The sequence below is a fragment of the Leptodactylus fuscus genome, chromosome 11 (assembly GCF_031893055.1).
Source record: "Leptodactylus fuscus isolate aLepFus1 chromosome 11, aLepFus1.hap2, whole genome shotgun sequence".
Lineage (NCBI taxonomy): Eukaryota > Metazoa > Chordata > Amphibia > Anura > Leptodactylidae > Leptodactylus > Leptodactylus fuscus.
In genome coordinates, this window is record NC_134275.1 from 81,591,725 (window position 1) to 81,662,797 (window position 71,073).

The window sequence follows — 71,073 nt, forward strand, 5'->3', positions numbered from 1 at the left end:
TTTTCAAAAATCTTAGGTTTGGCCAAACCCAAATTTTTGTAGTTCAACAGCCAATATTATACTCAGAGGTGCCTTCAGACATTTATCCTCCCCTTCCCATGGTGCCCCATGTACTCGCTCAGACCCAATCACAGGCCTCAGAGGTCCTATGGGGGCTACGATAACACCGAGGAAGCCCAAAGACTTGCTGGAGAGATGGCGGATGCCCAGGAGAGGTGTGGGAAGGCGAGTATCCTTATTTATTACTATTGTGCACCTGCGCTGGGCCTCTCATTATTATACACGAGGGATCTAAAGACTATAATAATAGCGGGCAAACCTAGAAAATATCTGCAAGATGATTCCCGTGAGGTTTGCCCATCTCTAGTCGTGATAGGGCTTCATCCCAGGACTCCAGTCCAAAAAACTGAGCCACACACTGCATCCGTTCCAAGCGGCAGCCCTGGATGACTGTTCATGTATGGATGTCGTACACGGGGAGGGGGGAGTTGGTATATTAGGGATTGGAACCCCATTGACTATAATGGAGTCCATCGTCTATGTGCTGTTTTCAAAGTCACATTGCTGGATGAAAGACTACTTTCGGCCATTTATATATGGACTCCGCACCGGACTTACTACGAGGCAGAGGGGAATGTATTGTTAGCCATATGGCAGAGCCACTAGTAGGGTATATGCGTATGGTCAGCCATTCATTGTATAACCGGCACGTAATACTGCAGGGATCATGTACGGTATGGCCATCCACCGCCATAACACCCAGCTTTCCTAGATCCCAGAACAGTATAGTAAACCATCTTCCATCCGCTTTTACTAAACAGTCCAAAATGGCGTCTCATGTCATTTGAGTTTCGCCTCCATTCTCCGCAGGTCACGGCCACTGAATCACACTCTCCTCGCTTCCCGCGTATTCTCCTTCGCTTACAGTTTGTAAACAATATGACCGACTATTAACCCTTTGTTTGCTCCCAGCTATATATAGTCCATTAACTCTTCATTACATCACAGCAGGTGACATACGGGCCCCGAGGCCACTTCCCAGAATCACTCACAACATGAAAACTTGCCAAACGACATATGTCCCCGCCTCTCCGCCTGGGGCAGGTATGACAGGTAAACAGGGGCGGGCACACGTATGTACCGTATATAGGTATAAAACTATGTAGAATCGCTACGACTATCTGCTGCAGAGAGAAGATCGCACATCATGTCCTCCGAGAGCTTCAGGGAGCTGCAGCACGGCTCCGTCTGCCCCATATGTGATGGCTACTTTGAGGACCCAGTGACTACAGAATGTGGCCACAGTTACTGCAGGATGTGCCTGGTGAACCGCGCCGGAGGGAAGGATAACACAGGGGGTCAGCTGATGTGCCCGACGTGTGGACGGCTGATGGGATGGAGGGCGGTCACCACCGATGTTCGCCTTGGGGTCACGACACGGATTGCCAAGAGGCTCAACTTCCAGCCAATGCCACCCAGGAGGAAGAAGCTGCAGGAGCAGGTGAGGGTGAATCTTATGTTACCTGAGAACATGGCAGAAGCCTCCCCCGAGGCACGGGAACAATATTCGGTTACAGGAGGCCACTTATACCGCTTGTTCCTGTCAGAATAGATTATAGGGAACAAAGCCCTGAGCCCCGAACTAAATACAGCCATAGAAAGAACAATTATATATATAAGGGTTAAGTATTCTGTTACCATGCAGACACTCTATCTATCTATCTATCTATCTATCTATCTATCTCCTATCTATCTATCTCCTATCTATCTATCTCCTATCTATCTCTATCCTATCTATCTATCTATCTATCTATCTCCTATCTATCTATCTATCTATCTATCTATCTATCTATCTATCTATCTCCTATCTATCTATCTCCTATCTATCTATCTATCTATCTATCTATCTATCTCCTATCTATCTATCTATCCATCCATCCATCTATCTATCTATCTCCTATCTATCTATCTCTCTCCTATCTATCTATCTATCTATCTATCTATCTATCTATCTCCTATCTATCTATCTATCTATCTATCTATCTCCTATCTATCTATCTATCTATCTATCTATCTATCTATCTATCTCCTATCTATCTATCTATCTATCTATCTATCTATCTCCTATCTATCTATCTATCTATCTATCTCCTATCTATCTATCTATCTATCTATCTATCTATCTATCTATCTCCTATCTATCTATCTATCTATCTATCTATCTATCTATCTATCTATCTATCCCTGTGTATCTGGGCCCTTGGACAGCAGTGGCCCCCATCTATATAACCATAGGTCTGGTTCACATTGCTGTGGCCCTCTCAGCCCGCCGGGCCCGGGTACAGATGACAGTTCTAATAGGTGTGTTAAGAATTACAATCCTGGGGGGTAACATGGTGGCTCAGTGGTTAGCACTGCAGCGCTGGAGTCCTGGGCTTGAATCCCACCAGGAACAACATCTGCAAGAAGTTTGTATGTTCTTCCCGTGTTTGCGTGTTTACATTCCTGGGACATAGATTTTATTGTAGGTATGGATAGGACGTCTCCTGCGCCGCCGCGTATATGAATGTGCGCCTCTTATCTGGTATCCATATTGTGTATAATAATGCTGCAGATAAGACAGTAGTACACACTTAGAGCGAATACCAGAAGAACACGTTGCTCGCCCAACACGTAGTAATAACAGTGTGTGCGGGTGGATCAGCACATTGTACTACGGTATCTATATATAACACTGGGCGCAACAAAGATAAACTTCCTATATGCTAATGTGAGACTAATTATATCCAAGTGACAGAGACGGACTGTAACACCCGGAACGTGCCGGAGACGGCTCCGCTAACACCGGCTGACAACTGCGTGGCCGTACACGGTGCGTTATTGTCGGTCAACCCTAATGATTTCATCAGGAAGGGTTAACTATCAGGGCAGATAAGTCAGAGGTGTCATCAGATTAGGGCCATATCCCAATTCAGGACACATGCATGCTTGGCCAAATAGAAGTGACATGTTAGAGTAATAATATATATAATATAGCGTCGTATAGGAATACTGTATATAATAGTAACACAATAGAGTAATACTGTACATAATAGTGGTAGAGTAATATTGTATATAATAGTGACATGGTAGAGTATTATTGCACATAATAGTGACATGGTAGAGTATTATTGCACATAGTAGTGACCTAGTAGGATAATACTGCACATAGTAGTAACACCATAGAGTACTACCGCACATAATAGTGACATGGTAGAAGTTTTTTGGCATTTTTAGCCTGTTCACCATTATTGTATGGGGGCCTGGGATGATGGCGGGCCGGGGGCCGGGTCTCCGTAACCTGCAGATTGACTATAACCTGCTAGAGAACACTGGATGACGAGCGGTGCACACAATGGCGGGGTTATTAACAAGCTCCTGTGATCCACTAGATCCCTCTGTATCCTCCTCACTGTGGGATCATCTCCCTATAACGTGCTGGGCTTGTGCTTATAGACAGTCAGAGAAGACAGAGCTGCAGTATAAAGTATAGGGGAAGGAGCAGCGCAGCAGACATGGGGGACGATATCTGTCAGCTCCATGATTTATGGACAGCTTTAGCCGGGAAGACAATGGAGCTGGACAGGACCGATCCAGGTTATTATTCCCCTCTGCCCGTTCCGTCTTCTGCCCCCAGCCCTTTACTCCAGACACAGAGGTCAGTGACACCGGAGGACATGACAGAACTGTGGACAGACGTAAGAACGGGAGACTTTGTCACATAGCAATGCAACATCACCCCAAGTAAATCCGATGTTATATGGCCGCCACATGATGAGACACTTCCTCTCTGATTGCTCCGGGAATATTCAGCCTCCCACCCCTGGACCCCCATCTATCAGGGCGACCAGAGCCCCCTAACCCTGAGCTTGCTTTTCCATGACTCTCATAGACTTCAATGGCTGACCTCTTCCTCAACGTGGCCATAGTCCGGTTCTCCTAGTATTTGGGTCCCCCATGTATCAGACATCCTCCTAATGGTGCAGGGGATCTGCCGCACAAATGTATCCAAGGGTGCAGTACCTTGTACAGCCAGATGACCAGGGGTGGCGCTGTGTAAGGAAATGCAGTGAAGAAGCCATCATTGCTGCCTCTTCATTGCCAAGATTGTGGAGCCCCAACCTTATAGGTTTACACTCCTTTCCTTCTTTGCCATAGCTATTCCTAACCAGCTCAGCATACACCTGCATACTCGGCCTGATTGACATGAGCTGTCTATGGGGGAGGGGAGCAGTGGCTGAGAGATACCCCTGCGGCTGAACAGAAGGATCAGACAGTCTCCCCCAATATATGCCGTAAGAAGGAATGAGCTGGCCCCTATACACAGGGGTGTAACTATAGTCAGTACCGGGCCCCGAACCCTGAGGGGGCCCCAGAAAGAATAAAGTAGATGACTAATCTAATTGACAGACTAATTGCAGACTTAGCATCGGGGGCTCCTTAGCTTGCAAAATAGGCAATCTAGCTGATCGGTGGGGGTCCAACCTCAGAGACCCAAAATGATCAAGAGACCAGGGTTCCCATATGAATGGAGGCTCAGACATGTTTCTGCTCCCTACAGGACAGCCAGGTGCACTGCGCCTCCTTAGATTAGATCTATACGACAACTTTGCCGCAACTCTCATAAAATCGCTGCGTCATCCTGCGACTTTTTCACCAATGTAGATAAATGGCGCCGCATCACATTCCTTAGGCTGCGACTGAGTCCCAAAAAACCCAGAAGTGTTCAATCCCTTTGTGACTAGGAGTCGCAGTCGCATCTCTCTCAGGGTCACGTTGCGACCCCTCCACTTACATTAGTGATGCAGTCGCGATCGCCATGTGCTCCATATATCACAGCTCTGCGTTGTCAGTACCCCGAGCAGTCCGCACACCACCCCAGGGGTCGGCCATGATCCATATCCGCTGCGCCCCCTAGTGGAGCGCTACGAAACATCTTTTTATCTAATTTTCTTCAAATGGGACCTGCAAACCAAGAGCAAGGAAACGTTCCAAGCTGAAGTTCTCTCTTCTGTTCGTTGCGTACACCTACATGACGGTGGCCAAAGTCATGACGCAATGTTATTCTATTGCGTACAACCGATACTGGGCACTGTCACCCTGCACGTGCCAATCTGGCGGTTTAATACTAGAGGCCTTTGTTCACATCTATAATATGTTCTAGTCAGGAAGGTTTTATTTTTTCCTGGGAATCCCTTTAATTACATTACCCACATAGGCCGGAGGTGGAACGTAAAGCATCGGGGCCCCGTCCCAAATAGGTAACAGGGTCCCCTCCCTACTATATAGTATCCTGATGGCTCCTTATACATCCTACATAGCTATTACACGCAGAAGAACAGCTCTGAAGCATAAACTTCTACTCTCGCTCAGGGATATTATTGGGCGGTGGAGCAGCCCAGGTTTCGAATCGGTGAAATCGCTCGGCACAATCGTCCATAGGGTGAATAACAAAAAGTGCGAGAGATAACTTTGTGGCTTTAGACGAGTGTGACCACATATCGGTGCAGGAAGATAATACCGCCATGTGCGTGAGAGAATGCGAAGTAGGACGTCTAAAACAACGCGGTGACCTAACATGACTATAGTGTACGCGCCGCCTGTATATAGTGAGTGCAGCCGTGTGACCCGGCGGAGCGGAGCCAGGACCTCGTACTGATCTCACAGCCCTGTTATAATCCTCAGGGGCGTGTGCACGTTTGCAATGATTTTTCATTACTCTGCTGAATTTACATTGAACAAGAATTCAATTTGCAGACGGCTTTGTTTAAAAACTATCCTGCCGTATTGTGTATACAGCTCCTATGCGGACCTATGTATCAAAGTAGTTACAGACCACATAAGCGCCTGTTTGTAGTCGGATCCCGCAGTCATGTCTTACACGTGTCATCTGCCCTCTCGCCCTTCATGGAGTGAAATAGACGGACGTACTGCGAACACCAAACAACCCCCGAGCTCCTCCAGGATAATTACTGGAATAAATACATAAAATGAACCTCTCTCTTTTTTTTTTCTAGGAAATCTAGAGAGTCACAAAGCAGAAGACAGCGGCACCGCGCCATTCACGAAGCTTGTGTTTCCCAGATCTCGTCTTACAGGACGGCCTGCAGAGCGTCGCACATGTGCTGCTGGAATCCTTCAATGATTTCTGTATATATATTTATGTTGTCGTTGGATGTTTTTGTAATATTGTTCTATGTATAATATGTGCGTGATAATCCTTTTATATTCAGATATTATGTATATATATTAAAGATGTTGTATATAGAGATGTGACCCTGACCTGCTGTATGTATATTATATATGTGTGCAGTGTGTGTATATATTTGTGCATTATGTATGTATATAGGTGTGCAGTGTATATATATACAGTGTTGGCTAAAAGTATTGGCCCCCTGCAGTTCTGTCAGATAATCCTCGCTGTCCCCCAGATAATGATTACACAGCACAGACTCTTATATAGTATATAAGTGACACAGGGTATATACAGTATAAGTATCGCCCCCTGCAGTCCTGTCAGATAATCCTCGCTGTCCCCCAGATAATGATTACAAGCACAATCTCTTTGGTAATATCTTCATTTATTTTGTTTGCAATGAAAAAACACAAAAGAGAATGAAAAAAAAAGTCACATCATTGGTCATTTTACACAAAACTCCAAAACTGGTGCGGACAGAAGTATTGGCGCCCTCAGCCTAATACTTGGTAGCACAACCTTTAGACACAATAACTGCGCACAACCGCTTCCGCTAACCAGCAATGAGTTTCTTACAAGGCTCTGCTGGAATCTTAGACCATTCTTCTTTGGCTCCTGCTCCAGGTCCCCCCTGAGATGTGAAGGGGGCCTTCTCCAAACTGCCACCAAGAGATCTCTCCCCCTCCCCCACAGGTGTTCTATGGGATTCAGGGCTGGACTCATTGCTGCCACTTTACAAGTCTCCAGGGCTTTCTCTCACCACCATTTTCTAGTGCTGACCTGAAGTGTGTTTTGGGTCCTTGTCCTGCTGGAAGAGCCCTGACCTCTGAGGGAGACCCCGCTTTCTCACACTGGGCCCTACATGATGCTGCACAATGTGTTGGTCGTCTTCAGACTTCATAATGCCATGCACGCGGTCAAGCAGTCCAGTGCCAGAGGCAGCAAAGCAACCCCAAACCATCAGGGACCTCCACCATGTCTGACTGTAGGGGGCGTCTTCTTCTCTTTTTTCCCTGTAATCTCTATGTTGAGGCCTTTTCCTACTTTTGTCTCCTCTGACCAGAGAACATTCTTCCAGAACAGTTTTGGCTTTCTCAGGTAAGTTTTGGCAAACTCCAGCCTGGCTTCTGTCTCTGGGTAAGAAGTGGGGTCTTCCTGGGTCTCCTACCATACAGTCCCTTCTCATTCAGACGCTGACGCTGGATAGTACGGGGTGACACTGTTGTACCCTCGGACTGCAGGGCAGCTTGGACTTGTTTGGATGTTAGTCGCGGTTCTTTATCCGCCATCCGCACAATCTTGCGGTGAAATCTCTGGTCAATGTTTCTTCTCCGTCCACATCTAGGGAGGTTAGCCACAGGGCCATGGGCTTTACACTTCTTGATGACACTGCGCACGGTAGACACAGGAACATTCAGGGCTTTGGAGATGGACTTGTAGCCTTGAGATTGCTCAGGCTTCCTCACAATTTTGCTTCTTAAGTCCTCAGACAGTTCTTTGGTCTTCTTTCTTTTCTCCATGCTCAATGTGGCCACACAAGGACACAGGACAGAGGTGGAGTCAACTTTAATCCTTTTCAACTGGCTGTGATTTAGTTATTGCCACCACCTGTTAGGTGCCTCAGGTAAGTAACAGGTGCTGTTAATTACACAAATTAGAGAAGCATCACATAATTTTTCAAACAGTGCCAATACTTTTGTCCACCCCCTTTTTATGTTCGCTGTGGAATTATATCCAATTTGGCTTTTTGACAATTCTTTTTGTGGTTTTCCATTGAAGACAAATTAAATGAAGAAAATACCAAAGAATTTGTGATTGCAATCATTTTCTGGAAGATACTTTTGGCCAACACTGTAGGTGTGCAGTGTGTATACATATAGGTGTGCAGTGTGTATATATAGGTGTGCAGTGTGTATATATAGGTGTGCAGTGTGTATACAATGTGTGTGTTGTGACAACCAGTTTGATGGATTTACCTTTTCTTGGAGGTATAAGATAAGGTGCAGTCTGAATGTTCCAGGAAAAGGACGGAGTAGCCAGAATTTTGTGTCAGCTGACCCCCGAGCAGTGAGATGTCACACATGACCAAAAATAAAAACAGACACAAAATCCTGATACAGGCTCTAACCAAACAAAACCAGTCCCGGCTACTGGGACCAGAATGATCTAATGTCAAACCAGTCCAACAATACAGCAAGCAGTTATATGTAATGTTACCGTAGACTGAGGAACCCAGAGATGTGTGTGTGTATATACATGTACAATATACAGTGTGTGTATCTATAACTGTACAGTATATGTGTGTATATCTGTAATATATATATAGCTACACACACAGGATATATATATACAGTATATGTGTATGGGCATCCATCCATAGGATAAGGGATAACGTCATGAGCAGGGGGTGTCTGACTGCTGAGCCCCCACTGATCCTAAGAATGGGGGTCCAGTTCCTCCATCCTAATAGAGCATTAGGCCAAGTGTGCGCCCTGCTACTCCATTCAGGTGATCTCGCTGATCAGAGGGGTCCAACCTCAGGGACCCAAAACGATCATGAGAAGAGGGTCCCCATATGAATGTTGGGCCAGGGCACTCAGACATGTTTCTGCTCCCTGATCTCCACTGCACCGCATTACGCGAGGTCTATACCACGACTTTAGCCGCAATTCTCAAGTATCGCTGCGTTATCCTGCCACTTCTTCACCTATGTAAATGAATGGCGCCGCATCATATTCCTAAGGCTGCGACTTTTAGTCCCAAAAATCCCAGAACGGGGCTGCTGAGTGGCTGCTGACATGTCACCTCCTGTCAGAGCAGAGAACAGTACAGGCCCATAGAAGACATAGTTGTGTCGTAATATAGGGGCAACGTGGCCACCACATGTGTATGATCAATACCAATCATCTGCCAATGCTTTGTCATGACAAGTATTTTCTGTACCCTGATATTAGGTTGGCATAATAATACGTGGTTGGCACATTGGTACGGCCATTCATTGATGATGTGACTGTACTGGACTACTATGTGTCACGTGTCTATTGCCCTCCTATGGGGACACCCTGCATAATATAGAGGTATAACTGGCACCCCCAGCTCTCTAGCCCCTCACCCTACTCCATTACTGAGGATTATCACTCGCCACGTACTGAAACACTCCGGCTACATCAACATTTACCCATCAGCCGGAAGCCGTTCCTGTTCATCCACATTTTTCAGGTCTCTCCCTATGAAAGGATTTTCTAACCTGACGGACGGCCTCAGGAATCAAAATAATCTGCCCGGCGTTATGTAATAACTTTATTATATGTATTATCGACTCAGCGCGCAGCAATGTAGGATGACGGCGGACAAGAAGTCATCATAGCGCGGCCCCTAACAGGAGCCCGAATAACAGCGCCAAACCTTACAGGGAGGAAACGGTTAAACAAAGATACAGATTCATCAAGTCCAATTTATAATCTCACAGTGTTGATCCTGAAGAAGGCGAAACCCCCTATGGGGCAGATGGCAGGATTGTGCTTGTCACTAGCCATCTCTGGCGCCCCCTTCAGCAGGGGCAGATGATAGGTTTCCATACACCAAAGCAGGAGGAATTTATTAGGATATTCAGTTGTTTGGGGACTACGTTTTGGGGGGCTCACCATCACACCCCCTGGGGCCTCCATAAGTTCTCCTGTTTGCACAATTTGCCCTGCCCATCACTAATCCCCTCGGAGGCTCCCATGTAAGTGCCGACACTCAGAATAGTTATCATATTTGCCTTCATATGTTATATGTCATGACTCTCGGCTGCACATACCTCGCTCATCTGTCACACATGGCCACGTAGCGTGTATATATCATGTATTGGGTGGGGCAGCGCTTTGTACTCCAGGCTGGGCAGTGTTCAGCAAGGACTTTGCATAGTGTAAGGTAATACCCGGGGGCCGAAACTCACATTGTACAATTTGCAAATATGGGGGCCCGGACTCCCCCGGCCAGTCAGATGGCTCATATATCGGCTCTGTATGGATACACGGGCTGATAGACACAACTTTTTATATACGGCTTCATTCACAAGACACTGCCACAGACAAGAGCAAGTGCCCAGGAATGAGAAGGGGGTCAATAATATCAGGGTCTCTATTACTTTAGGGGAAACTGTCCTGGGGACTGTACATATTTAGAGGGTCCGGCCTGGAGTCCATATGTATTTAGAGGGTCGGGCCTGGGGTCCATACATATTTATTGGGTCTGGCCTGGGGTCCGCACGTATTTAGTGACTTCTGGAATGGGGTTCGTACATATTTATTGGGTCTGGCCTGGGGTCCGTACGTATTTAGGGGCTCTGGCCTGGGGTCTGTACGTATTTAGGGGCTCTGGCCTGGGGTCTGTACGTATTTAGGGGCTCTGGCCTGGGGTCTGTACGTATTTAGGGGCTCTGGCCTGGGGTCTGTACTTATTTAGGGGCTCCGGCCTGGGGTCCGTATGTATTTAGGGGCTCTGGCCTGGGGTCCGTACGTATTTAGAGGCTCCGGCCTGGGGTCTGTACGTATTTAGGGGCTCCGGCCTGGGGTCTGTACGTATTTAGGGGCTCTGGCCTGGGGTCCATACGTATTTAGAGGCTCCGGCCTGGGGTCCGTACGTATTTAGAGGCTCCAGCCTGGGGTCCATACGTATTTAGTGGCTCCGGCCTGGGGTCTGTACGAATTTAGAGGCTCTGGCCTGGGGTCCTTACATATTTATTGGGTCTGGCCTGGGGTCTGTACGTATTTAGGGGCTCCGGCCTGGGGTCCGTACGTATTTAGGGGCTCCGGCCTGGGGTCCGTACGTATTTAGGGGCTCCGGCCTGGGGTCCGTACGTATTTAGGGGCTCCGGCCTGGGGTCTGTACGTATTTAGGGGCTCTGGCCTGGGGTCTGTACGTATTTAGGGGCTCCGGCCTGGGGTCCGTACGTATTTAGGGGCTCCGGCCTGGGGTCCGTACGTATTTAGGGGCTCCGGCCTGGGGTCCATTCGTACTTAGAGGATCGGTCTGAGGCCTGTACATATTTAGGAGGTTTACCATCCATATTTATTTAGGGCTTTGTTCTGTATTTCTTCAGAGGCTTGGCATCTATAGGTGTTCAGGATAGCGGTGGGCCTGTATATATGGGATTGGGGTTCTCTATTCATTTAGAGGTGTTTGTTTGGGGGTCGGTATTAGCTTTAGGGCAGAATTATACAGACACAGACGATAACAGGAGAACTTTACTAGCACAGAGGCCATGAGCTCGGTGGCTACTATATCCTCAGGTGAGACTACAAGGTTATGGTCACTATGAGCCTGTACAACCTTGTGTGTCCTATACAAACAGGTGGGGCAAACGGTAAAAATGGCCCCCTCCTGCACCACTTATAACATCTCAGAATCTTCTCAGGGTTTGTCACGTATCATTTGTGATGGAGAGGTGATGGTGAAAAGTAAGTAAAGGTCACAATAACCCAAAATACCAGCCAAACAGGGGCCCGATGGGACAAATGCCCTTTAAATACAGCACGACCCCTTTAACTCGCACTCTTTTCAGAATGACCCCTCGTGTAAGGGACACAACCATCTCCAAGAATTTTAAGTAATGTGAACAGTCAGAAAAAAAGGCTAAAATCTGTACCTGTACCCCAATGTCTGCCAGGGCCAGTCCATAAGGCGTGCAGTGCGCAGTCCCTGACAATAGATGGCGCTGAAGGCGGTGAGCAGTGTCAGACACTAGATGGCGCTGGGTGCAGTGAGCAGTGTCAGACACTAGATGGCGCTGAGTGCAGTAACCAGTCCCTGCCACTAGATGGCGCTGTATGGAATGCGCGTCTCTATGGTCCTGTCCATTATCACCAGTGCACAGGAGTAGTGGGGGGAGGGCGGCAGGGTGGAGCAGTAACGGGAAGATAAACATAAGAGGAAGAAGAGGGACAGAAAGCCGTGAGCGAGGCGGAGAACCGAGCTTTACTACACCGAAAGTCACACTTTACGACTGCAGCGCGTAGCAAGGTGCGGTAAGCATGTGATATGTGCTGGGCAAGGCAAAGCAAACACGAATAATACACGTGAGTGTGCAAATGTGTGTCCTGGGGTGTGTGCAGGGGTGTGTGTGTGTGCAATGCAGGACACCTGCACTATATATACATCTATAGGGTGCATTGCTATATAAAGGTGTTATATAATGGACTCGGGGTGTATATATATATATATATATATATATATATATATATATATATATTAGTGTGTATTGTGTCTCCCTCAGTATTTGCAGCCCCTCCGCTTGCTGTCAGTGAGTAGACTCCATCCAAGGCTCAGCCCCATCCTGTATATCCGAGTCCTGCCACTAGGGGGCTCCACGAGGGGTTTTCGGCTTCTCGATGTGATGTTTCTATTCGCTGACAGTAATCGGAGATGGTGTAAGTGATCAGTCAGCGCTCGGAGGACGGCCGTGTTCACACAGGACATGATGAATCCAGTGTTGGCTCATATCCCAGAGCGGTAAAAGTGCAGGATGGGAAGTTTCCATCAGGTGACGCGTCACTTTCACTGTAATAGAGGGTCACATGACCTGGAGGTGCTGCATTTAGTGCCCCTGGAGCTGCGAGCAGGCGGTGGGGCCCTTCAGGTGAACAATCTGCTGTCACTTCCCTTTGCTGTCACCGGAGCTGTCACTTAGAGGGGGCGGAGCCAGCTAAGCCCTTACCTGTCACTGTATCATGGGCCTGACCCATGACCCCTCCCCTATATACGGGTGACAGCACTTTGAGGGGGGAATCACCCCATTGTATGACATAGAGGGAAGATACTGAGGCGCACATTTGGCACAAGACCCCTTTGTTGCACCACAAGCCCCGATCTGTGGCCCGTTGTGAATGGATCGGGCTGTGTTAGGTTTGTAACCCTAGCTCGCTCTGCAGCCTCTTCTCCCATTTCCTGCACCGTTTGGGCATGTGATACCCCAGTCTTAATACATGAGCCCCTATGTCTAGCGATATACTCATCACATGTCATGTAAAATCACGCGTGTAATATCGTATGACCCCCCCCATATCATTACATTAGGTGCAATATCGTGTAAGATAGATTATGGCTGTCAGGCTATGCTGGTAATTGTAGTCCCCGCAGGCAGCGCGGCCTCTGCCCCATTGATAAGCATTGGCAGCTGTGACTGAGGATCTGTGCAGACCTGTTGGCTGCCAGCACTGCAGTAATGTAATCAGTGGCTCTGCAGATGAGCGCAGCTCCTGACCGTCAGCGCCACCGCCCAGCATCAGTGTCAGGGATTATATATTGGGGCGGTGGTGAAAACTGCTCTTGCACAATTCAGTGCGGGGTCCTGACACAATGTGCTCACTATTTCCTGCAAAGGTCAACGGTGGATTTCAGGGAGTATCGTGTGATATTGTAAATGAGAGCGAATGATTATAACAACTTATTGGGGGATGGGTGAGTGTGTCCTGTCTGGGGTCTATGGTGGTCTAGTGGGGGATTCACCAGGGCTGGGGTGATATGCTGGATCTGGTGACAGTAACCTATCTATCTGCAGTGCTGGGGTGATATGCTGGGTCTGGTGACTGTAACCTATCTATCTGCAGTGCTGGGGTGATATGCTGGGTCTGGTGACTGTAACCTATCTATCTGCAGAGCTGGGGTGATATGCTGGTTCTGGTGACAGTAACCTATCTATCTGCAGGGCTGGGGTGATATGCTGGTTCTGGTGACAGTAACCTATCTATCTGCAGGGCTGGGGTGATATGCTGGGTCTGGTGACTGTAACCTATCTATCTGCAGTGCTGGGGTGATATGCTGGTTCTGGTGACAGTAACCTATCTATCTGCAGGACTGGGGTGATATGCTGGTTCTGGTGACAGTAACCTATCTATCTGCAGGGCTGGGGTGATATGCTGGGTCTGGTGACTGTAACCTATCTATCTGCAGGGCTGGGGTGATATGCTGGGTCTGGTGACTGTAACCTATCTATCTGCAGGGCTGGGGTGATATGCTGGTTCTGGTGACAGTAACCTATCTATCTGCAGGGCTGGGGTGATATGCTGGTTCTGGTGACAGTAACCTATCTATCTGCAGGGCTGGGGTGATATGCTGGGTCTGGTGACTGTAACCTATCTATCTGCAGGGCTGGGGTGATATGCTGGTTCTGGTGACAGTAACCTATCTATCTGCAGGGCTGGGGTGATATGCTGGGTCTGGTGACAGTAACCTATCTATCTGCAGGGCTGGGGTGATATGCTGGTTCTGGTGACAGTAACCTATCTATCTGCAGGGCTGGGGTGATATGCTGGTTCTGGTGACAGTAACCTATCTATCTGCAGGGCTGGGGTGATATGCTGGTTCTGGTGACAGTAACCTATCTATCTGCAGGGCTGGGGTGATATGCTGGGTCTGGTGACTGTAACCTATCTATCTGCAGGGCTGGGGTGATATGCTGGTTCTGGTGACAGTAACCTATCTATCTGCAGGGCTGGGGTGATATACTGGTTCTGGTGACAGTAACCTATCTATCTGCAGGGCTGGGGTGATATGCTGGTTATGGTGACAGTAACCTATCTATCTGCAGGGCTGGGGTGATATGCTGGGTCTGGTGACTGTAACCTATCTATCTGCAGGGCTGGGGTGATATGCTGGGTCTGGTGACTGTAACCTATCTATCTGCAGGGCTGGGGTGATATGCTGGTTCTGGTGACAGTAACCTATCTATCTGCAGGGCTGGGGTGATATGCTGGTTCTGGTGACAGTAACCTATCTATCTGCAGGGCTGGGGTGATATGCTGGGTCTGGTGACTGTAACCTATCTATCTGCAGGGCTGGGGTGATATGCTGGTTCTGGTGACAGTAACCTATCTATCTGCAGGGCTGGGGTGATATGCTGGGTCTGGTGACAGTAACCTATCTATCTGCAGGGCTGGGGTGATATGCTGGTTCTGGTGACAGTAACCTATCTATCTGCAGGGCTGGGGTGATATGCTGGTTCTGGTGACAGTAACCTATCTATCTGCAGGGCTGGGGTGATAGGTTAGTGTCACCAGACCCAGCATATTCCACTTGTATGGCTACTGCATGAGGTGGCTGCAGTACAAGTAAATAGACTAGTGCGCCCCCTTCTGGAATGGCAGCTCTTTAATGGAGGAGGAGTTAGGGCCTGCGCACTTGCCAGAAAATACAGAAGAATTTAGGCAAACTCTGTCTCCAATCCCTCTCCATTCTCCGCCCCTCCAGGTTTCCGCTCAGATAAATGGGGCTGATCAGCGCAGGTCTCATATCGCAGCGTTTGTCGGTTGTGTTTTCTGCCGCAGGATCTAGCAGGACGCTTATTTTTTCCGCAGCCTGCCTTGATCTTGGCCTCTGTTTCAATACATTTTGCGGGGGGTGTGAGCTCCAAACTACATGGTTTATGTTTGGTTCACACCTGCATTCGGGTTTACATTTGGGGGGGTCCGCTTGGTGACACAATACAAAGACCCTCCCCCAAAGTGGACAGTGCCCGGTTTAGGGTTGTGGTCAGGTGATCCAGGGCGTGACTTTGAGCAGGATTGGGGGTGGAGGGTGGCCGGGACTGATCCCATAGTGAAGGGCGTGATGTAACAGACCAAAAGGAGACAGATGGGGTCATGCGGGTCTTATTGGAAATCTTTCTGTGCAGATTTTTAAGTCAATGGAAAGAAATAATGTAATATTTACTAAGGGCCTATTCACATTGTGTCTCCAGTGTCTGTATCACATGTGGTAAATGGCCAATACAGGCCAAATGAGGGTCCTTTTGATATCTGTTCTGAATCTGTGTTACTCACCTCTCCTGGGCTCCGGCGCAATTCCCTGTTGTCTTTGGGTCGTCTACTTGACGTCAGGGATTGGTGAGGCCCAACCAGTGTCCTCAGCGGGTCACATGGCGTCAGCAGGCATAGACGGAAGCCTCACAATGCCGTGACTAGGCCGCAGTGGTCCCTGAGGTCAACAGAAGACCCGAAGACGGCAGCGAGCCACGCCAGAGCCCACGAGAGGTGAGTAAGGGTATGTTCACGCGGAGTTTTTTGCCAGCAGATTTTGACGCTGAATCCGCCTGCCAAAACGGCTCCTGTTGACTTCAGTGGGAGCCGCTCGCTTCTTTTTTGCACTAACTAGTAGCGGAAATAAGAAGCGAGATGACCCTTCATGGTTCAGATACCCCGGCTGACCCGGCCACAGCGTCCGCGGCGCAAGAGTCCCTCCCGGTTAGGCCCATTCATTCGGGCCAAATCCGCAGCAGGCTGCCGAAGCACTGCTCGCCGCGCGGTACGTTCACACACAGAATCCATTTTCCGCCATGTGTGAACATACCCTGACACTGGTTTTTATGTTTGTCGCCTCCGCCTATTATACTCAGGGGTCTGAGGAGACCTCACTATATAATCATAGACATTTTGCTTTGGGCTGGTTCAGTCCTAATGAAACAAAACAAATTTAGCGGGATTTTCCTAATACATTCTCATATTGTAAAAGGGGCGTGGCCTAAATATTCGCCATGAATCCTAATAGAGGTAAATGGGCCGATTTAATTGCGATTTTTGACTTGGGTCTCGGTCACCAGCCCTACTATGGATGTTTATAGGTAGCAGATATCGTCCGTGTCATCAGATCAATATATACGTCAGTGTGAACAGAGCCCTACATGTAACGCCCGGCCACATAACACAGACTTACTGCAGGTAGCGCCAGGCTGATGGAGGAGTCGCAGTGTAGTAAACCAGAAGCCGCGCCATCTGCAGAGTGTACGCTGTAATACGCCAGCACATTGTTTGTATATAAACGTGGCAGGCGTCAGGGGACTCTCCATCTGCCCGGCCTGTCCTGTCTGCCAGCCGTGTAGAATCTCAGCCTGCAAATGACAGGATTAGAACAACATGGCTGCGTTCTTCCAGAAACAGCGCCACCTCTGTCTATAGGTTGTGTCAGGTATTGCAGCATGACCCTGGGTGGCAGAGGGCTCGGGCGCTGACACTATGAAGACCGCAGTTGTGTAATCCGTAGTCACACTTGACACTACAGCGGTCTTGTGACGACCACAAACAGGAAGGCGACGCGAGACTGAACGCGATGTCACAGGGTCGTGGAGAGAAGTCGCACCCATCACAGTAGTGGAAGTCAGGCAGCGGGCGACCTCCGGACCCCCTAAATCACATGGGGGGGATTATCGTATCCTGCACAATAGAACTCGGGTGTAATAATGTGACACTTGGCTTCTGTGCACCAAGTACATGACTTTCCTCTGCACCGTCCACTTTTGGGACGTCTGTGCGATGTGTCTGCAGATGATGACGGGGGATAGTGGGGTGACTCCTGATATATACTGCTCATATACTCCGAGAGATGCCAGATTAGTAGTAGGTAGTCTGACAGTGATCCCAAGGGATTAGGCGAGATAAGCGGATATCGGACACATGATGCCGCTTATCTCTATGGGATCGTATTTGGTAAATCCACCTGTCCAGTCTTGCCTTCCCCGGAGTAGTCGAACACTTGGGTGGTCTCATTGTGGGACGGTGCACGGGTCCCTGATATCATGGCTGGACGACACTGACATCTGTAGATATGGGGGTGTAATATAAGGGCGGATTGTGTAGTAATATAGACCACAGTAAGAATCCAGACAGTAGTCACCCCTCCCCCGCACTAACCTTCTTATGTTTCCTTGTTTCACATGTAGATGGTGTTCTATACCTGCGGACCGAATGAAGCCATGGTTGTATCAGGTACGTTCCTTTATCATCAGTCTCCAGGACTTCTGTACTGAGGACTTATCCCCAAAGAATTTAGATTGTGAGCCCTACATGGGACAATGTTAACAATAGCTCTGCGGAATATGTGATTGGTGGGGGTCCGACAACTTGGAGCTGTATGAAGAGACTTTGGTGCCCACAAGCCCTGCGGCTTCTTCCCTGTGCTGTTGATGTCACATGACACAGCAACAGCTCAGCCCCATTCAAGTGCCAGGTTTACAGTGTTGTGCTCGGTGAGTAGTGAAAAGGCTGCAGCTGATGTGCGGCGGTCCCAGGCGTCCGACCCCTGCTGATCTTTCGTTGATTTCAGGACAGGTCATCGGTTATTAAGCATAGACAACCCTTTTACCCAACCTGGAAGCTGCCCAGTCACGTTCACGCTCAGTAGTTGCTCTCTTAAAGGGCTTGTTCACCGTCATTGCACTTTAAGCCCCGCGCAGCAGACAGCACATGAGAATACCTAGTACTAGTAGTTGCTGCCGATGCCTGCCAGGTCTGCTATAGCTGTAGTACCGTATACTGTCTGCTCTGGTAGGAGCGACGCGGCATCCAGACATGTAGGGTTATTTGATCCGGCTCGTCCATCAGCGGCCCCATAGATTAGCACAGCAGACATCTAGCGCATGCGCGCTCGGTGTGTTCACTCATAGTCTTTGGGGCTGCTGATGGTTGACCCTCCATGTCCGCACGCCACTTCACCGCTACCACACAGAGAGCCGAGAGGTAACAGGACTACAGCTGTATCTACACTAGGAGAGCCCGGGATCTCCGGCGGCAGCAACTATTAGAGTATACAGTGCTCCGGCAATACCCTGGAATATAATGGTGGGTGCATTGCCCGACCACTGACATCAGGCCTAGAAACCTAGACTGACCCCATTATGTGTCAGTGGACACTGCTAGAATCTTACAAGTGTAGTGCCAGATGCGGCAGGAGATGCTATATCCCATGTAGTCCAGGCTCCCGTCATGTATGTGGGCTTCATATATCTCTGGTGTATTGCAGGTTTCTGCCGCAGCCCTCCAGTAATGATCGCCGGTGGCCGGGTCTTTGTCCTGCCCTGCGTGCAGCAGATTCAGAGGTGAGATACCGCCACCTACCTGCCAGCAGTCACAAGCCTATAGATCGGCCTCTGTTCACACTGTCATTGTCTGCAGGATCTCTCTGAATACGCACACCCTGAACGTGAAGAGCGAGAAGGTCTACACACGGCACGGAGTCCCCATCTCTGTCACTGGCATTGCTCAGGTATAGCAGGAGCGGCTGCCATGTGCGTGCAGCTCTATAGTCATCCTCTGGATATATGGGGGGGCTCTGACCTCTCTCTGCATCCCCTGCAGGTGAAGATCCAGGGGCAGAATAAGGAGATGCTGGCGGCCGCCTGTCAGATGTTCCTGGGGAAAACCGAGAATGAAGTGGCCCATATTGCCCTGGAGACCTTGGAGGGTCACCAGCGCGCCATCATGGCACACATGACTGTGGAGGTAGGACAGCGGTATACGTGTATATAGAGAGCGTTACAGGCGGCATCTGTACATGTGGAGTAATAAAGGGTTAAGTGGTCAAACGTTTAACCCCATGTTAGTAGCCAGAGCTCCAAATCCCAGGCATAGACCTCACTGGTAGGCGGAGCTTACTGAATACCCCTTTATGCAATAAGCGCCATCTGCAGGGAGAATGCGATCATTTTACTCTGTGCGGAGGATTTGGAGCTTTGTATCAGGAAAATATGTATATGTAGTAGTATACTATTAATGGCTTCTTAATGTTAACCCTTTCTGCTATTATTATCAGGAGATCTACAAGGACCGGCAGAAGTTTTCTGAACAGGTATTTAAAGTGGCCTCCTCTGACCTGGTGAACATGGGGATCAGCGTTGTCAGCTACACCCTGAAGGACATCCATGATGACCAGGTAGATAAGGGGTAGGGGCTGGGAACAAGGAGGAAGGGGTTAGATATGGAGGAGTAATACTGAGCGCTGTCGTCCCTGTAGGATTACCTGCACTCTCTAGGTAAAGCCAGGACAGCTCAGGTGCAGAAGGATGCCAGGATCGGTGAAGCCGTAGCCAAAAGAGATGCCGGGATTAAGGTGACTTTTTTTTTTTTTTTTTTTTTTTTTCTTTCTTTGTACCCTGTATAGCCTGGCCACACGGGCGCCCCCTCCCTCTGTATAGCCTGGCCACACGGGCGCCCCCTCCCTCTGTATAGCCTGGCCACACGGGCGCCCCCTCCCTCTGTATAGCCTGGCCACACGGGCGCCCCCTCCCTCTGTATAGCCTGGCCACACGGGCTCCCCCTCCCTCTGTATAGCCTGGCCACACGGGCGCCCCCTCCCTCTGTATAGCCTGGCCACACGGGCGCCCCCTCCCTCTGTATAGCCTGGCCACACGGGCGCCCCCTCCTTCTGCATAGCCCGGCCACACGGGCGCCCCCTCCCTCTGTATAGCCTGGCCACACGGGCTCCCCCTCCCTCTGTATAGCCTGACCACACGGGCGCCCCCTCCTTCTGTATAGCCTGGCCACACGGGCGCCCCCTCCCTCTGTATAGCCTGGCCACACGGGCGCCCCCTCCCTCTGTATAGCCCGGCCACACGGGCGCCCCCTCCCTCTGTATAGCCTGGCCACACGGGCGCCCCCTCCTTCTGCATAGCCCGGCCACACGGGCGCCCCCTCCCTCTGTATAGCCTGGCCACACGGGCTCCCCCTCCCTCTGTATAGCCTGACCACACGGGCGCCCCCTCCTTCTGCATAGCCTGGCCACACGGGCGCCCCCTCCTTCTGCATAGCCCGGCCACACGGGCGCCCCCTCCCTCTGTATAGCCTGGCCACACGGGCTCCCCCTCCCTCTGTATAGCCTGACCACACGGGCGCCCCCTCCTTCTGCATAGCCTGGCCACACGGGCGCCCCCTCCTTCTGCATAGCCTGGCCACACGGGCGCCCCCTCCTTCTGCATAGCCCGGCCACACGGGCGTCCCCTCCCTCTGTATTGCCTAATCACAAGTGCACCCCTACATTATAGGAAGCAGAGGCTCAACAGGCAAAGGTGTCTGCCCAATATGTCAATGAAATAGAAATGGCAAAAGCTCAGCGAGACTTTGAGCTGAAGAAAGCCACGTACGACCTGGAGGTGAACAGCAGGAAAGCGGAGAGTGACCTGGCCTATCAGTTACAGGTACGGCCATAACCTCTCCTTCCATCTATATCATGCATGCGGACGGGTCACCTGTCACTTGTTTCATTCCAGGTAGCTAAAACCAAGCAGAAGATCGAGGAGCAGAAGGTTCAGGTCCAGGTGGTGGAAAGGGCTCAGCAGATCCAACTTCAAGATCAAGAAATCAGCCGTAAGGAGAAGGAACTGGAAGCCAGAATCAAGAAACCGGCAGATGCCGAGCGTTACCGCCTGGAGAAGCTGGCAGAGGCTGAGAGGTGGGTGATAAACCATACATGACGGGGGAGGGGGGGGGGGGTCACAGCATTATCTCGCCCATCTCGAATCCCCTCACCCGATATTCTCGACTTTCAGAATGAAACTCATCACCCAGGCCGAGGCAGAGGCGGAATCCATCAGGGTCAGTACTGCTCACGTGCGGGAGCCTCGAGCCATTGGATATAGTGTGCGACTGGTGTAAATTGTTCTGCTTTCCATCACCACAGGTAAAGGGCGAGGCTCAGGCCTATGCGGTGGAGGTCCGAGCTCGAGCCGATGCTGAACAGATGGCCAAGAAGGCCGAAGCCTTCCAGCAATATCAGGAGGCTGCCATAGTGGACATGTTGCTGGAGAAGCTGCCTGAGGTGAGTCCTCGGCCACCAGGTATCTAGATGTGGTTCAGTAAGGAGTCCTATAAGTAGAGGGATCAGGCATGATGAAATCCAACATGGCCGACCCGGGAATATTCACAACACCCTTGTACGTACGCCGATCCCACCAAAACTGCCAAGTTGGTGTGACGTCATCCAGTGTCTATAACCGCAGGACTTCTGGCGCTTTGTGTCTCATGGCGCACCCACATGTTCTCTTGCAGGTTGTAGAGGAGATCAGCAAGCCATTAACCCAGGTGAAGAAGATTAAAATGGTGTCCAGCGGTGGAAGTGAAGTCGGAGCTGCCAAAATCACAGGAGAAGTCCTGGATATACTCAACCGCCTGCCGGAGACGGTGGAGAAGCTGACGGGCATTAACCTTAGCCAGGTCAGTAGATGGCGGGTGTCACCTCTGTCCAAAGGGAGGGGAGTCCTGCCAGACATGGAGAGGCCGTTCGAGTCGGCTGTAGATGTTACAGAGATTTCTGTCTTTCCTTCAGGCAATGTGTAGGCGCGCCATGAATGTGGTCACACTGCCAAATGTCTACACCAGAGCTCGTAAATGTCTACAAATGAAGTGGATTATCCAGATTTGTGCAGAATGACCCCCTAGTTATATGAGCTAGTAAATTATATATATATATATATATATATATATATATATATATATATATATATATATAGCTCCACCTGCAGTACCAGACACAGCCTGTGGGCGGGTGTAGCGCTGCTTCTGGAGAAAAAAAAATCAGACCTTTCTTTAGTCCTAGACAGCTAGAAATGGTCTTCCCTTTTAATGTAGATCCATCACAGGGCAATAACTTCTATGATTATGAAGTGTGGCCCTCCATGACTCGGCTCCTGATGCACGTAGGGGTCAGAGGCCAAAGATTTGACTAGCCCAGCCTTGTTAGGGGGTTGGGTTCTTACCTGTGTGTGTCTGATGAGGAGTCGGCCATTCACATACCTGTCATGGAGTCCCTGGAGGTTTGTATCTCTGGAGCCCCGGCCTGTAGGTGCAGCAGGAGCCCCCGGGTCATGGCGGGTCCCTGCAGTGTGAACATGGAGCCTGACATGACTTCTTTTTATTGTGCCATTCTGTTACGGGAAGAATCTTCACCAGGATGGAAAACTGGGCCAGCCACTGATCTCAGTGTGACCACTGGCCTGCAGCACTGTGAGTGGTCCTTGTTATCTCTGCAGCATTATATTGTGTCCATTTGTTTGCTCGCCCTATGTCCTGCACACATTGGGGCAGATTTACTAATCCTGTATAGACAGAGCCGTGGATCGGACAAGTCGCCCAACTCCCCCCTGTATACGTGGACGCTCCGCTCAGGAGAAGCTGCCGATGTGTCTGACAGTCCTTGTCTGATCTGTCATTGAGGGCGTGTCTGAAGTCGTCCGTACACACTAGACCAGGGATCAGCAACCTTCAGCACTCATGTGTTGTGAAACTACAACTCCCAGCATGCTCCATTCACTTCTGTGGGCGTTCTGAGACGTGCTGACCAAGTAGGCTTGCTGGGACTTGTATTTCTACAACAGCTTGCTGACCCTTACACTGAGATCTGTGGGGGCATCTTCAGACTGCTTAGTGTCAGTACATGTCTACAGGGTGGCTTTTGGTAAAATTGTGGCGCACATTGTATTAGAAACCAGACCAGTTAGACCTCACCTTGTAGGACAAGGCAAATAAAGGGTCCAAGGCCACAAAACCCCGACACCTCTTACAGCCGCATCAAGTTCGTTTTGCCTTCCCATTGATTTATCTAAACCACAGCAGAACACACAGCGAAACGCTGCCGAAACTGGCAACACGTACAAATGTCTTCTCACAATGTGCGCAGGGCATGTAGGCGTGGAGTCTGTCCTAATTCTGGTGTCTTTAGCTTAGTAAATCTCCCCCATGATGTGCAGACTGCCTGTATATGGCATCTATCACCCCTTGATTTTTATTTTGGGGGGGGGGGGGGGGTCTGGATTGACTTTCATTGTAGTTTCCCATCAGATTTCCTAGCATCGCTGCTCCGCTAATTCACGGGGATCTCTTTTTATTTGTATTTTTTTTTGGCTGCTCTCCCAGAATCCCTCACTGCCTGCTCCTGGCCCAGCTTTAATCTATTGGCAAGCTTGTGCCACTCCCAAAAATGGCCCCCTGAGCGCATGTAGCTGTGCCAGGCAGAGCATTGTAGCCATAGAGGGTGCAGTGGTGCCAAGGAGGGTCCACATTAGACGCCAGTGGTACCAGTCACAAATCTAGACCCGTGACCATCTCCCCATTTATAGTATATTCTGCTATTAATATCTCTGATGGGTGTTTCCCTTTAAGATTTGTTACAGCCCTTGGGAGTGGTACAATCTGATGTAGCCCTAATATAACCCGCTGCACCCCATGATCTGAGCATGTATTGGGGGTATCAGAGCCTGCATGTGTATGGAGACCTCCGTCCAGTGTGCCTGAAAGGGAAAAGTCGTCATGTAGCGGACAATCCTGCAGCGCACCGCAGACACGGAGGTGATGTATGGGCGGAGGTCCTATTAATAATACATGGCACTCCACTGCGGGATCTCAGAGCACATGGACTTCAATGGAGTATTTTCACCAGAGCGGCGACTTATCTCCCAGACTCAGTCCTATTAAAGCGAATGGGCTGAGCTGCAATACCAAGCACAGCCACTATACAATGTATGGCGCTGTACTTGGTAAGTAGTAAAGAGGTCGGAGTGCTCATCCAAATGCTGCACCCTCTTAAAGCTGATCAGCCAAGGGGCTGGACCCTGCCAATCTTTACTTGATAACCAATCTCGTAGCCTAGAAACCCCTTTATATCTCTTTATATTAAAGTGTCCCTTTGACTGCAGCAGGAGCCTCCCCCCTCCCCCCCCCCCCCCCATCAGCTGGCGATGGGGGAGATCGGCAAGACATTAACCCTATGTTTTCTGCACCATCAGTGTTAAAATCATGTAAACCCCCTTTAGCTGAAGACTAGAGCTAGTCGGAGATGTGACGGACCGCCGCGTTCTGATCACATTCTCCACCGCTTTCCTTTCTGGGTCTCGTGTTCCTGTAAGACTTCTCTATAAGACATATCCGGGAGAAGAATAACTTAGAAGTCCTGTTTTCTTCGCCTGATCTTGCCATTTTCAGCGTGTGGCTTTCCTCCGGCCTCCTGACACTACTTACACCTATTCTTTATCTCTTCTAGAACATACAGAGGAGGCCCGGGCGCATGATCTGAAGACGTGGCACGTGGCATCCTCCCCTCCCTCTAATGGTGCCTCTGAGATGTATCTGTGTCTTCTCTACATGTATTATGGCCGCTGCTCATCGAATGATTTCTATGTGTTTGGATGAAGACTCGTCTCCATGTTTTTTGTTACTTTGTATCAGGGACGGTTTTCCTCTTCCATGTGGTTTGGGTTGATGCCGTGTATCTCATGTTTTATAAGACTTTTATTTTAGTACCCCACAACCTATATATTCGTATATACCAGACGTCGCCCCGCTAATAAACTATGCAAACTGCTCGCAATCCCATCACTTGTCAGATCCAGAATAGCCACGGACCTCGCTGTCAGTGCCAGGGATAGCAATGGCCGACCTCGGCGAATGAAATTTGTTGTATCGGATCGACACGTAGCCTTGTGCCTGGCGTCATTTGGGACGCTCAGCCAGTTTCCCCAGCAGGGGGCAGCGCAGCAGATTGTCAGGCTCGCCAAAGCTAGATTTAGAAGACGTGTAGGTTTTATTTGACCTACTTACATGTCTAATCTCCTCCTTTAAGGCCCCGTCACCACTATAGTAATGGCTGAACACCAAGACGGGGATTTAACCCCCCCCCCCCCATTTTATCCTGAACCGAAATCCCCCGGTGTTTAACCCTCTTGATACCACTGCCTGTTGTAGATTGCCTCATACGCCGTCCGTATTGCTTGACCCAGCTTTGAGCTATGTTGGCAAGCTTGTGCCAGTCCTGGGATGACGTATTGAGGACCCCCCCCCCCCCATCCCCCCCCTATATACTGTACTTTATACTTTGTCCTTGTACAGATGTGACTCCATACTGTGAAGTGTTCTGTAGATGATAAATGCCTTATATCTCCGTATATTGTCATGACGGCCCAGTAAACATATTGTATATCTTACATGTTGTGCAGTTTGTCGTTTCCTTACATACATTTATATATAGGGGTGCCAAGGATTTGGGGGAAAAAAGTGGCGTCTCATGGGTACAGCGTATTTGAGACTATATACCATGATCTGTATAGCATCGGCGTATGCTGCAGCGATGTACAGTGTGTCTAGTCACAATCTCTCAGATGCCATTAAAGGGGTGTTTCAGGGTTAATTTATAATTACGTATCTTTAGGATACGTCATTAATATGTGAATGGTGGGGGGGCTAAGACCCAGGACCCCCGCAGATCTACTGGCTGAAGAGGCCAACCAAACGCTGCGGCCTCTTTACTGTATACCCAGCACAGTGCGGTACATTGTATAGTGGCTGCGCTTCATGTTGCAGCTCAGTCCCATTTCACTTGAATAGGACTGAGCTGCTGCTAAGTGATGTCATCGGTGCAGGCTTGTGGGCAGAGGCAGAACTAGAAGCTCCCAGGCCGCCCATGCAAACTCCATTAGGCTAGGATCACATCTGCACACGGGTCTCTGTTGTTCGAGGAGTATTATAAGATATCCCCCTTTGGGATTTGGCAGCTGACTCGTGGGACAACCTACAATATGTACGCTCGTAGATCTGCCACGCCGGATTACGTTTGTTCCAATAATGTCTGACAGCAGAAAAACACAAAGGGTTATATTGTGCCAGTAAAGGAGCGTGCAGTATCTTTTTCTTCTTATATGGAACGCTTCATGAATCTGCATGTCTTCCTTGCACACGGCCATACTTATCCTCTCTGCAGCGTTCCAGTTTTAGTATCTGCGCTGCTGAAGTGAGCACAAGTACATGTGGTATCTGGTCCTGATCGATACGTTGGAGGACATTGAGCTGTAACATGGGCTGTCTATGAATCACTGTCAATGGGTGATACTGACTCTGCAGGAGATGGCGCACATCCAGATTATACGGCCTTTTCAGCAATTCGTCCAGTGCTCCATAATACTGGTATCAAAGTGCAACACCCTGAACTCCGATCACTGCGCTCTATGGCGGACGCTCCATTATATGCACCTATAAGGTAGCCCTACACCTTACACAACCTCCTGACTTCCCCATACACATGCACTCTGAACCTGGCCTAGCCTATATGTGTTCTCAGTAGGGAGACGGAAAAATCTGCAGATAAACTCCTGTTATATGAACATCCAGATAATCCCCCACGCGGCTGTACTGCGCCGCACCATAGGCTGCAACCTCACCATTAAAAGGGGATTTCCAGGATTTGATTGATGGCCCATCCTTAGGACCGTAGCATAGGTTATTCATTGAAGATCTGTCACCCAGGCCCCCTGTGGATCAGCTGTTTGCACCTGCTGAGGCCCCGTAACATCACGTTCATTGGTCACGTGATCTGATCACAGCTCTGTCCCATTGAAGCGAATGGGACTGAGCTGCCTAGAACATGTATGTCAGTGAGCTTGGTATTCAGAGAAGACGCAGCACTCACCGGAACGCTGAAGCCTCTTCAGATAGAGCCGGGGTCGGACCCTGCGATCTTCAGCTGATGGTCTATCGAAATAATAAGCTATCAATTGTTAAATAGGACCTGTCGTGTCTTCAGGCACGTGCGGTTTTCCTCGCCCTCGCTGCATCTGACCGCTGAGGCCAAACAGTGGTCTCAGGAAAGGTCACAGGTGACATATGTCAGTAATGTGCGGGTTCCTTTCCTTAGGCCGCTGTTTGGCCATGGCGGTCACATGCGACAAGAACGTCCGCCAGAACAAGACTCCGGGAGAAGCAGGACTGGACCGCGGTGGGAGACATCGGAGCACTGGGGATAGGAGCGCATGGATTTTTTTTCCACCTTCCCCGGCCTCCTCACCAAAACTGGTTTTTCCTAAATAAAAAATAAATAAATTCCAGAACCCCCTGTGACCATCGACTAGATCTCATCCTTTACATATCATACACTAATATTTAACTGGAAGATCCCTTTAAAAATTACAGGGTCACGGATCTCCTACTGTCCATAAATCAAAGCCTGGCCTGGGCTTTTAGCTTTGTATACAGTAATACACAATGGACAGGATATACTCTCTATATACAGGTCTCCGGGGAGGCAGCCCCCTCCCCCTCCTTGGTAGATGCACTAACAGGATCTTGGAGCTCATCATCCTGGTTGCATCAGAAGAGCTCCTGTGGGACGCCAGCTGTTCCTGCACATACATCACAATCCTCCGCCGCTTCCATTAGGACTTCATTCTGCCTCATGAATACTTAACCTGCACAGCGTCCATTTCTTCATGAGCCCAGCACTTATCGATGTCTTCGGGAATCACTGACCGCTCCACCCCCGCCCTATTGTTAGCATGTCCTGCATTGCAGCATAGTTATTGTAGCCATCGCTGCAATGGGTCTGAGGGGCTCCAGGGCTTCTTGTTAAATTGCTTATTTGTTATAGGGGTCGTCCAGACTTAATAATTGATGACCTATCCTTTGAGGCAGGTGATGGGTGAGGGTCTGATCCCTGGGCCCCTCACTAGCCTGTACACTGGTATCACAAATAAGATGGGACAGACCATGTGACCAATGAACGCGATGTCACATGACCTTCATACCGCTGATCCGCAGGTATCAGGCCACCAGTGATCTTCAGTTGATCCTACGGTCATCGATTAATAAGCCTGGGGAAACTGGTTTTGCCCGATACGGCATTTCTATATTGAACCGCTCTATGAATCCAGAATTGTCTCTAGACTTTCCGTACCCTGGGGTAAAGGTTTATTTCATGGCCGTTACTCTGTATCTAAATACATAAATGTGACTTGTTGTGCCCCCGTCCGCCAGCGCCCAGGACACCCCCGATAAATGTGTCCCAGTAACATTTTCCAGCAGACCATTACACCGTCTCCATCATCTCCCCATAAAGCATCCTGGTGCCATCTTGTCTCTCATTGAGACCATTTCAAGCCCCGATCTGCCACATTGGGTGGGCCGAGGTGTCCCTGTCGTGACCCAAATGATTTTTTACAAATCCCTATTATGGAGTAAATCTCCATTCTGGGACATCCGACACATATATGAGGAGGCCGCGCTTCCCTGCGCCCATTGGGCCGTTTATTAAGACTGGCGTACAATATGCCAGTCAAAAAATTTGCCCCGCGGCTATGGCAACTATTAAAATCATTGGGGAAATTTATTAAGCTTGGCATTTTGTGCGCCAATCTTGATAAACGCCAGGCCTGAGGCGCGCCCAAATTATCAAGGGGCTCCGGCCTCTTATATCAGGTGCACCCCGTGTGCCATAACGGTAGTCTAGGCCAGGCAGGAACGGACATGGATTTCTTATATAACTCCGCCCACTTTCATAAAACGTGGCGAGACTCAGAACGACATATACGGCGCCACATGCACCACAATAACACCAAAAAACTGATGGAGATGGCTTATAAATTCCTACCCTAAAGATCTCCATCCGACAATGTCTTTCACATGACGCCTAAGTTCTGGGTATTGGAGACGGATCAAAGTATTTGGGACACTTCACACTACGGCAGTATAAGACACCCCGTGAAGTGGGGCACAGATTCTTCCAGAAACAGCGCCATTCCTGACTAGTGGCCGTGTCGTGCATTACAAGTGAATAGAAGATGTTGCATTTTGTACGCAGAGCCATAGTGGGAGCGGCACTGAAAAGCCCCCCCATCGGTTAGAGCGGAGTGGCGCAGCCCTCCCTGGCGATCTCTTGGGAGCGGTCTAGGCGGTGATACATATGGAGAAGGGCACACGAGACCGCCGCTCGCCATGCCAGTTTTAAAGCTGCAGTGCACCCATATATCTGTAGGAGTAGGAGTGAATTATAGGGCGATTCTATTCAGATAACCTGCCGCTCTGTATCAGCAGAACTACAAGCACCAGCATGGCTATACATTTGTGTAGATGAACTACAAGCACCAGCATGGCTCTTCAGGATGGTAACTGCTTGTTGCCCAGGCTGCGGCTCCCCGTTACTATTAGTGCTGTCTCACTGCAGCTCCACATCTGCATTGGGGATACATGCACCATCATGGCTGACAGGGCATGCTGGGACTTGTAGTTCCTCAGTGACTGCGGTCTGAGCCTGGGTGACGCCCTCAGTATAGCGGACACCCTGTAGGGTGTGAGGAGCCGTCACACACCGGGCGGATATCACCATTACAGCCGCTATTAGCGCCCAGCTACGGGTCACCACGTGTCTGCTTAGGGCAGGGCGTTGGCTGCTCTCAGACTACACTTCCCATCATCCCTCTCTGCCTTACCCCGCCCACATCACTCTGACTGACATTAGGTACGGCCCCCTTCACAGGACAGCCAATCCATTCACTCTGCAGCATGGACTATGATAGGTCAGGTGACTTGAACTCAGCCAATAAGATTACTGAGGCTTGTGGGTGGGGTTTGGTATGCATAGTAGGGCCCATTGAGGGAAGGGAGAATGAAGCGAATATAGTAGAGTACTGTAATACATAGTACATAGTGTGTGATATGGGTGTAATATATAATATAGTACATAGTGTGTGATATGGGTGTAATATATAATATAGTACATAGTGTGTGATATGGGTGTAATATATAATATAGTACATAGTGTGTGATATGGGTGTAATATATAATATAGTACATAGTGTGTGATATGGGTGTAATATATAATATAGTACATAGTGTGTGATATGGGTGTAATATATAATATAGTACATAGTGTGATATGGGTGTAATATATAATATAGTACATAGTGTGTGATATGGGTGTAATATATAATATAGTACATAGTGTGTGATATGGGTGTAATATATAATATAGTACATAGTGTGTGATATGGGTGTAATATATAATATAGTACATAGTGTGATATGGGTGTAATATATAATATAGTACATAGTGTGTGATGTGGGTGTAATATATAATATAGTACATAGTGTGTGATGTGGGTGTAATATATAATATAGTACATAGTGTGTGATATGGGTGTAATATATAATATAGTACATAGTGTGTGATATGGGTGTAATATATAATATAGTACATAGTGTGTGATATGGGTGTAATATATAATATAGTACATAGTGTGTGATATGGGTGTAATATATAATATAGTACATAGTGTGTGATATGGGTGTAATATATAATATAGTACATAGTGTGTGATATGGGTGTAATATATAATATAGTACATAGTGTGTGATATGGGTGTAATATATCCTATCCTATCTTACTAATATTATTAATGTGAAAGCTTGTGTGTTTGTTCCTCAATCACGCAAAAACGGCTGAATGAATTTGGATGAAATTTGGCACACAGATAGATTGTAACCTCGAGTAACGCATTGGCTTCACGACTGTTATGAATTTATGTTCACATACTATATTACACTGCTCTTGCAGCAGCTTGTCTCAGGTCCCAGGTCTGTTATCTCTCTATGTAACCACTCATCTAACCCTCAGTCCATTGTGCACATACATTGGCATATTATCTGATCTGCTCCAGGCAGTGCTGACACACTGGATGGAGAAACACCTTTAATCCACATTGTCAGTTTGCTACTTTTAAACATGTTGGGAAAAAGAAAATCTAATTTGTTGCAAAATTCTAAAACACCGAGAGCTCTGAAGGAGCCAGAAATCACAGAGTTCTCCTCAAACTGAGCTGACGGGGATAATCGGCGCCAACAACACACTCATAATATGGTGTCCCAGCGAGCTGCTGAGATACCGGAACAATCATGGGCACAGCGCAAGGAATGAGTTCAACAGCAGGACAATTTAACAGGTGCCAAAACACCGGAGCAGGTGGATCATCGAAGCCAACAACACACTCATTATATGGCATCCCAGTCAGCTGCTGAGATACTGGAACAATCACAGGCATGGCGTGAGGAACAAGTTCTGCAGTAGGACAGCTTGGGAGCTGCCAAAATGCCAGAGCAGGTAAACCATCGACGGCAGCAATTTGCTGAATATAGGCGGATCATTGACGCCAACAACACGCAGACGAAGTCGCGGGCAAAGGCTAGTGTGTAATATAGTGCAGGGTAGTGTGTGATATGTGTGTAATATAGTACAGGGTAGTGTGTGATATGTGTGTAATATAGTACAGGGTAGTGTGTGATATGTGTGTAATATACTGTAGTACAGGGTAGTGTGTGATATGTGTGTAATATACTGTAGTACAGGGTAGTGTGTGATATGTGTGTAATATACTGTAGTACAGGGTAGTGTGTGATATGTTTGTAATATAGTACAGGGTAGTGTGTGATATGTGTGTAATATACTGTAGTACAGGGTAGTGTGTGATATGTGTGTAATATACTGTAGTACAGGGTAGTGTGTGATATGTTTGTAATATAGTACAGGGTAGTGTGTGATATGTGTGTAATATACTGTAGTACAGGGTAGTGTGTGATATGTGTGTAATATACTGTAGTACAGGGTAGTGTGTGATATGTGTGTAATATACTGTAGTACAGGGTAGTGTGTGATATGTTTGTAATATAGTACAGGGTAGTGTGTGATATGTGTGTAATATACTGTAGTACAGGGTAGTGTGTGATATGTGTGTAATATACTGTAGTACAGGGTAGTGTGTGATATGTTTGTAATATAGTACAGGGTAGTGTGTGATATGTGTGTAATATACTGTAGTACAGGGTAGTGTGTGATATGTGTGTAATATACTGTAGTACAGGGTAGTGTGTGATATGTGTGTAATATACTGTAGTACAGGGTAGTGTGATATATTAGTGTAGTATATGTATAATATAGTATACAGAGGAGAGATGAAGGCTAATGTGTATAAGGGCCTGACAATAAAGGGAAATCAATTTGGAGATAAATATAAGATGAAGGTAAATGTTTAATGGTTTAGAGATAGATAAGAGATAGAGATGAGATAAATATTAGATAGTTACTACACAAGAAGTAGACAGATATTAGATACATTAGATAATACCCATGGTGTATATAGATATCTATATAATGCTTTATATATAATCTGTCACTCTGGGGATAGTGATCAGATACCACATCCACCCCCCAGTATCCTTCCATGTCTGCACCAGCGCTCACTGCAGGGAGGGGATTTATTACCCTCCTATAACATTACACATTACAATATGTCCCTGGATCACATGGACGGCCTAAAATATCATCTGATTATATAAAGAACTATATACGGTGCTATAGAATGTGTACTATATGTATGTAATATACAAACAACACTATACATATGTTATCGCTACAATAAACAAAGATGTTCCCTAAAGCTCTCTTATTGTATGTTATGTATCATCATATATGTGTAATATCCTCTTATATAACTATGTATCTTATCATCTCTCTAATAGATAACTCCTACCTACCTGCCTCGTATCTATCTCCTATCTATCTATCTATCTATCTATCTATCTATCTATCTATCTATCTCCTATCTATCTATCTATCTATCTATCTATCTATCTCCTATCTATCTATCTATCTATCTATCTATCTCCTATCTATCTATCTCCTATCTATCTATCTATCTATCTATCTATCTATCTATCTATCTATCTCCTATCTATCTATCTCCTATCTATCTATCTATCTATCTATCTATCTATCTATCTATCTCCTTTCTATCTATCTATCTATCTATCTATCTATCTATCTATCTATCTCCTATCTATCTATCTATCTATCTATCTATCTCCTTTCTATCTATCTCCTATCTATCTATCTCCTTTCTATCTATCTATCTCTCTATCTATCTATCTATCTATCTATCTCCTTTCTATCTATCTATCTATCTATCTCCTTTCTATCTATCTATCTATCTATCTATCTATCTATCTATCTATCTATCTATCATCTATCTATCTCCTATCTATCTATCTATCTATCTATCTATCATCTATCTATCTCCTATCTATCTATCTATCTATCTATCTATCTATCTATCTATCTATCTCCTATCTATCTATCTCCTATCTATCTATCTCCTATCTATCTATCTATCTATCTATCTATCTATCTATCTATCTATCTATCTATCTCCTATCTATCTATCTCCTATCTATCTATCTATCTATCTATCTATCTATCTATCTATCTATCTATCTATCTATCTCGTTTCTATCTATCTATCATCTATCTATCTATCTATCTATCTCCTATCTATCTATCTATCTATCTATCTATCTATCTATCTATCTATCTATCTATCTATCCTGGGTATGTTCCATGTTGTCAGACATGATATGAGTAATAACCTTCTCCCATTCTTCCTCTCTTACAATTCATTAGATTTCTATTGTACAGACTTTGGAGTTTGCTGTTGTGGAGACAGAGGTGACACGCGCAGCCCCCCTAGAGCTCCCCCTGACAAGCCCCGCCCCTGCCCAGCCCTGGTCCCACCCCCTTCCTCTAGTCCCCGGCTGCCTGCCTTGCTGTCCTCGCCATTGTCTCAGACGTTCCATACTAGAACGTCGCAGCCTCCAACCTTCCATCTCCGACTACCGACTACTTTACAGCCATGAGGGAGATCGTGCACATCCAGGCCGGCCAGTGCGGCAACCAGATCGGCGCTAAGGTAAGAGCTAGAGGCAGAGCCCTGCCTGTGCCCGCTATTAGCGCTGTCTGCGCCCACCGCCCACGTTATCCCGGCTGTCTACCTGGTGACTGTGCAGACTGGCAATCATTAACCCCTTCTGTACACACAAGAATTCATTGCAGCCTGGGATTAAGTCAGATTTCAGAAAAAAAAATGAAAAAAATAAATAAAAATTTTTTAGGGGTGGGGAGAATCCTGTCTGGGGGCTTGAAATGGCGGTAAGAGGGGTCCTAGTGGTCATGGCATTCTGGGGTCTGTAGGGTGACCCTCTTATAGGTTGGACCCAACTCTCTGCTACAGCAGCTGGTGGGGATTTTTAGTTTTTTTTTTTTTTTTTTTTCATTTTGTATTTTATTTTTGTAATTTCTACAATTTGCAAAATATCAAAAACTGAAGAGTGAAATGTGAATTTTAATGGACATTATTTTTGGAGGGATTCTTAGAGATACAATTTATTTATTTTAATATATGTATCAAAAATTTCAAAAAATGTCATTTCTTTCAATCTGATTTTTTATAAAATGTAACAAATCGGAAATGCACCCGTGCAGTGCTGGAGAATTTTTAATGCATGGCGAGTAGGGAGTGGGCAGGGATGCTATAGAAAAAAATGGAATCCATTTTGTCTATGGGGGGGGGGAGGGGGTTACAATAATTGTTAAAAATGTACAATGTGGATGTTTTGTTATAATCTAGGTTGAAATTTTGGATATTTTTGATTTGTATTTTTTGAGATTTTTTGTGTGTGTTAATTGAATTGCAAATCTTGTCATGTGCCTGTGCGGGTAACAATGGCTGCCTGTGACCCCAGATTGGGCGAGGATTGATGATCTTTCGGAATCCTTTTCTCATTCTTGCTGAGAGGATCAGCGTTGTTCGATGGCGCCAACGCTCTCCCTGCCTCCTCCTCCTCCCTCCCCGCTCCTCCACTCTTTGTTCTCACTCAGACTCTATAATGGGGAGGGAGTTTCCTTTAAAATTGCATTTGTGAGTTTGTAAAAATCCCTAAAACCCCAGCGGGAGAGGGACGATCCCCTTCCCAGGAGCGCTTTCACCCATTATCCTCAGTATTTACCCCAATTCTCACTGGAAGAAGAAAAAAAAAATGGTGTAGTGACGTAGGCGCTATCTGCAGTGCAGCAGAGCTGGGCAGTAATGCTATTACTGGGGGGATTAGGGGAAGGGTGTGTATCTGGTAGCCATCTGCAGGCTGTGACCAATCACCAGACACATGTCATAATATTACATCCAATACAGAACAAGAGCCCAATAGAATCACACACATAATCAATACAAATCTATCTCATGATAAGTATGGGATGTGTCCGCACTGTGGGATCATTCCTGCCATATTATAGTCCACCTCTTATACAGTTACAGGGACTATAAATAGGAGCGGGGACCTCCCTAATATAACGGGCTGGCAACATGGCTGCTGATGGCTCAGATAGCGGATGTGCCTTGTGCATTCATTGTAAGTTGTCTGCCGATGACAGCTTGGTACAGCTGCAGTGCCACACCCTGGGGTGTAAGAATCCTTCTCCCTCCCACACTGGAGACATCTGTGTACACATCACATCACATCGTATCCAATAGAACACATTGTAACAGTATACAGAAGATTGGGATTGCGGTATTATTTTATAATTATTATTACTGAATATTATGGAGATAGATCAATATAGTTGTATGGGTGGATGGATGGATAGATAAATAGGAGATAGATAGATAGATAGATAGATAGATAGATAGGCGATAGATAGATAGACAGACAGATAGAAAGATAGGAGGTAGATAGATGGATAGATAGAAAGATAAATAGGAGATGGATGGATGGATAGATAGATAGATAGATAGATAGATAGATAGATAGATAGGCGATAGATAGATAGACAGATAGAAAGATAGGAGGTAGATAGATGGATAGATAGAAAGATAAATAGGAGATGGATGGATGGATAGATAGATAGATACATAGATAGATACATAGATAGATCGATCGGAGATAGATACATAGATAGGAGATATAGAGAAATAGATAGAGAGATAGATAGGAGATGGATAGATAGATAGATATATAGATAGATAGGAGATGGATAGATAGATAGATAGATAGATAGATAGGAGATAGATATATAGATAGGAGATAGATATATAGATAGGAGATAGATAGATCGATTGGAGATAGGTAGATAGATACATAGATAGATCGATCGGAGATAGATAGGAGATGGATAGATAGATAGATAGATAGATAGATAGGAGATAGATACATAGATAGATCGATCGGAGATAGATAGGAGATGGATGGATAGATAGATAGATAGATAGATAGATAGGAGATAGATAGATCGATTGGAGATAGGTAGATAGATACATAGATAGATCGATCGGAGATAGATACATAGATAGATAGATAGATAGATAATAGATAAATATGAGATAGATAGATAGATAGATAGGAGATATTCTCCGGATAATATCAGTCTATTATATATTACAGTATTACACAGACTATATGATCTTGATCTTTCTCGATTCTTCCATTCGTAATACAAATCGCTCACTGATGCCGTCATTGTCCCCATTCTGCCTCCATGACATAATTTGGGGTAAATAGCCACGTCCCGTCCCCCATTCCTCCATTCGGCCATTTGTAAAGCTGTATTGTTCTCCCATTTCCTCTGTTGATGTGGAAAGAGGGGGGAGGGGAAGTAAGTCATAATGTGCAAGTGAAGAGGCCAGGCGAGAAAGCAGGGTGGGGGAGGTCTGGCCTTCTTACTGAGAACGGAAACTATTGTAAGCTCATGGAAGGCGCAGATCTCCTACACTGAGGCGTGTGATGTTTCCCTGCAGCCGCCATGTATATGAATGTTCTACGTGCAGCCATCATACGTGTTATAATTCTGCCTGTAGCCACCATCATGTGATAGTTCTACCTGAAGCCTCCATACAGTTTTTCCTGCAGTCGTCATACATGTGATAGTTCTATCTCCAGCCGCCATGTATGTCATAGTTCTACGTGCAGCCGCCATACATGTGCTAATTTTGCCCGCAGCAGCCATAGACAGACCCTTCTCCAGGCTGATCTTTCTGATTCGTGTTTGATGAAGAACACGTGAGCATTCAGTTGCATGTAGGTCAAAAGAAAAGTGAAGTCTTTAGCAAGCCGAAAAGAGGATGTGGTTGTTGCTTCCTGTTGTCTACCATCAGAGGATCGGAGATTGCGTCCGTCCGCCGTCGCTACAGATATATAACTGTACGAGAATATAGTTAATAATATTCTAATGTATTCCTTCTTGTCTTCTAGTTTTGGGAGGTGATCAGCGACGAGCATGGAATCGACCCAACAGGGACATACCATGGTGACAGCGACCTGCAGTTGGACAGGATCAGCGTCTACTACAACGAGGCAACAGGTACTAAGAGGCCACCAAGCATGGAACCTTGATACTTAGCCTGAGATAGGTCCTGCTGACCACCTGGATTATAGGAGATGGGTTGTAAATCCTAGCAATGCAACACTAGGTGTGAACACGTCCATCGATCCAGGTTCCAATAATATCAGCTCGGTAGATAATGTAGCATGTCCTCCTCCCTCTGGGGCAGGTCGGGGGGTTTTACTCCTTCCCTTACAGAAAAGATTCCCACCTAGTGACACTCAGATGTTCACCAGTAACCATGGATGGAGGACTTGACTGTTTGTACGTACATGACCTCATTACATATTTAACCATGCTCTTGCCTTCTCCATAGGTGGCAAATATGTCCCCAGAGCCATCCTTGTCGATCTGGAGCCAGGAACAATGGACTCTGTCCGATCCGGGCCCTTCGGACAGATATTCAGGCCCGACAACTTTGTTTTCGGTAAGTTGTTCATCATGGAGGTAGACTGTAGGACCTTCGTAGTAAGTTGCTTGTCAGAGCTTCGGTAGATCTAGAGGAGACCTCGAAGGTCTTCTGGAATGGGAGGGTCCACTACCATATAAATATACATATTGATGTATGTAAGTTTACTAGAATTGGCAGCTTTGTTTTGTGCACCTGAAGCACAATTTTGAACTTTTTGCTCTGCCTTCAAGGTTCTTCAGAGATCTTGACTTGATCTTTCTTTTCCTTCCTCAGGACAAAGTGGTGCTGGGAACAACTGGGCTAAGGGCCACTACACAGAAGGAGCAGAGCTGGTAGACTCTGTGTTAGATGTAGTGAGGAAGGAGGCTGAGAGCTGTGACTGCCTTCAAGGCTTCCAACTCACACATTCCTTGGGTGGTGGTACTGGTTCTGGTATGGGCACACTCCTCATCAGCAAAATCCGGGAGGAGTATCCTGACCGTATCATGAACACCTTCAGTGTGGTGCCATCCCCCAAGGTATCTGACACAGTTGTGGAACCATACAATGCCACACTCTCTGTGCATCAACTGGTTGAGAACACAGATGAGACCTACTGTATAGACAACGAGGCCCTCTACGACATCTGCTTCCGCACTCTGAAGTTGACCACCCCAACCTACGGGGATCTCAATCACCTGGTCAGCGCCACCATGAGCGGAGTAACCACCTGCTTACGTTTCCCAGGTCAACTCAATGCTGATCTCCGTAAACTGGCAGTCAACATGGTCCCCTTCCCACGTCTCCACTTCTTCATGCCAGGGTTTGCCCCTCTGACCAGCCGAGGCAGTCAGCAGTACCGTGCCCTGACCGTGCCAGAGCTCACACAGCAGGTGTTCGATGCCAAGAACATGATGGCAGCTTGTGATCCACGACATGGCAGATACCTGACAGTGGCAGCCGTTTTCCGTGGCCGCATGTCCATGAAGGAAGTAGACGAGCAGATGCTCAATGTCCAGAACAAGAACAGCAGTTACTTCGTAGAATGGATCCCCAACAACGTCAAGACCGCCGTGTGTGACATCCCACCACGTGGCCTTAAGATGGCCGTCACCTTCATCGGCAACAGCACTGCCATCCAGGAGCTGTTCAAACGTATCTCAGAGCAGTTCACTGCCATGTTCCGTCGCAAGGCTTTCCTTCACTGGTACACAGGAGAGGGCATGGACGAAATGGAGTTCACCGAAGCAGAAAGCAACATGAACGACCTTGTCTCCGAATACCAACAATACCAAGATGCTACAGCAGAAGAAGAGGAGGATTTCAATGAAGAAGCTGAAGAGGAGGCTTAAATTCTCTCCACCATCTTACACCACCACTACCCCTTCCTTTTTCCTCATCTTTCCTCCTCCTTCATTCTCAGGCTGAGAAAAAAAAAAAAAAAAGTCCTCACTGAAGTTTAGCATTTGTTTTCCTCCATCTTTTTCCATTTTTCAGTGTTTTGCTCTTCTGCTCCTCTATCCCTTCTTTATATTTGTTGCTTCAGTCATGTTGATGGTCGAAGGTCGAGCCTTTAGCGTAAGTGGTTTCCACCTCTGCTCTAGGGTTTCACGTAGATTGCTATACGGTTGGATAGGTCTTTGAAGGCTCCTTGGATTACAGGTAGAACTTAATCACCATCTTGAGTTCCATCAAACATGTCCGACAGCTTCCACAAAATTCTCAACCTTTTTGTGACCGAGTGCTGGTCTCTTCGGCCACAGATGGGTTTTGTGATGCCTTCGGGCTTCTAGAAGAGTTGGGAAAGCCTCCTGGCATTGAGATGCTCTTCTAAGTCCCATTTCAAGGGTGATTATTTTTGATCCTTTACTAGCGTTTTTCCTCTCCTACGCGTTTCCTTAACTTATTACTGTGATAGCATAAAACGTATGGGTCACTGCCATTTCCTTAGATGGGTGGCGGTCATAACTATGGCGCCATCTGGTCCCGATCTAGAAAAGTCTTCATCTCTTTAGGCTTTTACCTTTTCTCCCGTAACTGGGATCTAAAGCTAACGAATGCACTTACTGCCCTTCATGTCCAACAGTATTGAATATTTCGGAATTTCGGCCACGCTTCTAACGTCTCGGGCCTGAAGTCGCCTATCTCGGGTGGTCGTACGCGGGACGGCCTGCGGTTCGTAAAGGAAACGATTGTATTTAGACCAGATCAAATAACTCGCTTGCTTAGCACAGAGAAGGAATTGTGGGGAAGAAGTTTTTTCAAAGTGAAAAGTGGATGTCTCATTTTATTTCTTGTAACTTTTATCTTCGTTCTTCTCGTCATTCTTGTCTTCTCTTTCTTCGATCCCCATGCCATAATTATTTTTTATTTTACTGTTGCTTTTTCATATTGAAAAGATGACAAGCCTGTGACAGAAAAAAAAAAGAATAAAACCTTTTTTTTTAAGTTTTGTCTGTTGTGCTGTGATGTCGTTTTTTTGGGGGGGCAGCAACAAATGGGCGGTCTCGGGCATGAGGGGCGGGGCTTCAAACACTTAAAGGGGATGACTTGGATGCACAGCTGATAACAGAGTACAATAACGTAGGAGCCGTAAGCGGCTGATAACAGAGTACAATAACGTAGGAGCCGTAAGCGGCTGATAACAGAGTACAATAACGTAGGTGCCGTAAGCGGCTGATAACGGTTAACAATAGATTTAGGTTAACTATACAATAGTTGAATAAATGATCAAGATATTTCCAGAATATAAAAAAATAAAGCACATTTTTGTAACAGCGCCACTCTTGTACACGGGCTGTAGCTGGAATTGCAACTTAGGTCTATTCGAAGTGACTATGGTTGGGCTGTCATCCCAGATTTCACCATGGGCAAGCGTGGCGCTAATCATGGGAAAACCTCTTTATAATCATTCCAGAAGTGTTAAAATATCCTTGAGAATAATATATATATAACAACCATAGTCAGACATTTTGGGCCTCACGTAGATCAGACGATCACTGTGGTACAATATGACAACCACAATCTTAGAAAACCACTACGTATAGGAGGGGCTGTATCAGAACTGGTGCAAAGGGTGAGCAATATGGCAACTATTCCGAGATATTTGCACCAGTTTTGAGACACCATCTTTTTCTCGTACTGGTCAGATTTCTTAAACACAAAGACTGTCTGTAGACGGTGTACTGTACCTTTAAGAGTTCATCTCAATATTTTGAGTTCAGGGAAAAAGAGGATCTTCATCTTTTCACTTCCCTAAATGGCCCGGCCCTGAGCATGAGCTGGTGCCAATGGAAAGTTTCTACCCTCGGGATTAGACCGGCGCTGGCATGGGGAGGGGGGACCTCAATATTAGAATGAATAGAAGACTATAAAATATCAACCAAATTCTGGATATGAGTAAAATACCTCGATCTCAGCATCTAATAAGCCATAATGTGTGAGAATCTGCCACAAAACTGCAAAATCATTTGGAATTTTACAATCAAGAAGAGGATACGTCATCATGTAGAGCCTTTACTAGGTGTAGGTGGGCTCTTGGGCATCTGAGTGGCAATGGGGCCCCTATCACACCCATGGCTTGAGAAGTGTGGTATCCATATTTTAGGTTTTTGGCATCCGCTGAGGTTTGCCCGCTGCCAACGATGAACCTGAGTTTAGACTGAGGTCCTACCGTGCTGAAACGCAACTTTTCTTGGTGCACATTTTGCTGCAGTTTTTTTGAGCCAAAGCCAAAAATGGCTGCAAAAGGAATGGGGAGAGATCTAGGAGGCTTCTTATACTTCTCCCTTCTGCTCAATTCTCTCCTGGCTTTGGCTCAATAAAGTGCAGCAAAATCTGCAACAAAAAAAGCTGCGTTTGTGCAACGTGACAGACAAGCCAGACACAATTAAATGGATGCCACACTTGTCCCTTCCCTCCGCTGATCGGGATGATTTTTGGGGACGTCATGGCATCATCTGCACCTCCACAACTCATATCACATGGTGCAACCTGACTTTGAGGATGGCCACATTCAATAGCCAGTCACAAGCCCCAAAGATGGAGAACCCTTAGATGTACAAGCCAACTTTGGCCTTGACTTCTATCAAAGACCGTTGTGTTGCTCTACGTCTTCTTCACCGACGCAACCCAAGGACGGTGCGACTGCTAATCTCAAAAAGATCGAGCCCTGCAGGTTTTGGACCTGCACCATGTCAATTATTGCTTAGGGACCTGACACAGTTGATGTTGCACCAGGCGACCTCAGAAGATGGTATTTAAATGGTATTTAACAGGGACAAATGCAAAGTTCTACATCTGGGTAACAGAAATGTAAAAAACATATATAGTATGGGAGGAATAGAACTAAGTGATAGCATAGGGGAAAAGGACTTGGGCATAATAGTAGATCACAAATTCAACATGAGCCAACAGTGCGGTGCTGCTGCAAAAAAGGCAAATAAAATTCTGGGATGTATTAAGACAAGCATTGAATCTAGATGAAGAGAGGTCATTATTCCGCTGTATTCTTCCCTGGTCAGGCCACACCTGGAATACTGTGTACAGTTCTGGGCGCTTCAATTCAAGAAAGACATTGATATATTGGAGCAAGTCCAGAGAAGAGCAACCAAAATGGTGGAAGGTCTGCAAACCATGTCCTATGAGGAGCGGCTAAAAGAACTGGGATTGTTTAGTTTGCAGAAGAGAAGGCTGAGGGGAGATTTAATAGCAGTCTACAAATATCTGAAAGGTAGTCACAGTGCAGAGGGATCTCCCCTATTCTCATTAGCACAAGGAAGTACAAGAAGCAATGGGATGAAACTAAAGGGAAAGAGATACAGATTAGACATTAGGAAAAACTTTCTGACAGTGAGGGGAGTGAGAGAGTGGAATAGGCTGCCACGGGAGGTGGTGGGCGCTCCATCAATGGAAATCTTCAAGCGGAATCTGGAGAAACATATAGCTGAGATGATTTAGGAAAACCTGCACTCGCAGGGGGTTGGACCCGATGGCCCTTGAGGTCCCTTCCAACTCTACCAAAAAAAAAAAAAAAAGAAAGATGCCATGGCCACCAGGTTTGGGAGCAATGGAAAGCTAAGGCTACCTTCAGATCTGTGCTGGGCATCCAACGAAGTCCCAACGGACAATATTAAAGTCAATGGGGTCCCTTGGGATCTGTTGATGTCAGTCATTAGACGGCCCAATGTGAACACGCCCGAAGTATACCTGTCACACAGTCACGCTGTTACCCAAAGGAACATGTATACCTAGTCAAGTCATTGTGTGACCAAAATTGCCGTTACATTTTGCATTTACCATATGTGGTCGCCCGGAATTGCTGGGTTACCAATGGACGTCTCTATGGTTTCCCATCCCAGACTGATGAAGGATATAGTCAGATGAAGTTGCTGCTGTGTGACCAGCGTCATACAAAGATAATTTTATGGAAAAAAACCCCCCTCACATATCCCGCACTTCCCCCCACCAGGGCACTACCATGGTAACAGGCCCGGCAGTTTCCAAGGCCACAATTACCATGTTATCTTTGGGGAGGGGGGAGGGGGAGCTGCAGACTTCCTCTACTGTGTGTAACCTTTATGCAAAGCAACTACAATATATTTTTCCATCTGACGCATCCATTGTGAAAGGAAATAATACAGAAGCGCAAGTTAAAGGCGTCACACTCCGGGGCGCAGGTACGAAATCTGCAGCATGATGCAAATGAGGTTAAAAATGTGAATGCGGCCATGACACCTGCTCCACCTAAGTGCAAGAAAGGAAATCTGAACACAGATCGGAATTATGAAGAGGAGCAGCAACGTGAGGGGAATACTGCCCAAATTATGTCCAAAGATAATAACATTAGCATACCTCCCAACTTTGGAAGAACCGAAAGAGGGACAAAATGTGCGGTGCACGTAGCGCGCAGCGGCAAATTTAGCCCCGCCCACTTTTGTTTACTCCGCCCACTCATTAATTTTTCATGTGCCCGCACACAGTATAATCCTCCTACAGTCACCCGTAAATTATATGTCCCCCCTCCATCTCTCCCCCAGTTTCATATACACCCTTCATCTGCCCCCAGTTTCATGGTCCCCCTTCCATCTCTGCCCCCAGATTCATGTCTCCAGTGTCATGCCGTCCCCTCCATCTCTGCCCCCAGTGTCATGCCGTCCTCTCCATCTCTGCCCCCAGTGTCATGCCCTCCTCTCCATCTCTGCCCCCAGTGTCATGCCGTCCTCTCCATCTCTGCCCCCAGTGTCATGCCGTCCTCTCCATCTCTGCCCCCAGTATCATGCCGTCCTCTCCATCTCTGCCCCCAGTGTCATGCCGTCCTCTCCATCTCTGCCCCCAGTATCATGCCGTCCTCTCCATCTCTGCCCCCAGTGTCATGCCCTCCTCTCCATCTCTGCCCCCAGTGTCATACCGTCCTCTTCTTCATCTGCCCCCAGTTTCACGTTCCACCTCCACATTACACTTACCTTCTCCGCCGCTCCCTCGCCGCTCTCTGCGCGCCTCTCTCGCTGACACATATGCGGCTGAAGCGAGGAGCTGACCTGTGTCAGCTCCTCGCTTCGCCGCCGGCTACTGGCTTGTAGACGCAATGTGATGACGTTACATCACGTCTACAAGCCAGTAGCCGACGGCGAAGCGAGGAGCTGACACAGGTCAGCTCCTCGCTTCAGCCGCATATGTGTCAGCGAGAGAGGCGCACAGCGGCGAAGCGAGGAGCTGACCTGTGTCCGCTCCTTGCTTCAGCCGCATATGTGTTCAACTAAGATCTGCGTCCTCTGGACGCAGATATGAGTTGAAATTGGGACATACCTCCCTCCAACTGGGACCGCGGGACATGTCACCCAAATCGTGAATGTCCCGCGGAAATCAGGACGGTTGGGAGGTATGCATTAGCATACTTCCCAACCGTCCCGATTTCAGTGGGACATGAGTTGAACACATAAGCGAGTAAAGCAGGAGCTCGATACAGCTCAGCTCCTGCACTCCGGCTCCTGCATGTGTAGGCGCATTGTGATGACGTCACATCGGGCCTAGAACTATGTGAGTGGAGTGAGAGAGCGGCGGGGGAGCGTTGGAAGGTGAGTATAAGTGTTTGTGTTAAACATTGAGGGGAACATAATGTAGGGGATCCATGAAACTGGGGGTAGATGAAGGGGGAAAGAACGGCATGAAACTGTGGCCAGAGATGGGGGACATGAAACTGTGGTCAGAGATGGGGGGACATGAAACTGGGGGAAGAGATGGAGGGGAGTATAATTTACAGGTGACTGTAGGAGGATTATACTCTGTGGGGGCACATGAAAAATGAATGAGAATGGGCGGAGTCAACATAAAAGTGGGCAGAGCTAAGTTTGCTGCTGCACACGCTGAATATTTTGTCCCTCTTTTGGCTCTTCGAAGGGAGGTATGCATTAGGCCCGGTTCCGGGCTCAAACTGATTTTTCATTGTTTACACTGCGTTTCCATAACCACGGACCTGGGGATGATCTTATCTCTCCGCCCAGGACAAGTGATGTAGCTCCCTGCTCTCAGAAGGGAGGGGGAGCTGAGTGCTCTGTGCTTGTATTTCTGACCTGGGGCCACTATGGGAAATAATACTGTGTGCAGGGGCCACTATGGGGAATAATACTGTGTGCAGGGGCCACTATGGGACATAATACTGTGTGCAGGGGCCACTATGGGGGATAATACTGTGTGCAGGGGCCACTATGGGGGATAATACTGAGTGCAGGGGCCACTGAGGGACATAATACTGTGTGCAGGGGCCACTATGGGGGATAATACTGTGTGCAGGGGCCACTATGGGGGATAATACTGTGTGCAGGGGCCACTATGGGGGATAATACTGTGTGCAGGGGGCACTATGGGACATAATACTGTGTGCAGGGGCCACTATGGGACATAATACTGTGTGCAGGGGCCACTATGGGGGATAATACTGTGTGCAGGGGCCACTATGGGGCATAATAGAGCGCGCAGGAATGCGGGGGTAGGGGGTCGGTCGGGGGGGGCCCATGTCAAAGGTTCGCCACGGGGCCCCGCCGGTCCTAGTTACGACACTGCTCTGTATGTAGACATGGACCTAAAAGTAGACCTAAAACTAGAATCTCATTCATTTTCGGGGTTCTGTAAAATGCAGTGGAAACGCAACGTGAAACAGAAAAAGAAACGCAACATTGAGAAAACAGTATTTTTGGCTGCTACAGAAAGCAAAGTGAATGAGATTTTGGTCAATTTCATCTACATATTTTGGAAATAAACTTCAGTATGGTAATTCTTAGCTGCGGAATCGCGAGGGTTTTCCTTTTAGATTTAATAAGGGAAGAACAAACAGAGAAAACCGCAACATTTATTATCTGCGATTCGCTACGTGGGGCCTTATCGCGGCGCTTTCTGGGAACTAAATGTAACCTATTTCCAGGCCAGGCTTTGCCAGTGCTGCACATCAGGTTTTCGGGTGATGTGAATAGAAGGCGGCTCCTCTCTGGAATTACCTGTATTGTAGGGCTGACTTTACTATGGCAATAATCTCATCTGCCAGCCTGTAACACGACAGGTAATACACAGGGGAGGAGATGGAGCGACAGGTGCAGTTTCCAGTCATGTGACCCTGCATTGGTACCAGCCTGGAAACCTAATGTGCAGCAGCGGCAAAACCCAACCTGGAAATAGGTAAAATGCAGTCCCCGGAGTGCCCCTGTAATCAAAGTGGTGGCACGCTTGCGCCATCTGCTGCTCCATTCACATGGGGCACACGGAAGCCTTGATCTTGTGATTGATAGGACCCACTGATCGGGCATTTGGATAAATTATAGTCTTGGGGTGCCCCTTTAAAAATTGTGGGATTTCCACATCTTTGTAACCTGTGGCTCTCTAGATTTAGTAACACAAAGGATGGGGCCATACGACGACTTTGGCTGCAACCAATAGATTGCCATGTCGCCCTGTGACTTGTTTACTCCTGTTAGTGAATGGAGTCTCATTGTGACTTTGACGGGGCTGCAAAGGTGACTTCTGCATACCTCCCAAGCGTCCCGGATTCTGTGGGACATTCAGTGTCCTGTCTTGCGGTCCCGGTCGGTGGGAGGCATGTCCCGGTTTCAACTCATCGGCGTTCGGAGGACATAGGCAAATAAAGCAGAAGTTGTCACAGCTCAGCACCTGCTTTACTGCTGCGCTCCGGCTAGTGGATGTGTAGGAGTGATGTAAGGGTGCATGCACACTACGTAATGCCGGGCGTGTATGAGAGCCGTACACGCCGGCATTACAGCAGACTGCCGAACACTTCCCATTCACTTCAATGGGAGCGCTCGTAACAGCGGCGTTTACGAGCGCTCCTATTGAAGTGAATGGGAAGTGTTCAGCAGCCCTGCTGTAACGCCGGAGTGTACGGCTCTCATACACGCCCGGCGTTACGTAGTGTGCATGCACCCTAAGGATGTCACATCGCGCCTACAACTCTGGGAGTGAGACTGCGGAGAGAGCGGCGGGGGAGCGTTGGAAGGTGAGTATAAGTTTTTTTTTTGTGTTAAACATTGAGGGGGAACATAATGAAGGGGGCCCATGAAACTGGGGCAGATGAAGGGGGGGGGAGAATGGCAGGAAGCTGGGGCAGAGATGGAGGTGGGGGGGACATGAAACTGGGGCAGATGAAGGGGGGGAGAACAGCATGAAACTGGGTCAGAGATGGAGGTGGGGGGACATGAAACTAGGGCAGATGAAAGGGGAGAGAATGGCATGAAACTGGGGGCAAAGATGGGGGACATGAAACTGAGGCAGATGAAAGGGTGGAGAACGGCATGAAACTGGGGGCAGAGATGGGGGGGCATGAAACTGGTGGCAGATGCAAGGGTGACATGACACTGGGGCAGAGATGGGGGGACATGAAACTGGGGGCAGAGATGGGGGGACATGAAACTGGGGCAGAGATGGGGGGACATGAAACTGGGGGCAGAGATGGAGGGGGGACATGAAACTGGGGGAAGAGATGGGGGGACATTAAATTGGGGGTAGAGATGGAGGGGGGACATGAAACTGGGGGCAGAGATGGGGGGACATGAAACTGGGGCAGAGATGGGGGGACATGAAACTGAGGGCAGAGATGGGGGGCATGAAACTGGGGCAGAGATAGGGGGACATGAAACTGGGGGCAGAGCTGGAGGGGTACATGAAACTGGGGGCAGAGATGGAGGGGGGACATGAAACTGGGGGAAGATTTGGGGGGACATGAAATTGGGGGCAGAGATGGAGGGGGGACATGAAACTGGGGGCAGAGATGGGGGGACATGAAATTGGGGGTAGAGATGGAGGGGGGACATGAAACTGGGGGCAGAGATGGGGGGGCATGAAACTGGGGCAGAGATAGGGGGACATGAAACTGATGAAACTGGGGGCAAAGATGGAGGGGGGACATGAAACTGGGGGCAGAGATGGGGGGACATGAAACTGATGAAACTGGGGGCAGAGATGGAGGGGGGACATGAAACTGGGGGAAGAGATGGGGGGACATGAAATTGGGGGTAGAGATGGAGGGGGGACATGAAACTGGGGGCAGAGATGGGGGGACATGAAACTGGGGCAGAGATGGGGGGACATGAAACTGAGGGCAGAGATGGGGGGGCATGAAACTGGGGCAGAGATAGGGGGACATGAAACTGGGGGCAGAGCTGGAGGGGTACATGAAACTGGGGGCAGAGATGGAGGGGGGACATGAAACTGGGGGAAGATTTGGGGGGACATGAAATTGGGGGCAGAGATGGAGGGGGGACATGAAACTGGGGGCAGAGATGGGGGGACATGAAATTGGGGGTAGAGATGGAGGGGGGACATGAAACTGGGGGCAGAGATAGGGGGACATGAAACTGATGAAACTGGGGGCAGAGATGGAGGGGGGACATGAAACTGGGGGCAGAGATGGGGGGACATGAAACTGATGAAACTGGGGGCAGAGATGGAGGGGGGGACATGAAACTGGGGGCAGAGATGGGGGGACATGAAACTGGGGGCAGAGATGGGGGGACATGAAACTGGGGGCAGAGATGGAGGGGGACAATATGATTTACGGGTGACTGTAGGAGGATTATACTGTGTGCGGGCACATGAAAAATAAACGAGAATGGGCGGAGTCAACATAAAAGTGGGCGTGGCTAAACTTGCCGCACATTTTGTCCCTCTTTCTGTTCTTGGGGGGTTGCTTCAGTTTGCAAAAAAGTTGAATACTCCTCTACTTTCCTCTGTCATGGCCACGACACAACGTGACTCCATTCTCTAACATGAGTGAAGAGGTCACAGAACAACGTGGCGATCTTTTAGTTGTGGCCAAAGTAAGTGCATGGCCCTGGGCTAAAAGTCCCAGCATAGTCTATATCTATATACTGGGACAGCCTGCTGGGACTAGTAGTGAGACAACAGCCCACACTGCGCAGGTCAGTCCAGTCCAAGTAATAATTCTCAGTTTCAGTGACATAACATTGAACTTGACAAAAAAAAAAAAAAGAAAAGAAAGAAAACAGCGGCCATTTGCACGAAGAACAATTAACTCGCCCTCTCAATCAAAATGGCTCCTGCTCCGAGGACACAAATATTCCACATAATTACCCCTCTAGCGCGCGCGCGCACGGCCCCAAGTCTTTATTGCGAACTTATAATTCTCCTGCCAATCGGAGGCCGCGAGTCATAAGGCGCCACGCCCCTCCGCGTGACGTCACGCCTATTTTTTAACGCTATTCCAAAGTAGTGCGGGCATGAGTGACTGGAGTGTCAACCAATCAGAGGGCGGCGTATAAAAGGTGGGCGAGGCCACCGCGCTGAGGGCCATTAGAGCTGCGGACGAAAGAGGCAGGAAGTGAGGTGTGGACATGTCTGCTTGTATATACATCATCCGTGTACATATATGTGTATGTAACGTCTCCTGTGCCGTGTAGGCTGTGTGCGGATGGGACATACTATGTGTGCAGGGCGGGGGGGTGACGATGGGATTCCTGCCTTGAAGCCGGGCACTGAACAAAGTACAACAGACAGGAGTGTGCCAGGGCAGAGGGGGAGGGGCACTGGCTTGCTCTGCTACATATATTATGTAACATTATGCAAGGCTTTCTTAAAGGAGCAGGTCAGGCTGCCTGGGGGAGGGCTGCATACTATAGGTTGTCACCAGCCATCATACTATGGATAGTTACTGGGGCGCTGCCAAAACTTTTCTTAAAGTTTGGTTGAAACTTTAAATGGAGTTGGACTACAGCAACATGGCAGCCGGTAGAGAGCCTAGTGGCATGTCCTATTGCTCCGACCTCATTTAAAGACTGGGATTACTGCGGTGAATGGAGTAAGAACGTCTAGGTCTGTGTTCACACAGTGCGGTAAAATGTGTGGACGAAATAAAAATCTATAGGTGCTTGGTGACATCTGGGGCCCCGTTCACATCTGTATTTGCAGAGTTCGCTTGGGCTAATCCTGTACGCACTAAATGGATCCAATCATTAAAATGCTTTTTTTTTCTCGTTCATACGTAGGAATAGCCTTAAAGGGATCCTGTCAGTCAGACACACTTTTTCTAAGTACCACGTAGGAATAGCTTTAAGAAAGGCTATTCTTCTCCTACCTTTCGTTGTCTTCTCCGCGCCGGCGTTCACCTACAATCCCGTTTTTTGTCGGTATGCTAATGAGCTCTCTCGCAGTGCTGGGGGCGGGTCTCAACCCTCAGACAGCACTGGGGGCGTCTCCAATTATGCGAGAGAACTCTCTCCAGCCCCGCCTCCTCTTCTTCAGCAACGTCCTCTTCAGCCTCTTCTTCCAGCGGTGGCTTGTAACTTCTAAGGTCTTGAGCCTTGGGCAGAGCAGAATGCGCATGCTCACAGGCCACGAGAAAATGGACGCTTGCACAGTATTGGAAGCGGCCATTTTCTCGTGGCCTGTGGGCATGCGCAGTCTGCTCTGCCCGAGGCCTTAGAAGTTACGAGCCACCGCTGGAAGAAGTGGCTGAAGATGACGCTACTGAAGAAGAGGAGGCGGCGCTGGAGAGAGTTCTCTCGCATAATTGGGGATGCCCCCAGTGCTGCAAGAGAGCTCATTAGCGTACCGTCAAGAACCGGGATTGTAGGCGAACAGCGGCGCAGAGAAGATGACGAAAGGTAGGAGATGAATAGCCTTTCTTAAGGCTATTCCTACGTGTGAACGAGAAAAAATTGAGTTTTAATGACAGGATCCCTTTAAATGGCCACCCTGTGTTACCACATCTGTCCTGTAGTGGCCGCTGCAGAGGAAATATGTGGCCAGAGGGGTAACCGGGCCGGCCACAGTATAAGGGGGGTGTCACAAGACGTTTCCTGGGATCTCTGGGGGAAGAGGGAATGTTATGAGGTAGAGTGGCTGGTGGAGGTATGTAATATTATTGGGGGGGGGGATACTGTATATTACCTGGAGGGGGTGGATTATAGGACTGACAAGTGTCCTGCACTCCTGTCCCCATTGTCTGAGCCAAGTGTTCATGTGTACGGGGGAATTGGGAATGAGCATTTGGCCGACATAAAGGGAACAATGCACCTTTAAGGCTCCTCTGATTCATCACAAATCCAGTGATTGGTTTTATGTCGTCAGTAACAATATTAATAGTTAAAATAGTTCATTTTGTTTGTTGGATTTGGTAACTTTCTCGTGGGATCGGCCATGAGATTGGAATATCCCTATGACCTGGGAGACAGTATATGAGATGACTTAAAGGGGCAGCGAAGGTTAGTAGATTTTTTATTAGTGATATTTTTGTCAAGGTCTTGTGACTGTTTGTGACTAACCATTAACCATGGCACTATGTGTGGAATGTGAGTGCCAGGATTGTGTGTACACAGCCGTGTGTCGGACATGTTCAATATTAGCTTAGTGCGTCCTCTGCTGTATGACGGCTGGAGGTTAGAGTACACGAGCTCTGCACACGCTCACACGCAGGGACCTGAAAGCGGCCCCGTGTTATAGGCGGGCTCAGTATAAGAAGGCGGGGTCATCTGCTTTACATGGAGGAAGAGGCAGCAGTCCTATGGGAACTTACATAGGACTGCTGCCTCTCGCTGTATATAAAGGAGCCCATTGTAAAATGATTTACACAGGACTGCTTTGCTGCAGTCCTGCATGTGAGACTGAAACTGTAACTTACACAGGACTGCTGCCTCTGACGCCGTATAGAGAGGACCCCAGTGAGGATACCTAGGGGAGGGGAGGAAAAATAACTAGAGATGAGCGAACAGCACGCTCCCATAGAAATGAATGGAAGCGGCCGGCACACGGGGGGTTAAGCGGCCGGCCGCCGGCAAAGTCTACGTGCCAGGTGCTTCCATTCATTTCTATGGGAGCGTGCTGATCCGAACAGTGTTCGCCCATCTTTAAAAATAACAAATGGTTAAGAATTTTTGGGGGCAACACTGTGGCTCAGTGGTTAGCACTGTAGACTTGCAGCGCTGGAGTCCTGGGTTCGAAACCTGCCAGAAACATCATCTGCAAGGAGTTTGTATGTTCTCCCCGTGTTTGCGTGGATTTCCTCCCCTTCCACAAAGACATACTGATAGGGGAAAAATATACATTGTGATCCATATATATATATCCCTATAGGGGGCTCACAATCTACATTGAAAAAAAACCAAAAAAAAGAATTGTTCACACGTGGAAATTTTCATAGCGGAAGGTTCAGCTTTTCAGGATATTTGAAGCAGATTTTTTCGCTAGTCCAAAGTCTGTGTCAAATTCTGCACCTACCAGGCGGTATTTTCTGCCTCCCATTCAGTTCATTGGGAGTGATCAGGCATAAGACCGAGCAGAACACTTAGAGCTAGTTCACACTGGGACAAGGAGGTGGATTTTGACAGTGGATTTCGCCTCAAAATCCACCTTCATCCAATGGTGGTCTATGGAGACAGCTAGCGTTCTTTTTTTTCCACCAGTGGCATGTTGCGAGCTGCCCTTTCTTCAGGCGGATTCCGCAGCTCGCTGAGGCGGCAGTAACCTCCGGGGTCAGCCCATTCATTTGAGCCAACTCCGGAGGGGGAATCTGCGACCGTGACGGTTATGGTAGGTGGGTTTTCACCCGAGAGTGACACAGCTCCCCGCGCCACTCTCGGTGCCAAAATCCACCCCCCGTGTGAACGATCCCTTATTGTTCGACTAGCTGGAAATATCCACTAGAGGAAAAAATCCGCATCTGACTACCATTGATATGAATGTAGCGCTGACACTGGGCTCACACCAATGTCTGGACTCCGTTATCAGGCAGAAGACGGAAACCTGTCCTGCTGAGTCCAGCCGTGAGCGCCGGTGAGCGTTTTATGCTCTCCGCGGTGAAACCGTTTTATTTTTTAAACTGGGCACAGAGTGCTACATGTCCGACTCAGTGTCCGCTTTAAAAAAAGCTGTTTCGCCGCGGAGAGCATAAAACGCTCACTGGCGGTCATGGCCGGACACTTTTCAAACCCATTCAAAGGAATGGGAGTTAAAGATGCCGGCAGGTTTCCATCTCCTGCCCCTGTTTTGTGCAGGAAACGGAAACCTGCAGAACGGAGACCGGACACAGATGTGAACGAGCCCTGAATCCACCTCAACTTCAGTGTGACATGTGAACATACCTTAAAACTCACCTTGCCTCGCCTTTCCTGGGCATCCAGCACTTTCCTGGCATCCTCCTCAGACCTCGTACAGCTTCCGACTAATGTCACTTGCCCTAAGGTTGACTCTGAGACCTGGAACTGGGCCTCAGCAGTGTCCCCAGGGCACGTAATATCAGCCAGAGGTCAAAAGAGGATGCTGGGGAGCGCCAGACACCAAGACGAAGTGAGCATAAGAGTTTCCTCACCTCTCCTGGGCCTCCACTTATTATTCTCAGGGATGATCGAGGGAGATAAGTTTTGGGGACGGTAGCTACCAGCCCGGTGGCCCATATTCAGCATCCAGCAAGTTGGCCCACCAGGAAAATTCCCAGGGGTTTATACGGCTTCCATGTTATCTCTGACCAGTTACTTACTGGATATACTAAGAATCAGATTGTCACTCCTTCCATTAGGCTCTCCGGGTTATCTCATTAGCTGAGGAAGCGGAGCCCAGTGATTGGATTGATTGAGCGTATATGTGTAACATTATATATGGAACAAGCTATACATCTAATGATATAACTTCTATAATAACAAGTGATACATCTGCTTATTATATAGTCTTCCTGATTCTAGAATATTGTATTACCTTTTTACTTTGATTCTCATTAGACTTCTCTCCGGCTCTTATATCAGCACAGCCCATAATGCCGTTCAGTTTCTTTGCCACCAGTAGGGGGAGCCGTACAAGTTAGTACATAAGTTGGTCGATTCTGTGCAGTCTGTAACTTCTGTATGTTACAGGATGGATGACACTCAGCGCCTTGAGCGTAATGACGACGAGGAGGAGGAGGAGACGTCCATTACTAGAGACAGACCTGCCGGTAATCTGCATATGTTCGCTGGGGTCCATGGACCAGCACAGGGTGAGACTCCTTCATCTTCACCTACATATTACTGCATACCTAGTCACGTGTTAACTATCTCATATCTAACTGTCTTCACATTGTCTACAGACTTCCCCATCTACTATGGCAAGAATACCATTGGTCGCCATTGCAGCTGTGATATCACCTTGCCGGCACAGTCTGTGTCAAAGAAACACGCAATCCTGGAGGTGAACGGCGACTGTCACACAATATGTGACAACGGTAGCCTAAACAAGACCCGGCGTGGCAAAGCAGCTCTCGCGCCTAACATATGCTACGCCCTATCTGACGGCGACTTCCTGCTGTTTGCCGATGTGGCTTGTCGCTACACTATAGTGGAGAAAGTAGAAGCGGAGCCATCAGCTGTGGAGGAGAGCGAGGATAACTCTGCGTTGGTACCCGATACCCCGGGACCCCAGGCCACTACAAAGCTTCTCGGTGCTGCTATACATAGGATAGCCCACTTGGCTGAACTTACCAAAGACTCTGTTGATGAGGAGGGACAAACACGATGGAATAAAGAAGGTACTGCCTAATCTGTTCTCTCCGGCTCTCACTATTTGCATTGCCAAGCCTGAAACAGCGGGCAATCGCATAGTAATAAATGACACGGTGCAGGTTCAGCATTCTAGGAATTTTCTGCAGTGTGTGGATGGGATTTCTTTACATTGCTATTATGCTTTGCAATAAGTTAGTCACAGCAGCTAAGATGCTACAAGTACGCAATGTGAATCCTTAGGCTAAGGCCCCACCGGGCGGAAACGCAGCGTAAAAAGCCGCAGAGAAAACGCTGCGTTTTATGGCGGGGAAAAACGTACATGTACATGCATTTTTTCATTTTGTGCTGCAGAAATTCATATGAGATTTCTGTTGAGTTTTCATTGCGTTTTTGCTCGAATTTCTCGTGTGCGATAAAGGTAATTGAAAGGCTACGCTGAAAATCCTAAGGAATTACGGTCTGTTATTTAGGCAGGGGCCCCATGGGCCGGACACGCCGCGGGAAAAATCGTGGCGCTTTACAGTACTTGCAAAGTGGCTGGGATTCGTGCGAATCCCATGCCCACTTTGCGGAAAAAATCACAGCGCGGACACTCTGCGATTTCCAAAAGTGTCACGGTTTTGAAAATCGCAGCATGTCAATTATATCTACGGAAACGCCGGCGGCTTTCCCATAGATATTCTAGCAGAAAGTCCTCGGAGGAAAACTCTGTGAACTTTCTGTTCAAAGCGCTGCGGGAAGAACCACGATGCGTTCACACCCCGGTTGTTCCCGCAGGGCTTTAGCGTGGCGGTTCCGGCCCGTGGGGCCTTAGCCTCAACCAAGCAAAACGGTGAGTTTTTGTCTGCGGATTTTGATGCTTTTCCACGGTGTTTCGGTGGAGTTTCCACAACACATTTATCACGTTTTTGCTGTGGTTTTCACACTTTCCATAGAAATCTATGGAGGGAATAACTCAGCGTTTCCGCAACTATAATTGACATGCTGCGTTTTTGAAAAACACAGCTTTTCCGCAGCGTGGGGCAAGGATTAGACAAATTTGCCTTCACTATGCTGGTACTGTATAACGCAGCATTTTTTTTCCACTGCGTTTCCGCCCACGGACCGTAATCGTGGAAAGAGCCGCGGCGTGAACGCATTGTGGTTCCTTCCGCAGTGCTTTGAAGAGAAAGTTCACAGAGTTTTCCTCTGCGGACTTTCTCTTAACATTATATCTACGGGAAAGCCGCCGGCGTTTCTGTAGATATAATTGACATGCTGCGATTTGCAAAGCCACAACGGCTTTGCAAATCGCAGCGTGTCCGCGCTGAGATTTCTTCTGCAAAGTGGGCATGGGATTCGCATGAATCCCATCCCCTTTGCTTGCACTGTAAATCACGGCGTTTACGTCCTGTGGGGCCTCAGCCTTAGAGGGGTTTTCAAGGACTTTTTAGGATAGGTCACTAATTGAATACCCATGGGAATCTGACCCCCATGGATCTACGTAACTTCCGCTTGACAGGCCATGGGACATCCTATTCATCAGGTGCATGTACTTGCCATTCAACCCATTATCTTATGTGCCGTGGTCGATGCTAACTGCAGCACCTATGTTGTTTTACACATAAACAGTAAAAATACCCCCCCCCCCTTCCTGTATTTTAATTACTGGAAATCCCTTTAAATACCAGAAAAAAAAACTGACCTGGAAGGGGTATCCGGGAACATATGAGCTATCCGGAAGTATTATGTTAGGCCCAGATAGGAGAACGCTGGGGAGATGCCGTTCTCTATATTGACCTGGTGTGAATACGATGTAATGGCCGCCTTTCCGTTTTGCGATCTGTACTTAGGCTGCTGCAGAGAAGACAGAATTTGTGTATTACCTGATATGAAAAAAAAAAAGCGAATAGGGTTATGAAGGATCACTTACCCTACTTGGGTATACAGAATTGTACACATATATGGAAGTTTGATCTGTATCTATTACAGAGGATCCATCTTTATTTTACTTCTATCATTTCAGGTTGTAGATCCGTCATGGACAGTCACAAGAAATCTGCTCCAGAATCTGATTTCCCTCCTGATACCGTCGTGCCTGAAACGTAAAAGCTTTAACAACAATGCTGATTATGAAAAGAATTCTGTTTAAAGGGGTATTTCAGTCTTCTAAGGTGATCACCTATCCTATAATGTGCTGTCAGTCCAGTACACACTGCCTCGATCAGTCTGGGGAATATGGCCCCCCGTGGACTGTGTTTCCAGGATGGAATATGGTCGTGTGCATTAGGTGGGTGCAACACGTGGGAGGCCTAAGGGATCGGGTGAGTTTTCCAACCTCATGACTGAATACCAAGCACAACACCGTACGTTTTATAGGGGCTGTGCTTGGTATTGCCACTCGGTCCCATTCCCTTGACCTGCTTCTGTACGTGATGTCATCGGCGCAGGAAAGGCACCACAGTCTCTTCAATCAGCTGGGGTCTCGCGGTGTCTTTTCTTGGGTAGGTCATCAGTATGGAAGTCCTGGAAATCCCCTTTAAATCTGGAGTATTTATAATTGGTATACCATAGAAAATGCCGTCCTAAGATCTAATCGATACTCTCGTTTCTTCTTAGCGATGAGGAAAATGACACCTCCACATCCGAGACGCCTCTTCCGTCACTAAACCTACAATGCGATAGCGATACCGACACTTCAAGGAGAAGCTTTTTCGTGCCGTCTTCACAGATCACCTCTACACCTTTAGCTCTTAAAGCGGATGACAAGAAACCAACCGATGCCGAAATGACACCAAGATCGCCAGTAGAGGGTAAACGGGAAGAGCGGATGGGGGAGTCCACGTCTGGTGGTGACGTTTCCGAACCTTGTGTAGAGGTTGCAGGTACTGTCGACGAGACGTTAAAGAAAGAACAAGAGTGTGAGAAATTGTTGCAAGATGATGCAATAAAGAAGCCATCCTCTGATACACCATCGAGTAGTCCGTGTGTGGAAGACAATGTGACATCCTCAAGTAGCGAGACTGTAAAGGAGACCTCATGTGGGTTGACTCCTAAAGAGGATGACACCATGCAGGTCACCGTTGTAAAGGTTTCGGACACAGATGTAAAGCCGACAGAAGATAAAGCAGGTATTCAAGAAGACGCAACCACCTCTGGAACCGATGGACATCCAGCAGAGACCTCCGGAAGCCAAATCAACAGGCCCGAAGCAGGAGGTAATGGTAGGTTTCCCGGACCAGGTGGAATGGATTTTCACATGGATAGTGACACTGATGATGAAGCAGTGCCACCAGGATCCGATTTGGAGAAATCCAAGTCTTCTCAGATTGCACATATTAAGGAATCCGAGGCAAGTGCACCTCAGACCAGCAGAAATGAAGAAGACTCCGACTGCGAGACTGATGTAGAGGGTGACCACAATGTAACACAATCTAAAAGTGGAGTGGAGCAAATAGTGCGTGAACCCAGTAAGACTGAAGGGACCGCAGGACTTGATCTAGACAGCGACACTAATGATGCAGGTATACCCAAGCAAACGGAGACCAGCCCTGATCAAGACTCCAGAAGTAACACCCAAGAAAAGAAAGAAGAATTCCACTTGGACAGTGACTCAGATGACGAAGATGTGTCCATGTTACAAGTGAAGGAGGGTCAGGCTGAATCTCCTAAGGCAAGTGTGAAGAAAGCGAAGGATGTATTCAATCTAGAAAGCGACACAGACGAGGATGAAGAGGGTGATGTGCCCAGTAGTGATGTGGCACATGGACCACCAGACTCTTCCACGGCAAGCACCAGTGTCCAAGAGACTACAGGGGCGGATAATGACACGGATGTCAATGCTGATGATCAGAAAGCTGATAGGGCCAATGTTACTTCAGCTGATAATGACACAATGGACCAAACCTCTGTAAGTGCAGTGACCGCTGCACTGCATATGGATACTGATACAGATATAGAGGAAGATGATGATCCTGTTACCAACGTAGGATCTCCTGAAGGGATCATTGACATTGATGGAGCGAAGAAGGACAACAAAATGCCAAAGGAGCCTGCTGACCTGCACTTGGATGGTGCCACCGATGCGGAAGAAAGTGATGGACCATCTGTTGTTTCTAAACAAGAAGAAAACCAGGTGGAAGCGGATGTAGAAGATCCGAAACCTTCAGTATCTTCAACCAATCAAAGTGTTGTCTTATCTGGAAATTCTACTGAAGTAGCGAAGAACGTTCCTGCAGAAATCTGTTCAGAGGAGGACGAGACTCAGAAGTCGGAATCTGAAAGTAAGTCTGTAAACGGGAACGCAACGGGCCAAGGTAGGAGAGGTGGGGGAAGTGGTTGTCCATTGCTAGCCACCTTAGTTGTTTGTGGGTCTCGGCATCACGCCCAGAGCCCTCAGTAATATTGATTCACAGAGAGCTGTGGGTTGGAAGGGTTTCCTTCACTTCCCAGCTTATAAATTTAGCTGGTTGGTACAGCTCTCGGCACAGCACGCCCACTAACTTAATGCTTCATAGATTATTCTGCTAAATACACACGTCAAGAAAATGGTTCCGGCACTCTGTTATGCAGGAGCAGTGATGAGATTTATTGGCGATCCACAGAGAATGTTAGCTTTCGGTCTCCTTGGACCTCCATCAGACATCAGGATTATTGCTGGTAACAGAGAATGCAGAGTAAAATCAGCAGAGTGTAGATATGCGGCGGCAGTATTCCCATAGCAGTACTGTCACCTATTTGCATTGTGCTGATTTTACTCTGCATTCTCTGTTTCCAGCAATAATCCTGATGTCTCCTTGGACCTTCATCAGGATTACTGCTGGTAACAGAGAATGCAGAGTAAAATCCGTACAGTCCAGCAGTATTCCCATAGCAGTACTGTCACCTATCTACACTCTGCTGATTTTACTCTGCATTCTCTGTTTCCAGCAATAATCCTGATGTCTGATGAAGGTCCAAGGAAACCAAAAAATGTTCTCTGTGGGTCGCCAATAAATCTCATCCCTGCTTGTGTATGATAGTTTGCCCGAACCATTTCAGTATTGCTTATGCAGTGATTTCCTTTCTGGATACACCACGTTCTCTACACTTGAGTATTGTGGCTTTAGTCACTTTTGTAGATCTACACGAGACATGATAAATCACTTAAATGTAGTATTTCCCTCTCAGGCCTTTAAAGACCAATTTACAGGATAGGCCACAAAAGTCTCCGATGTGGAATCCTCCTCACCTATGAGAATTGGGCTGGGAGGAATCTTGTCCTGTGGCCCGATGGAATGGGGAGAGCCGAGTGTGGGTGTGACCATATCTCTGTCCGCAGGGGGATGAAAGTCCCTCCAACCCCATTATCGTTACTGTAATGTTTAAAGTCCTTGTTTCTTTTTACCACAGGCATGGACATGGAAATGATGCCCACACAATGTTACCTGGAGCCACTAGAAGAGTCGGACTTAGCAGGTAGGAGCTGTCGTTGTTGGTTATGTTCACCAGTAAGGCCCCATTCACACAGGGCGCTGAATCCACGTCATAATCCGCCCCCTCACAATGGAGGTCTATGGAGACCACCAGTTTACTGTCCATTCTTCAGGCGGACTCCGCAGCTGATTCCGCCCCGGTGTCCGCCTCGCGGCAGGACCCTCCACACTAGGCCCTATTTATTTGAGCCTGCTCCGGAGTGGGAAGCTGCGACAGTCGTGGCAGGTGCATTTTGGCCTGACAGTGACGCAAAGGAGCTGTGACCCCAAAACAGAAGGAATTTTTTTTATTATTTTAGATGAGTTACAGCAACAGAAAGGCGGACATTGCTCGGTCGTATCCGGAACCATTACGTGGTGTCCTGAATTTCTTCATTCTTTTGTGATCTGTTTCAGATGAGGAAGAGGAGGCCACACAGGCCTATGTAGTCAATTCCACGTGGGCAGAACCCGATCCATTCAAACGTAAGTTTCTTGTAACGCTGTGCTCACATTTGTGCAGCTCTGTCCATTGTTCTGGTCCTCCAACACACATACCACTTAAATGGTGGACTCCAACAAACCCCATTGACTATAATGGGATCCATTAGGGATCCATTCTTATAAAGTAGAACGATCAGACTTGCAGCGCTTTTTCATCTGGCGATGTCCTTTGCACACTCCCTTACAGATGTGACCGTAGCTTAAGATGTTGTCTTTGTCATGCTGATCCCTTTACCATACACAGGTTTGATAGTGGATGTCTCTGAAATGTTTCTAGACTTGCCAATTATTAAAATAGGTGTTTGGTCGTGCCTCTAGAGCGCCCCCTGCTGCTGTGGTTGACATTCTTTTTACTTTCTACATATGCAGGTCCCGCTAATCCAATAGACGTGCTGCAGATTTCATCAGTGACCTGTAAGTACATTTTGGACTGTGTTCGCACTTATTTTCCTCACCACAATGAATGGATTTTTTTGCGTCCAATTCATTAAAACTCTCTTAAAGGGATTCTACCATTAAAATCAAATATTTTTTTTTTTATCTGTAACATGTAGGAATAGCCTTAAGATAGGCTATTCTTCTGCCTTTAGATGTCTTCTCCGCACCGCCATTCCATAGAAATCCCAGTTTTCGTCAGTATGCAAAAGAGTTCTCTCGCAGCACTAGGGGCGGTCCTCGGTGCTCAAAACAGCTCTGGGGGCGTCCCCAATGCTGCAAGAGAACTCTCCAGCGCCACCTCCATCTTCTTCAGGAATGGGTCTTCTTTGCATCTTCTTCCGGGGGTTGGCGTCAAACTTCTAGGCCTTGGGCTTAGGGTAAAGCTGACTGCACATGCCTGCTGTCCACAAGAAAATGGCTGCCTACATAGTATTGTAAGCAGCCATTTTCCTGTGGTTGGCAGGCATGCGCAGTCGGCTGCCCGAAGCCTAGAAGTTTGAAGCCACCGCCGGAAGAAGACGCAAAGAAGACCCATTCCTGAAGAAGATGGAGGCGGCGCTGGAGAATTATCTCACAGCATTGGGGACGCCCCCAGTGCTGTTTGAGTGCCGAGGACCGCCCCTAGTGCTGCAAGAGAACACATTTGCATACTGTCGAAAACCAGGATTTCTACTGAACGGCGGTGCAGAGAAGACATCTAAAGGTAGGAGAAGAAGAGCCTTTCTTAAGGCTATTCCTACGTGTTAGGGACAAAAAATTAGATTTTAATAGTAGAATCCCTTTAAACATGAGGGATTCTCGGCTGTGCTATATACATATATATGTATATTGTTGTGTAGTGACTGGCTGACTGCGGATGATTGAAGACACCAGAAGGAACCATGGGTAGGGCCGAGGGATTGCATTAGATTGTAACATCCCCTAAGCTTAGAGAGCTGCATTTCTATGGTACAGTCGACCTCTGCTGGTCGACTGTGGAAATACAGGCGCTGGCAAATGTAAAAAATAAAAAGCTGCTAAAGTGTACGGCCACCTGTTCGTTTCCTGCTGTATCTTGTTTTCTGCTTGGATGTATACGCATCTATAGGAAGATTCACTGGAAAGAGGCCTGGAAGGTTCTGTAATAACACCCACTAGGATGACGTAACGTGCCATGTGCTCCTCGGTATGTGGCGCACCTGAATGTCGGTGACTTTATACACTTGTAATGCCATTTTGCCCTTTTTGTAGCCCTGTGACACGGTGAATAAGATCTCCTGGTCTCCTGTGCTCTGTGTTTTAGAGGTTTTGTAAGCGACTGCTCCAGACTATGTTGCATGTCATTGATTGTTCTGCAACACTTTTGGACGTCTTCCGCCATGAGAAGGGATCCTGCTGTTTCCGTACCATCTTCTTAGACAGTAACAAACTCCTTCTGACATTGTTTAAACGATCTGGTGACCCAATAGGTTTGTACCATAAAAATGCGCTGCCCAATACCGTACACTCCCCTTAAGAAGGCGAGGGAGTGAAAGGATAGAGGGTATGTGCCCGAGAGTGCAGCTGTCTGTAGCCTTCTTCGTTGTCCGATGCAGGGACATCCCAGCTTGTTCGGAGCTCCTTATACTGCGGAATGCGTTGCTTTGTCCTAGCGAGAGGTATTATCGAATATTTGAGGCCTCTTTCCAGTGAACGTCCATGTAATATTCTGCAGATTTTGTTTGATCGTCACCTTTTCATCTTTTTCAGTGAACTCCACTGAAGAGGACATTGATGAGACGTCATTAGCCGAAACTCAGTCTTTTTGCACTGAGGCAGAACCAATAGGACCCAGTGTCCAGGAGACTCCGGGACCTGTTGGAAGACACATAGATGAAACTATCCCGTCTTCAAGTAGTGAAGATGAATCTGGAAGGGAAGTCCAACAAGTGTCACATGAAATCTTGTCCTCTGAGGCCACACAACCAATCTCCCAGTACTTGTCCACCAAACCGTCTGAAGAGGCTGGGACATGGCTGCACCTGAAAAGGGAAGTTCCAGCTTCAGTTTGGATAAGAGGTCTCCAGCAGGAAGAAAGTTCTACAAATCTAGAAGGAGACCATGAAACCACCAAAGATGCAACTCAAACGGAAGAGCAATCCCTAAAGCTGGAGCTTGAAGCCACTCAGTTATATTCTGAAGAAAGTCCGTCTGGAGAGAAACCTCCTGTGCAAACAGAAACCGTGATAGCGCCTGCTGCAGTGGACGAAAATAAGGAACCCGAAGGTCCCGAGAAACCAACTGAGCAGCCGTGTAGTGAGGATACACAAATCACGGATATTGATGCCACACAGGCGTATAGTCTCAGTGTCCCAGATTCAGATGGTACCACACAAGCTTGCAGTCTGCCTGCAGAAACTACAGGCGGCGATGCCGACGCTACCAGCGCAAATACAGATGCCACAGAAGAGGACAACACACAGGTGGTCAACCCAAGCATTGCGGCTGATGAAGCAGTAGTCCCAGAGACTTCTTCCGAAAATAAAGAGAAGCCTTCTTCAAGGAGAGGTTGGTGGCTAACACAAATTCTTGTTGTGGGTTCTCGTTGCAGCTGTCGCCTCATTTACATAAGACATTGTTACAATAGAAGATCACACCTCTATAGAGAACACCCATCATTGCATCCATTTTCTTGTAGCTCGCTATGGAACAACATACTGAGCAGTTCTATAGGTAGCTACAAGAAAATGGCGCCCGGGCATGTGCAGTAGCGCTCAGAACGGAGCATTACTGCGCATGCCCGAGATTTGAAAGCGAAGGATCGAGACTACAGAGAATGGAGGAGGTTACAGATAGTGAGGAGGACGGCATTACGGGGCCTTACAAAGGGATGACGCTGGTCCTGGGGAACGCCCAGGGTGCTCGCTGACCATCATTTGCCTATCGATTCTGGATGGAATCAGAATTTGACAGCACAAACTCTGTGCAGTGACGTTTGTGTGTTTTTTTTTTTTATTTTATTTCTAGGTGTGGTTTATTTACATATATAGAAGTGCCCGGACTTAATGACTCATTAAATGTCTGAACTGCTAATTATAATATTTAATGGTACTTTTCCATGTGGGAGGAGTGACAACGGAGTATTGTACAATATAGGTGTGGGACGCCTCTTAACATTAATGAATTGAAAATGACCCGTCATGTCCATGACTTTATTATTTTTATCATGTCTGTAGGAACACGTGACGGCAGGAGGACGCTTTGGCGTGATAAACTCTGTTTTGTTGTAGGGTGTTTGTTTTTGTTTTTCTTAAATCAATGCCTAGTCTATTACCGTCCAAAATGTATAAATACTCCTTTTATATTTCATTCATCACAGGTCTAAGAAGTAAGAAAAAAGCAGAATCTGCCCAGAGCAGTCCAGTGAGTGAATCACTAATCCGAAATTTCATAACCTCTCTCTAACGCTTATTCCAGCTCAGGTCATTAATGAGAACCTTCCACCCCCTTCAACAAGTCCAACTTTCATCATTTACTAGTCGCTGCTCCACTGATTCTGGCACAGTTGAAATTTTTTTCTGTAGCCCCCACCGCTCCCGAGCAATCAGTGCTGTTAGTTTTGGTGCCTGATATACTATTTAGGCTGTGAACTGTCAGGATGGCGGTGTGCGCTCTGACACCGGCTGCCTCTGATGAGAGCTCTGAATTAGCCCCATTCCCCACCCCGTCTGATACCGCTCACCTGACTTTACAGCAGCTTACATGGCACATCCCACACCAGAACTAATTGCACTTAGTGATCAGGAACGGTGGAGGCTGGAGAGAAACCTGTGCTGGAATCTGTGGAGCAGAGAGTGTTGAAAGTGCTAAGAACCTGAATTGGTGAAGGTGGTGAATGGTCCCCCTTAAAGGGGGTTTCTGGGTCCCAAAAACATTTTGTATTATATGTGTGGTGTGTTTTTTTTTTTTTTTTTTTCTCTAAATTCTGATTACCTATTCACAGGATTCACCATCAGTATTTGGAGGGGGGGGGGGGGGTGACACCACAACTCTACACCAATCAAGTGTTCCGATTGCTGAAAGCTACTGTGGTAGACAGAGCTAGCAGTTCCTCTGATTTTATTGAAGTACCGTATATACTCAAGTATAAGCCAAATTTTTCAGCACAGTTTTTGTGCTGAAAAAGCCCCCCTCGGCTTATACTCGAGTCAATAAGTTTTCCCAGTTTTTTTTGTGGTAAAATTAGGGGCCTCGGCTTATATTCGGGTTGGCTTATACTCAAGTATATACGGTACTCGGCACAAAGCTGCAGCCGTGTCAACTCTTCAGCCTTCTGAAGCTCTGCGCCAATTACTTAGATAGGAGTAGAACCGCTTCAGCCGCAGCATTAAATCCCAGCACAGGCAACACCCTATCATCCATGTGCCTACTATTCTGTCCAAAAATGGACCAAGCACATTCTAAGACCATGCTCCTTGTGTTGCATTATCCGATATCTTGTTATTGGATAGGTATATAACTCACTTGTAAAAATAGATGATCAGGCTAAAGACTATTGGCTACAGTTTCCTAGTTACAAGTGTGCTATTCTGTCCTTGCTATATAAAAGAAACTGTGTGCGACTCTTGTCATTGACCTCCTGTACCTTTGTTCGGCAGACGTCATCAGAAATTGAAGAGAATCCAAACAAACCTTCTACAGCTCCTGAATGTATAAGGGAAGAACCAGATAAACCCAATGCAGGAGAGTCCCAACGATCTGAACCGGAGATAAAAGAAGTGAGAAGAAGGGGAGGCAGGAGAAATGCAGATTCTCTCTCCAAAACTCCAGCCAATGAAGAAGTTGTTGCAACAACTTCTCAAACGAGAACGACTAAAAAATCCCTCGAGGATGAACCATTAGAAGTGAATGAGCCGCCTGGCAGAAAGCAAGTGTCTCGGAGGAATGCAATAAAAATGGTCAATGAAGAGCTGAAAGAGGAACAGGAGAAGTCTAGTTCTAACTCTAAGGAGCTTAAGGAAAGTTTTGGTGAAGAGATCCAACCAGGAAATCCTCCTGAGGAGATAGAAGGTCTGACTTCAGGAGATAAGAAAGGTACCACGGTAGAGCAGCTATCCGAGGAGTCTGGTGCTTCTTTGGAAAACCAGGAAACTTTAAGTACTGAGGCTTCTACATCATCCACAGTTACTGAAGGTAAGGAGCTTATGGACTCGAAAGATAATTCTGCTGAAAAGTCACAGCCCATCACTGAAAATAAGAAACCAGCAAGAAACAAACGTCGTGTGGCTACAAGGCCAAAGAAAGAAGAGGCAGATGAAACAGAATCTGTTGGCAATGTAGAGAAAGATAAAGATCTAGGCGGTCGTCATTTGAGGACCACTCGGGGGAAAGAGGAGAGCAAACAAATCTCTGAATCACTACAGTCGCAACAGATTACACAAGAAGAAAGTCAAGGACGAAAAGCAACTCGGAAAACTCGTACCAAAGATTTAGAACCAGAGTCAGACAAAGATACGGACATAACTGAAGAAAACAAGGCGGCCGAAGAAGCCGGTCCATCCGAGCCATTATCTGGAACTGAAAGATCAAGACGAACACGGAGTAGTCTTAAAGAAGAAGTCGAAAACCTACCAGAGACTAAGGGGAAGACCAGGAGAAGTGCAAGTGTGAAAGGTGTTCAATCAAAAAATAAAGAAAAAGAACAAGGAAAACTTGAAGACATGCCAACAAGTAATAAAACACCCAGAAGTAATTCTAGGGAAGAAACCCCAAAACCAGAACAAGAAATAGAGGATGTTAAAACTGAAGATATCGAAGTCGTTAGAAAATCTAGGAGGATACAGAAGAGTCAGAAAGAAGAACAGAAAACTGAAAGTAATATTGAAACCCAAAAAACGCCAAGCAGTGATTCCCAAACCTCAAAAAGAACTAGAAGAGACTATAGAGAAGAAAATGTCAATGAAAACACCTCCAGAAGAACAAGGCGGAAGTCAAAGGAAGAGGAGGAGGAAGAAAACCAAACTAAAAAGTCTCGGAAGGCTAGAAAGGACTCTATGGAAGAGACAAAGATTGAAGAAGCGGTTGAGCAAACCTCCATAGAAGATAAAGAGGAAACTGTTGGAAGAAAAGCCACCCGAAAAAGAAGAAATGTCAAAGATCAGAATACAAGTGTCCTGGAGAGAGAATCTAAAGAGACGGAGGATAACTCTAAGCCGGAAAGATCGCCAAGAACGTGTCCCAAACTATCCCCACCTGAGGAGAAACCAAAGCCTCAAGTCGGGAGAGGCAGACAGGCAGCTAAAAAGGAAGATGTACCTCAGCCTTCAACTCCAGTGGCTTCAAGAAAGCGGGGACAACAAACAAAGGCAGAAGTAGAAGAGAAGAGGAAGAAGTCAGATGACGAGGAACAAGAAAAATTGGTGGAGACGCCAAAGAGCCGAAGAGGGAGGCCAAGAAAACTGGTTACAGAAGAAGAAATCACACAGACCGAAAAGGTGAGTTAAAATGATCTTCATACATGGGAACGGGTTTTAAAGATGTGAGAAAAGGTATAGGATTGTGATATTACTGTGTGACCACAATGAGCCGTTATTACCAAGGGAAGCTGCAGACAATTTTTTACGTAGAAAAATCATTGCACCAAACTGAAATCTATGGGATGACCATGAAGAAAGTTTCTCTAGAACGAGCATCTACTCTGGTTAACAGAGGGAGGTCCACGGGTGTTGTCTAATGTAGACAACGTATACAAGTCCGTGCAAAGATCGCCTATTGAGGAAGGAAAACGTCGCCTTCTTCGGGAATGTTTGGTTTCTTGGATAGCTAGGAAATCCTAATTGAAGAGACAGACATCCCTTATTACCTGAGAGCGAAATATCATCTGTAGTGATGTGTACCTTGCTTTTTAGGATATCTCCCCACCTGATCCATCCCCATCCCGTCAAAAGGCAAGTTCTGCATTAAGCAACTCTCAAGAGACCAGAACACCCCGACGCACCAACAGAAGAACCCCCGTGTCGGCCACCAGTCCATATGCTCAGACAGGATCTCCTCCTAAGGTATTTTACAAATGTTTTCATATTTGTCAGGCTGTAGGTTTGTTTTTGTTTTTCCATTTTTCAATGTGTTCACTTTTCTTCTTCAGATTCTGTTCACAGGTGTGGTGGACACGGCAGGTGAGGAAGCCATCCGTTCATTGGGCGGAGAGGTCGCAGATTCGGTCTTTGACTGCACCCACCTAGTAACTGACCGGGTTAGAAGAACTGTGAAATTTCTCTGTGCCCTTGCAAGGGGTATTCCCATCGTCACTCTTGACTGGATAAACAAGGTGAAATTGTGTTACTTTTGTTTTTTTCCAGGATCAAACTTTTTCTAGCTTTTCTTTTCAGATTAACCCATAATTCTTTTCAACAAAGAAAAACCTTTTCTAATGCTTCATAATCTTGTACAGAACTTAATGTCGACTTGTCTTCCCAGTGTAAGAAGAGCGGATGTTTCTTGTCCCCAACTGGATTTCTCGTTAACGATAAAGAACAAGAAAAGAACTTCAGTTTTGTGTTGTCGGAATCTCTTCAGAAAGCGAAGAAGCGTCCACTCTTTGAGGTATACACCTTCCATCTCAAAGGATATTGCCAGATCCAGGGCCAAACTTGAAACTTTAAGTGCTATTCCCATCATTTGGATCATATTCAGGCTCGTAGCTGAAATTTTTTCCCCCAAAACATTGCTTTATCTATCATTCTCCAGTTGCCGGATACAGCTGACTATTTCTAGTCAGTGGTTACAGCTGGTGGCCTAGGTTATAGACCACCTCTCGGGTCTGGCTGATGACTCCGTCCCTGCTCCTGGGCTCATAATCAGTACCAAATTCCGATCCCCGATTCAGCCTCCCATTGTATTCAATAGGAGATAGAAATTGGAGCAGGATCCTGAGAAAAATAAGTGTCCTGTTTGATCTTGCGTCATAATCCGCGGAGTGAGCCTCTCCTTAGGCCAGTGGAGCCCAATACGTCGATCGCGATCTACCGGTCAATCGCAAAGGAAGTATGGGTCGATCGTGTGATTTTTTTATTTATTTATTTTTTTTTAACTTTTTTTTTTTTTTTTTGTGTTTGAACCAGCACAGGAAAGCTGTCGCTCTCCTTGCGCTGGTTCAGACGTCTACGTTTCAGCGTAGGCAGCGTCATCACGCCGCCTACGCTGATACACAGATGTCTGCCAGGAGAAAAGGATGCAGCGGGAGCAGCAGTAGCATCAAGGTCGGTAAGTATGAGAACTTTGTTTTATAATAGGCCGCTACCTGCTGGAGTATTCCCTGTTCACTGCTGCCCCCGCTTCCCCTTGCACTATAGGCCACGGCGGGCGTTAGTGAATAGGCCCGGGACACACCGCGATCCCACTACGGCTATTATTATTACTTATTGTTACTTACTCTTCGGGATCTGATGTCAATCTGACAATGCTGCGTCCCAGGCCCCGCCCACAAGAATTGGGTAGTAGATCTTTTGATTGGGTCATTTTATAAGTAGCTCATATGCTGAAAAAGTGCTTGCACCCCTGGACTACGCTCATTCTTCAACAGATAAAAGCCACAGTGGCAAGCAGCAGGGTCGGAAATGTTCAGTCCGCCATAAATCCCTTTTGTATTTCCGCCATGTGAGGTTGCTTTCACTCTGCAAAGTTTTGGAACAGAGACTTTGTCCGTATGAGTATCAGCTTTTCCATCCGGATCAGTGTGTCAGGGAAGGAACTCCTAGCATTATAGTTCTGTGCGATACTACAGCCTATACTATACAGCTATTTTGGACTTAAAGGGATTCTACCACTAAAACCTTTTTTTTTTTCTTTCTTGTTTTTGTGGATAAGATGTTAGAATATCCTTTAGAAAGTCTATTCGTCTCTTACCTTTAGACGTGGTCTCCGCTGCGCCGTTCCTTAGAAATACCGTTTTTTAACGGTATGCAAATGAGTTCTCTCACAACAATGGGGGCGGGCCCCAGTGCTCAAAAACAGCAATGAGGGCGTCCCCACTAGAGATGAGCGAACACTGTTCAAAACGGCCGTTTTGAATAGCACGCACCCATAGGAATGAATGGATGTAGCCAACACACAGGGGGTTAAGCGGCCGGCCACCGGCAAGGTCTGCGTGCCGGCCGGCTCCATTTATTCCTATGGGTGCGTGCTATTCGAAACGGCCGTTTCGAATAGTGTTTGCTCATCTCTAGTCCCCACCGCTGCAAGAGAAGTGTCTCCAGCGACGCCTCCTCTTTCGTCCACAGCGTCATCTTCAGCGTCTTCTTCTGGCGCAGGCTCGTAACTTCTAGACCTTGGGTAGACTGCGCAGGTGCACAGGGCACAGGAAAATGGCTGCTT

General features: G+C 47.4%; 4 protein-coding genes and 1 non-coding gene across 7 annotated transcripts in view; 4 read left to right on the forward strand and 1 right to left on the reverse strand.

The window, feature by feature from the left end:
* Positions 1-1,195: 1,195 nt before the first annotated feature.
* On the forward strand, positions 1,196-6,164 carry LOC142184381 (RING finger protein 39-like). Its single transcript, XM_075259212.1, has 2 exons — positions 1,196-1,501; positions 6,057-6,164. Exons 1-2 carry the CDS (start codon positions 1,208-1,210, stop codon positions 6,063-6,065), a joined length of 303 nt encoding a protein of 100 aa, XP_075115313.1. The 5' UTR covers positions 1,196-1,207; the 3' UTR covers positions 6,066-6,164.
* Positions 6,165-12,087: 5,923 nt separating this feature from the next.
* Positions 12,088-25,955, forward strand: FLOT1 (flotillin 1). 3 transcript variants are annotated; one of them, XR_012711847.1, is made up of 15 exons: positions 12,088-12,241; positions 17,931-17,976; positions 19,010-19,085; positions 19,162-19,252; positions 19,345-19,488; positions 19,799-19,918; positions 20,000-20,095; positions 21,027-21,179; positions 21,252-21,433; positions 21,531-21,576; positions 21,662-21,799; positions 22,030-22,194; positions 22,918-22,983; positions 25,016-25,454; positions 25,486-25,955. XR_012711847.1 is itself a non-coding variant. In XM_075259904.1 (14 exons), the coding sequence occupies exons 2-13, from the start codon at positions 17,931-17,933 to the stop codon at positions 22,963-22,965; spliced, it is 1,305 nt and encodes a 434-aa protein (XP_075116005.1). In that variant the 5' UTR covers positions 12,088-12,241; the 3' UTR covers positions 22,966-22,983; positions 25,016-25,955. The 3 variants fall into 3 exon arrangements, 2 of the variants coding, with proteins under 2 accessions (XP_075116005.1, XP_075116007.1); XM_075259904.1 differs by having other exon boundaries at positions 25,016-25,955; XM_075259906.1 differs by lacking the exon at positions 22,918-22,983 and having other exon boundaries at positions 25,016-25,955.
* A 705-nt stretch (positions 25,956-26,660) lies between these two features.
* On the reverse strand, positions 26,661-26,766 carry LOC142185765 (U6 spliceosomal RNA). The gene has a single exon (XR_012711944.1). It is a non-coding gene; the product is annotated as a U6 spliceosomal RNA (small nuclear RNA).
* A 7,605-nt stretch (positions 26,767-34,371) lies between these two features.
* Positions 34,372-40,833, forward strand: TUBB (tubulin beta class I). The gene is made up of 4 exons (XM_075259235.1): positions 34,372-34,529; positions 37,861-37,969; positions 38,307-38,417; positions 38,676-40,833. The coding sequence occupies exons 1-4, from the start codon at positions 34,473-34,475 to the stop codon at positions 39,731-39,733; spliced, it is 1,335 nt and encodes a 444-aa protein (XP_075115336.1). The 5' UTR covers positions 34,372-34,472; the 3' UTR covers positions 39,734-40,833.
* A 9,330-nt stretch (positions 40,834-50,163) lies between these two features.
* Positions 50,164-71,073, forward strand: part of MDC1 (mediator of DNA damage checkpoint 1) — a 22,498-nt gene continuing 1,588 nt past the window's right edge. The window contains exons 1-14 of the mRNA XM_075259712.1: positions 50,164-50,228; positions 54,746-54,867; positions 54,958-55,395; positions 57,375-57,453; positions 57,968-59,631; positions 60,740-60,805; positions 61,219-61,287; positions 61,675-61,719; positions 63,472-64,269; positions 65,081-65,124; positions 66,360-68,195; positions 68,610-68,759; positions 68,846-69,028; positions 69,178-69,303. Coding sequence (XP_075115813.1) covers positions 54,747-54,867; positions 54,958-55,395; positions 57,375-57,453; positions 57,968-59,631; positions 60,740-60,805; positions 61,219-61,287; positions 61,675-61,719; positions 63,472-64,269; positions 65,081-65,124; positions 66,360-68,195; positions 68,610-68,759; positions 68,846-69,028; positions 69,178-69,303 — 5,619 coding nt within the window. The 5' untranslated portion in view covers positions 50,164-50,228; position 54,746. The remainder of the gene's footprint in view (positions 50,229-54,745; positions 54,868-54,957; positions 55,396-57,374; positions 57,454-57,967; positions 59,632-60,739; positions 60,806-61,218; positions 61,288-61,674; positions 61,720-63,471; positions 64,270-65,080; positions 65,125-66,359; positions 68,196-68,609; positions 68,760-68,845; positions 69,029-69,177; positions 69,304-71,073) is intronic.

Bases quoted from the DNA above. Each gene is read 5' to 3' on its own strand.
- LOC142184381 (XM_075259212.1), top strand. From the start codon at position 1,208: ATGTCCTCCGAGAGCTTCAGGGAGCTGCAGCACGGCTCCGTCTGCCCC.
- FLOT1 (XM_075259904.1), top strand. From the start codon at position 17,931: ATGGTGTTCTATACCTGCGGACCGAATGAAGCCATGGTTGTATCAG. The intron at 17,977-19,009 runs GTACGTTCCTTT...GGTGTATTGCAG, and splicing joins TGAAGCCATGGTTGTATCAG to GTTTCTGCCGCAGCCCTCCA. The intron at 21,800-22,029 runs GTGAGTCCTCGG...GTTCTCTTGCAG, and splicing joins TGCTGGAGAAGCTGCCTGAG to GTTGTAGAGGAGATCAGCAA.
- TUBB (XM_075259235.1), top strand. From the start codon at position 34,473: ATGAGGGAGATCGTGCACATCCAGGCCGGCCAGTGCGGCAACCAGATC. The intron at 37,970-38,306 runs GTACTAAGAGGC...CCTTCTCCATAG, and splicing joins CTACTACAACGAGGCAACAG to GTGGCAAATATGTCCCCAGA. The intron at 38,418-38,675 runs GTAAGTTGTTCA...TTCCTTCCTCAG, and splicing joins GCCCGACAACTTTGTTTTCG to GACAAAGTGGTGCTGGGAAC.